The following is a 62557-nucleotide window of genomic DNA, read 5'->3' on the forward strand; positions in this document are numbered from 1 at the left end:
TGCCAGAGGAAGTGGTGGAGGCTGGTACAATTACAGCATTTAAAAGGCGCGTGGATAAGTAGGAAAGGTTCAGAGGGATATAGACCAAATGGGACCATTTCACTTTGGGAAACCTGAAATCCATATAAACGACATCAACTGCACAACTCTCATCCAAAGTCTTGGTCAGCTCCCTCGAAAAACTTGACCAGATTTGAATGCTGACTATCCCTGATCAAGCGTTACCTCTCTAAACTGAGATTTATTTTCTCCTTCACTATTTTGTCCAATAGTTTCCTCGCTACTGACTTGAGACTCGCTGCTCTGCAGCTCCCTGGCCTGTCTCAGTCACCCTTCTCGTAACCACCAGTCCTCTGGCGCCTCCCTTTGGTGAGAGATGAATTGGAGATTAGGGTCAGGGCCCCTGTAATTTCCTCCCTCACCTCCCAAAACAGCCTGGGATACAACTCATCCAGATTTATCCATGCCAAAACCGCCAATGTGTCTTTACTTCCGATAAAAATCAGTTGAAGACTTCACAGTCCACATTTACAAATTCTGTACTTCCTTCTCCCAAATAAAGACAGATGTTAAATACTCACTTAACACTCTCCCAATGTCGGTAAAAACAATGACTGCAGATGCTGGAACCAGATTCTGGATCAGTGGTGCTGGAAGAGCACAGCATTTCAGGCAGCATCCAAGGAGCTTCAAAATCAACGTTTCATCAGGAATAAAGGCAGTGAGCCTGAAGCATGGAGAGATAAGCTAGAGGAGGGTGGGGGTGGGGAGAAAGTAGCATAGAGTACAATGGATGAGTGGGGGAGGGGATGAAGGTGATAGGTCAGGGAGGAGAGGATGGAGTCGATAGGTGGAAAAAGAGATAGGCAGGTATGACAAGTCCAGACAAGTCATGGGGACAGTGCTGAGCTGGAAGTTTGGAACTAGGGTGAGGTGGGGGAAGGGGAAATGAGGAAACTGTTGAAGTCCACATTGATGGCCTGGGGTTGAAGTGTTCCGAGACGGAAGATGAGGCGTTCTTCCTCCAGGCATCTGGTGGTGAGGGAGCAGCGGAGAAGGAGGCCCAGGACCTCCATGTCCTCGGCAGAGTGGGAGGGGGAGTTGAAACATTGGGCCATGGGGCGGTGGGGTTGATTCGTGTGTGTGTCCCGGAGATGTTCCCTAAAGCGCTCTGCTAGGAGGCGCCCAGTCTCCCCAATGTAGAGGAGACCACATCGGGAGCAACAGATACAATAAATGATATTAGTGGATGTGCAGGTGAAACTTTGATGGATGTGGATGGCTCCTTTAGGGCCTTGGATAGAGGTGAGGGAGGAGGTGTGGGCACAGGTTTTACAGTTCCTGCGGTGGCAGGGGAAAGTGCCAGGATGGGAGGGTGGGTTGTAGGGGGGGGCGTGGACCTGACCAGGTAGTCATGGAGGGAACGGTCTTTGCGGAAGGCGGAAAGGGGTGGGAGGGAAATATATTCCTGGTGGTGGGGTCTGTTTGGAGGTGGCGGAAATGTCGGCGGATGAGTTGGTTTATGTGAAGGTTGGTAGGGTGGAAGGTGAGCACCAGGGGCGTTCTGTCCTTGTTACGGTTAGAGGGGTGGGGTCTGAGGGCGGAGGTGCGGGATGTAGACGAGATGCGTTGGAGGGCATCTTTAATCACGTGGGAAGGGAAATTGCGGTCTCTAAAGAAGGAGGCCATCTGGTGTGTTCTGTGGTGGAACTGGTCCTCCTGGGAGCAGATCCGGCGGAGGCGGAGGAATTGGGAATACGGGATGGCATTTTTGCAAGAGGTAGGGTGGGAAGAGGTGTAATCCGGGTAGCTGTGGGAGTCGGTGGGTTTGTAAAAAATGTCAGTGTCAAGTCGGTCGTCATTAATGGAGATGGAGAGGTCCAGGAAGGGGAGGGAGGTGTCAGAGATAGTCCAGGTGAATTTAAGGTCAGGGTGGAATGTGTTGGTGAAGTTGATGGATTGTCCAGTGTCCTCTGGCTCCATACACAGATTGTCCCCTTGGTTCCTAATAGACCCTATCCTTTCCCAGGTTATCCTCTTCCTCTGGATTTACCCGCAAAATATCTTGGGATTCTCCCTAATCTTACCAGCCAGTGTTTTCCCATTCCTCCTCTTTGCTCTCCCAATTGCTCTCTTAAGTATCCCACCTTCCCCCCCATACTTCCTATATGGCTCCAGTGTTTCCAATGTTTTGCTCCCTTTCTAACTCATTGATATCTCTCTTTTCCTGTTTCTCCAGTCCTGAATATTTCTGGACTACCGTGATTCTCTGGGCTTGTCGCTTTTACATTTCACCCCAAAGGGAACACGATGGGCTGGTACTTGGATCAATTTCAATATAATTAACCTGCTATCACGCTTACACAACTCGGTGAATTGTCTACACATCTGCTCCCCTATTTCCCACTGGCTGTCTGGGGTACACCCAACAGTGTGACTGCTCCCATTACTGCTACTGAGCGTAGGTGGTGCAGGGACTAGATGTCTGTGGACACGGTGTCAATTAACCAGTGGCTGCTTTGTCCCTGGATGGTGTCGAGCCTCTCCAGTGTTGTTGGAGCTGTCCCCAGCCAGGGCAAGTGGGAGTATTCCCTCACACTCCTGACTTGTCCCTTGTCGATGGTGGACAGGCTTTGGGGAGTCAGGAGGTGAATTACTCACTGCAGTATTCCTAGTCTCTGACCTGCTCTTGTCGCTGCTGTGTTTTATGTGGCAAGTCCAATTGAATTTCTAGTCAATAGTAACCCCCAGGATGTTGATTGTGGGGGGAATTTAGTGATGGTAACACTATTGAGTGTCAAGGGGAGGTGGTTAGATTATCTCTTACTTGTGATGGGCATATTTGTGTGATGTGAATATTACTTGCCACTTGTCAGCCCAAGCCTGGATAATATCTAGATCTTGCTTATAATAAACAGATTATTTTTAATTCATAAAATAAGCATGGCGTAGGATGCATTAATTGTGGACAGCAGTGGTAAACAGAAAGACTTAAACATTTTAGCAATTCAAGCAACATATTTAATGGTTAGCACTGTTGCCTAGTGGTGCCTGGGACGTGGGTTCAATTCTACCCTCTGGTGACTGTCTGTGTAGAGTTTGCACATTCTCCCTGTGACTGGGGGTTTTCTCTCAGTGTTGTGGTTTCCCCCAAAGATGCGAAGGTTTGGTGGATTGACCATGCAAAATTGTCAGAGAATCATAGAACCCCAACAGTGTGGATTCAGGCCCTTCTGCCTATCAGGTCCACACTGACCCTCCACAGAGTATCCCACCCAAACCCTTTCCCCTTTACTGTCCATTTACCCCTGACTAATGCACCTAACCTACACAGGGAGGAGAAAGTAAGGACTGCAGAGGCTGGAGCTCAAAGTCAAGAGTGTAGTGCTGGAAAAGCACAGCAGGTCAGGCAGCATCCGAGGAGCAGGAGAATCGACGTTTCGGGCCTTTCATCAGGAATGAGGCTTGTAGGTCAGGGTTGAGAGATAAATGGGAGGGGGCGGGGGGGGGGGGTGGGGAAGATAGATGGGAAAGCAATAGGTGGATGAAGGTGAGGGAGAGAGTGATAGGTCAGAGGGGTGATTGAGGGATGGGTCTGGAAGGCAATGCCGAGTTGGAGGCTCGGGACTGGGAATAATGTGGGGAGGGAGGAAATTGGGAAGCTGTTTTCCAGCATTACACTCTCAACCTAACCTACACATCCCTGAACATTGTGAGCAGTTTATAACGGCCAATTCACCCTAACCTGCACACCTTTGGATTGTGGGAGGAACCCCACTGGGAGAATGTACAAACACCACACAAACAGTTGTCTGAGGCTGGAATCGAACCTGGGGCCGTGAGGCGGCAGTGCTAACCACTGAGCCACCATGCTGCCCCAAAGGTTAAAGTGTGTTTTTTATAAATCGCCTTGCAGAGGTGATAACTCAAACCTAGGCAGGGGGGAGGAACACAAGGTGATCACAAGGTGAATTTAAAACAAGCCCTCAGTGTCAGGAGTGAGATTCAGACCCATGTCTCTAGAGGAGGACTGTGACCTGAACACAGAGCCTTAGACCACACAGCCATCCTGTCCAGGGATGGACAGGGTTAGTGGGTTAGCCATGGGAAATTAAGGGATATAGTGGGTTTAAGTCAGATGCTCATCAGAGGGTTAGTATGAACTTGATGGGCTGAATCCCTTCCATTCTGCAAGCGATTTGATCATTTGTTTTAATAGTGCAACTGTGGAGCAGTAAGACTCAGCATTCCCAACTACACAGCCATAACAAAATCCATTAAGCCCTCACACTTACTACTAGAGGTGAGCGGACACGTGAGAAGCATTTAGGAGGATACATTGCAGATGGATACGGATACTGGGGTGCGGGATTTTCATTGCAGGATAATCCTGGAATTGGAAGCAATGTCAGCAGTCAGGAGCTCGGACCAGACTCTGAACCGATTGTGATGAACTGGGTTCAGAAGACGAGTCACCAGACCGAAAGCATTCGCTCTGTTTCTCTCCCTCTACAGATGCTGCCAGACCCTGCTGAGTTTCTCCAGAAATTTCTGTTTTTGTTTCTGATTTCCAGCATCTACAGGGCTTTGTCTTAACTGAGAACGATTGGGAGAGTTTGAGAGGAAGTCAGTGTGAAGCATAGAGTACTGACAGGAAGGCGATGAGCATTGTCCTGTTCCAAACTGTAACAGCGATGATCCCAATACAATTACAGATGCCCCCTGTTGTAAACACCCAATGCAATAGAAGTACAGGTGCCATCTATTCTAGGTCTGCTGCAGTCATCTGTCAGCTTTGTAAGGGCTTTGTCCAGGATCGGGCCCACGGTTATGAAGGAGCTGGGCATTGACTCCAGGAAGCAGAGCGTAGGGCACACCCCAGTCTGCACCAATGGAGGTGATCAAGAACTTCAAGATCCCAGTTTTAGACATTGCCAACAATCTGTCCTGATCCATCCACGTCAACGCTACAATCAAGGAAACACAATAATGCCTCTCCTTCCCCAGGAGGCTCAGGAAATTCAGCATGTCCACTGGGACTCTCACCAATTTTTATAGATGCACCACAGGAACATCCGGTCTGGATACATCACAGCTTGGTACAGCAACTGCTCTGCCCAGGACTACAAGAAATTACAGAGAGCCGTGAACACCGCCCAGTCCATCACACAAACCAGCCTCCCATCCATTGGCTCCATCTCCACTTCCCCCTGTCTCGGGAAAGCAGCCAACATCATCAAGGGGCTCTGTGACTTTATTCCGGGATCTGACATGGCCATCACTCGGATTGTCACAACGGACACATCTTGCAGGAGGGTTTATAGACATCGATTGTGTATCTGGCGCTGATTCCTGAGAACCTTCTGGAAGGCCATTGTGAAGTCTGGTCACATGATTACAGCGGACCTCTTTTCTGTTTGAACCACTTTACGTTAATTTTTCTCAAGGTCCACTTGATGACACGAAAGAGACACAGAACCAGAGACATCTGTTAGAAAGACAGCTACAAATATCGAGAGATGGGAACAAGGGTCACAGAAATAAAACACAGGAGAGCTTTTAGTTTAAGATTCAACAAACAACTTATGTTAGTGCACATGCATAATTTATAATATTCAGTGATGCTTTCTTGAAAAATAACTAAATTAATGAGAAGACTTAATAAAAATTAATGATAATAACGAAGTATATTGTGACAGTATTGTTTTACATTGGGTGCACAGAAGCATGGAACATTAGAACAAGAGTAGACCATTCAGCCCCTCAAGCCTGTTCACTCGCACTATGGCTGATCATCCAACTCAGTGACCTTGCCCCTTCCCTTGGATCCCCTATAGCTCTAAGAACTGGACCTCACTCTTTCTTGAAAACATTCAATGTTTCAGCCTCAATCGATTTACTGTGGCAGGAACATTGTCACTTTTTACAAAGTGCTTCACGGAAACTCCGATTGGCACAGGGTCAGCCAATGAGATGGAGCCGTGCCAGGGTTTATACCCGCGAGAATCTGTTCAGCAGCAAACGGACATGATTTCACGTCAGAGCAGCGCTGCAAACGGAATTTCTTTCCTGCGGAACCAAAGCCTGGTTCAACGTTGCAGCAAAGCCCACAGTGTCGACTTCAAAAGGGCAAGGGTCAAACCAGCTTTGGACAGTGAGGTCTGCGAGAATATGGGCCTGTTGTGTGACCGTGAGTTTCTGTAGGACTCAGTAAACCAGTGAATTCCTTGCACCGGGGATTCCTACAGATAATTCCCATTGGATCCCGCATTCTCTCACATGGTCTCTCCGCACAAATTTCCATCCGAGGAATCTGAAATCAACAATAAGGTGTCAAGCAGGAAAATCCTATGTTACAAGAACAAAAGATAACAGCCAGAAAGCCCAACAGGGCGTGGCTCAATCTTTGTCAATTTCACTCAAGGAAGGAGGCCGTAGCTGATAAATGTGCAATTGGCGCCCTGTTCTTAGATTTGTTTTCACTCATGGAATGTGCCCGTTGCTTGTTGGTGCCCAGAATTTATTGCCCATCCGTTGTTGCCCATTGAGAATAAAGTGGGGAGCTGCCATCTTGAACTGCTGCAGTCCCGTGTGGGGTAGGGACACCCACACAATCCCGTTAGGGAGGGAGTTGCAGGATTCTGATCCAGTGACACTAAAGGAAAGTCAGGATGGTGAATGGCTCAGAAGGGAGCTTGCAGGGAATGGTGCTCCCATGTATCTGCTGCCCTTGTTCTTCCAGACGGAAGTGATCGTGTGTTTGGAAGGCGCTGTCTGAGGAGTCTTGGTGAGTTGCTGCAGTGCGTCTTGTAGATGGTACACACTGCTGCTACTGAGAGTCAGTGAGGGAGGGAAGGGATGTTATGGACAGGGTGGTCAATTGAGTTGGCTGCCTTGCCCTGGATGGTGTCAAGCTTCTTGAGTGTTGTCGGAGCTGCCCCATCCAGGGCAAGTGGGTTGTATTCCCTCACAATGCTGACATGTGCCTTGTGGATTGTGGGAGGAAACCTACTGGGAGAATGTACAAACAGGTTTTGGGAGTCAGGAGGTGAGTTACTCGCTGCAGTACTCCTAGCCACTGACCTGTTCTTGTAGCCATTGTGTTTATGTGGCAAATCCAGTTTAGTTTCTGGTCAATGATAACTGCTAGGATGTTGACAGTAGGGGATTCGCTGAAGGTAACAGCAATGAAAATCAAGGGGCAGAGGTTAGATTGTCTCTTATTGGAGATGGCCATTGCCTGGCATTGGTGTAGCATGATGTGAAATGCCACTTGTCAGTCCAGATCTTGCTGCATTGGCACACAGACTGCTTCAGTATCTGGGGAGTGGCGAATGGTGCTGAACATTGTGCAATCATCGATGAACAGCCCCAATTCTGACCTTATGGTGGAGGGAAGGTCATTGATGAAGCAGCTGAAGATGGTTGGGCCTGGGACACTATCCTGAAGGACTCCTGCAGAGATATCCTGGAGCTGAGGTGACTGACCTCTAACAACACAGCCATCTTCCTATGGGTCAGGGATGAGTCTAACCAGCGGAGAGTTTGCCCCCTGATACCCGTGGGCTCCAGTTTTGCCAGGGCTCCTTGATGCCACACTCACTCAAATCGTCATGGGCTGGGGAGTGAGGGGGAGTCACTGTCTCTGACCCTGGGGAGAGGGAGTCAGTGTCTCTGACCCTGAGGAATGAGGGGGTGTCTCAGTGTGACTGACCCTGTAGAGTGAGGGGGTGTCTCAGTGTGACTGACCTTGGGGGGGTAAGAGGGTGTCTCAGTGTGACTGACCCTGGGGGAGAGTAAGGGGGTGGGAGTGAAGGGATGAGTTTGGGAGATGTCCCAGTCCCAGAGGAAGGTGATCTGAATGTGTTTGTGTCCAAAGAGATTTCCCGGGAGCTGGGTCCCTCCCAGATGCTGCTGAATTTCTCCTGATTTGGAGATGCCGGTGTTGGACTGGGGTGTACAAAGTTAAAAATCACACAACACCAGGTTATAGTTAATTGGTAGCACACTAGCTTTCGGAGCGACGCTCCTTCATCAGGTGATAGTGGAGGGCTCAATCCTAACACACAGAATTTATAGCAAACATTTACAATGTGATGTAACTGAAATTATACATTGAAAAATTATTGTAAAGTCTTTTGTCTGTTTGAATACCATGATAGTTTCACTTCTTCCATGTGTAAATCACAAATCCTTTTTTTAAAAGCTGCATTCTCGGGTTAGCTGTTAACAATGGTGATAGCTAGACAATATGTTGAAGGTGTTAGCCCCCTGTGTTCTCTGTCTATGCCATGATGTTTAGATTGATTCTAATCTAAAAAGTGAGATAACGGAGTTTTACATAAATTCATGCAGTTTTTGAGCTCAGAGTTCTACATGAATGCATGCAGTTTCTGAGCAAAGTGCAATGTAACTCTGCAAGTACAAATTCACCCCACAAAACATACGTGTGCATGTGGGTCTTTGTGTGTGTGTGTGTCTGTCTGTCTGTCTGTCTGGGTTGGGGGTTGTGAGTGTGAGAAAATGTATGTGTGTAGTGAGTGGAGAGTAAGATATCTCAGTTATCTCACTTTTAGATTCCAGTCTGTAACTCACTCCCGGGTATCTGTTATTCTGTATATAAACCACCATGAACCCCTCGATTCGATTCCAGACTGTAACCCACTCCCAGGTATTTGGTATTCTGTACATAAACCACCCTGAACCTCTTGATTACATCTCAGTCTGTAACTCACTCCTGGGTATCTGTTATTCTGTATATAAACCACCATGAACCCCTCGATTCGATTCCAGACTGTAACCCACTCCCAGGTATTTGGTATTCTGTACATAAACCACCCTGAACCCCTTGATTACATCTCAGTCTGTAACTCACTCCTGGGTATCTGTTATTCTGTATAACAGATACAGAAGTAAAGCTCTCTCTACACTATTTCCCATCAAACACTCCCAGAACAGGGATTGCACAGCATTAGATACAGAGTAAACCTCCCTCTACATTGTCCTCCATCAAACACTACCAGGGTAGGGACAGCACGGGGTTAGATACAGAGTCCCCCATCAAACACTCCCCAGGACAGGATCAGCACAGGTCTGCTGAACAATCCTCTCCCTAAATGAGATCAGATATGATCTTATTAAATTGTGGAGTAGCTGTGAGATGGGAAATGGGTGGGTGGGGGGCGCTGGCTGATGGAGTGCAATTTAGATAATTGTGAGGTGTTGCATTTTGGAAAAGCAAATCAGAGCAGGACTTACACACTGAATGGTAAGATCCTAGGGAGTGTTGCTGAACAAAGAGACCTTGGAGTGCAGGTTCGTAGTCCTTTGAAAGTAGAGTCGCAGGTGGATAGGATAGCTAAGAAGGTGTTTCATACACTTACCTTTATTGGTCAGAGCATTGAACTTAGGAGTTGGAAGGTCATGTTCCGTCTGTACAGCACATTGGTGGGACCACCTTTGGAATATTGTGCGTAATTCTGGTCTCCCTCCTTTCGACAGGATGTGTGATACATGAAAGGATTCAGAAAAGATTTAGCAGGATATTGCCAGGGTTGGAGGATTTGAGCTATAGGGAGAGGCTGAATAGGCTGGGGCTGTTTTCCCTGGAGCATCGGAGGCTGAGGATATAGAGGTTTATAAATTCATGAGGGGTATGGAGAGGGTAAATGGCCAGGTCTTTTCCCTGGGGTGGGGTGGTCCAAAACTGGAGGGCATAGGTTTAGGGTGAGAGGGGAAAGATTTAAAAGGTAGCTATGGGGCAATGTTTTCATGCAGAGGGTGGTACATGTATGGAATGAGCTGCCAGAGGAAGTGGTGGAGGCTGGTACAATTACAGCATTTAAAAGGCACTTGGATAGGTACATGAAATAGGAAGGGTTGAGAGGGATATGGGCCAAATGCTGGCAAATAGGACTAGATTAGGTTAGGCTATCTGGTCGGCATGGATATGTTGGACCGAAGGGTCTGTTTCTGTTCTGTACATCTCTATGTCTCTCTGACTCTAAGTTCTTCTTTGAAGTGGTAATGTGAAAGAGGCACCTCAATATTTCAATCCATAACCCCTCGGAATACGCAGTCTAATTCTCTAAATTTCCCAATTATCTGCTTTGTCTGCATGACAGCCCTGCAGCAATTGGTGTACCAGGGTGTCTGCTGAGTAAACTGTCCCAGGGTGAATGCAGCACTGTGGAGAATGCACGCCTGTGTGAGATCCCAATGTTTAGGGTGAGGTTTTAAGCCAAGAGAATTAGACCTTACCTTCAGCGCCGACTGGAGACTAACACTACCACCTGCTGGAAGAACATCACATTGCGGGTGAAGACCGCACCAACTCAACTGCCACATGGGATTTGAACTTGAGCCCTCCTGGCCCAGATATAGTGGCACTACCATCTAAAATTTCTCCCCTTGACGTATTTTCCCCAATCAATTCATTAAAGGTGCTCCCTTTGGACTGGAACTCGGGCCTCCCGTCTCGGTGGTAGGGACACTAGCACTGCACCACAACTGCTTTCTCTTTTACTCAGAATCATATGGCACGGAAACTGACCATTTGGCCGAACCAGTCCACGCTGAACATAATCCCAAACTAAACTAGTCCCAGCTGCTTGCTCCTGGCCCATATCCCTCCAAACCTTTCCTGTTCATAAACTTATCCAAATGTCTTTTAAACATTGTAACTGTACCCACATCCACCACTTTCTCAAGAGGCTCATTCCATATGTGAACCACTCTCTGCGTACACAAATTACCCCTCTTGTCTTTTTCAAATCTCTCTCCTCTCACCTTAAAAATATGTCCCCTTAGTCTTCAAATCCCCCCACTCTCGGGAAAAGAGACCTATCTGTATTCCTCATGATTTTATAGACCTCTACAAGGTCACCCCTCAACCCCCTCCACTTCAGTGATACAAGTCTCAGCCTAACTAGTGTCTCTTCCATACCTGGCAACATCCTGGTAAATCTCTTCAGTTTAAGATTCACCTTCCTATAACAGGGTGACCAGAACTGGACACAGTACTCCAGAAATGGCCTCACCAACATCCTGTACAACCCCAACATGACGTCCCAACTCCTGTACTCAAAGGTCTGAACGATGAAGGCAAGCATACGAAACACCTTTTTAATCACTTGCGATGCACTTACCAAACATTTAAAAATAAAACTTTATTGACTTTAAAATTTTCCCAACCAACATGTTGAAAAATGCTACTTCACACTTCTGCAGTAGTTGGGACTTGAATCCAGGCTCACCCTCGTCCAGGGGCTGGGACACTGCCACTGTGTCACAAGAGGTCCCCCAACAAACTTTCTTTTTTCTCTCCCCTTCAACACCGCAGAATGACCTGCGGCAATCTCCATGCTGTGAACCACCACCAGGAAATCACCTGCAGTTTTCCCATTGATGGACTTACTCCAGACTCTCTGCCATTAGGGGCAAAGCAATACAGTGATAGAGTTGTACAGCATGGAAACAGACCCTTCGGTCCAACTCGTCCATGCGGACCAGATACCCTAACCTAATCTAGTTCCATTTGCCAGCACTTGGCCCATATCCCTCTAAACCCTTCCTATCCATATACCCATCCAGTTGCCTTTTAAATGCTGTAATTGTACCAGCCTCCACCACTTCCTCTGGCAGCTCATTCTATACAAGTAACACCCTCTGCGTGAAAAAAAGTGGCCCTTAGGCCCCTTTTAAATCTTTCCCCTCTCACCTCTACCATCTAGTTCTGGGCTCCCCTACCTTGGAAAAGACCTTGGCTATTCACCCTATCCATGCCCCTGATGATTTTATAAACTTGCGTAAAGTCACCCCTCAGCCTCCGACTCTCCTAGTAAAACATCCCCAGCCTATTCAGCCTCTCCCTGTAGCTCAAACCCTCCAACTGAGGCAACATCCTTGTAAATCTTAAGAGTTGAATAACATCCTTCCTCTAACAGAGTCTTGTTCTATTCACTCAGAAATTGTGGCTGTTGCTGGTCAGACCAGTATTTAATACCACCCCTAACTGCCCCTTGACTGAGTGGCTCGCTCAGCCATTTCAGAAGGCAGTTCAGTGTCAGCCCCATTGCTGCGGGTCAGGAGTCACGTGTAGGCCAGACCAGGAAATGGACAATAGGTTTCCGTCTCAAAAGGACATTAGTGATCTCATCCAGACGAGTTGAGGTGTGGAATCAATTCCCGCATCGGCTGAGTTTACTGCGCAGGATTCTCCTTAACCTCTCCACTTACCTGAGGGCGTGGTGACCCTCAGATTAAACCAATACCAGTCCCCTCTCTCTCTCTCTCTCTCTCTCACTCCCTCTCTGAGGACCGAGTAACCCCATGACCTGGTAAGACTGGGAACATTTTCCTAATGGCAGGACCTATACACTTCACAGTAGGGCCTTGGGGAGTGTTGCTGAACAAAGAGTCCTTGGAGTGAAGGTTCATAGTTCCTTGAAGGTAGAGTCACAGGTAGATAAGATAGGGAAGAAGGTGTTTGGAAGTGTTGCCTTCATTGATCAGTGCATTGAGTATAGGAGTTTGGTGGTCATGTTGCAGCTGTACAGGACATTGGTTAGGCCACTTTTGGAATACTGCATTTTATTCTGGTCTCCCTGCTACAGGAAGTTGTGAAACCTGAAAGGGTTCAGAAAAGATTTACAAGGATGTTGAAGGGTTTGAGCTACAGGGAGAGGTTGAATAGGCTGGGGCTGTTTTCCCTGGAACATCAGATGCTGAGGGGTGACCTTATAGGCTGCCAGAGGAAATGGTAGAGACAGGTGCAGTGACAACATTTAAAACACATTTGGACAAATACATGAATAGGAATGGTTTGGAGGGATATGGGCCGAATGCTGGCAAATGGGACCAGATTAGTTTAGGAAACATGGACGAGTTGGGCTGAAGGATCTGCTTCTGTGCTGCATGACTCCATAAGAGTCTTTGTAAATGGGATTATGGTGAATATTTTGAGGCCAAGTAGAGTCATGGGACAAATACTTATGCCCTAAATACTAAATCATCTGATTATTTAGAAATTTCCTATTCATGGGAGTGAACAGCACTTGATTTCAGCTTCCCACGTTCCTCACAGAGAGAAGTGACTGCCCTTCGTGAAAATACTTCACCGGCTGTTAAGTACCTGGGAGAATGGTTTGCAGAAAAGGGTGCTACACAAATGAAAGTCTGACACTGGCCCTTCGCTTTTTATTGACGGATATGCGGCGGTTACAGTTTCCAAATCAACCATGGGGGGGCAGAGGGGTGGGGGGAGAGGGGGGGAAATTGGAGACAGGGGAAGGGGAGAGAGGGGGGAGGTGGGGAGAGGAAGGGGGAAAGGGGTGAGAGGGGGGGAAGGTCCTCACACTTAACAATTTCTCCTTCGAATCCTCCCTCTTCTTCCAGACCAAAGGGGTAGCCATGGGCACATGTATGGGCCCCAGCTATGCCTGTCTCTTTGTTGGCTATGTAGAACAGTCCGTCTTCTGTAATTACATCGGCACCACTCCCCATCTCTTCCTCCGCTACATTGATGACTGCATTGGCGCCACCTCGTGCTCCCGCGAAGAGGTTGAGCAATTCATCAACTTCACCAACACATTCCACCCTGACCTTAAATTCACTTGGACCATCTCTGACACCTCCCTCCCCTTCCTGAACCTCTCCATCTCCATTAATGACGACCAACTTGACACCAACATTTTTTACAAACCCACCGACTCCCACAGCTACCTGGATTACACCACTTCCCACCCTACCTCCTGCGAAAATGCCATCTCATATTCCCAATTCCTCTGCCTCCGCCGTATCTGCTCCCAGGAGGACCAGTTCCACCACAGAACACACCAGATGGCCTCCTTCTTTAGAGACCGCAATTTCCCTTTCCACGTGGTTAAAGATGCCCTCACCTCTCATAAACACATCTCATCCACATCCCACACCTCTGCCCTCAGACCCCACCCCTCCAACAAGGACAGAATGCCCCTAGTGCTCACCTTCCACCCTACCAACTTTCACATAAACCAAATCATCCACCGACATTTCTGCCACCTCCAAACAGACCTCACAACCACCACCAGGGATATATTTCCCTCCCCACCCCTTTCCGTCTTCCGCAAAGACCATTCCCTCTGTGACTACCTGGTCAGGTCCACGTGCCCCCCCCCCAACAACCCACACCTGCGCAAAACCTGCACCCACACCTCCTCCCTCACCTCCATCCAAGGCCCTAAAGGAGCCTTCCACATCCATCAAAGTTTTTACCTGCACATCCACCAATATCATTTATTGTATCCGTTGCTCCTGATGCAGTCTCCTTTACATTGGGGAGACTGGACGCCTCCTAGCAGAGCGCTTTAGAGAACATCTGGTGCGGGTGTCCTAGAATCAACCACACCGCCCTGTAGCCTAACATTTCAACTCCCCCTCCCACTCTGCCAAGGACATGGAGGTCCTGGGCCTCCTTCACCGCTGCTCCCTCACCACCCAACGCCTGGAGGAAGAACGCCTCATCTTCCACCTCGGAACACTTCAACCCCAGGGCATCAATGTGGACTTCAACAGTTTCCTCATTTCTCCTTCCCCCACTTCACCCCAGTCCCAAACTTCCAGCTCAGCACTATCCCCATGACTTGTCCTACCTGCCTGTCTTCCTTTCCAACTATCCACTCCACCCTCCTCTATGACCTATCACCTTCATCCCCTCCCCCACTCACCTATTGTACTCTATGCTACTTTCTCCCCACCCCCACCCTCCTCTCATTTATCTCTCCACCCTTCAGGCTCTCTGCCTGTATTCCTGATGAAGGGCTTTAGCCCGAAACGTCGATATTACTGCTCCTCGGATGCTGCCTGAACTGCTGTGGTCTTCCAACACCAATAATCCAGAATCTGGTTTCCAGCATCTGCAGTCATTGTTTTTACCTAGACGATGGAGAAAGGCCTACTTCAAGCCAGCAGGATTGAAGCCTATCTCTGCCCCCAGTAGGCCTCAGCACTCTGTGGGGCAAGGAGAAAGGGAATTGAGGGTGGGGGAGGGGAAGGTGGGGATGGGGCGAGGGTGGAATTTCAGGGGCGACATCTAGCGAGAGTCTGTCTGGAACCGTACGGCCGCATTCACAACGTCTCCATCCTCTCGCAGGGTCCTGCTCCCGGTCATCGGGCCTTCTCTTCTTCCTCCTCCTCCGACCTGCAGAGAGGCATAGCCCAGGCCTTCCGGCTGGGCGAGCTGCTGAGGGTGGGGGTCCAGTGGATGGGGGTGGTGGGTGAAGCAGAGAGAGAGAGGGGACGAGAGGTGAGAAAGGGGTTGCAGAGGGAGCGATCCCAGTCGGGGTTTCCGCTGACCTGCACTTCCATGTCCACCACCTGGATAGAGGTCCGGAGGTGGGAGGCAGGAGGCAGGGTGGGGCGAGTTATCAATTCATGTTTGGCCAACGCTTGCCACCAACCCCCTTTCCCCTCCCCTCAGATATCCAGGGCTGGGTGTGGGGGTGGAAATGGGTCCCCTCGGATCCGTGTCTCCCTTAATGGCCTGGCTGTTGTCATGGCAACCAGTTGCCACACGACATTGTGCCTGCCTGCACGCCCATCCCTACAAACGCGTGCATACATACAGACACATTTGCACACACACATGCATGCAGAGACATAAGCGCACACAGATATGAGCACGCACAGACAGACACGAGCACATACGTGCATGCTCACGTACAGACACGTGCACACACAGTTACGAACACACGCACACGTCCACACACACACAGACACGAGCACACACACCAAACACGTGCACACAAATGCACGCACGCACACAGACACATGCACACGCACACACAGACACAAGCACACACACACAGATATGAGCACGCACAGACACGAGCACATACGTTTGCGCTCTCAGATGTGAACACACACACACACACACACACGTGAATACATTCACGCAGGCGTATGCAGGCCCCTGGATCCCTCTAGCCCCCCAGTCATGTTCCCCAAGACAATGGGCAAAAACCTCAGGCCTCGTCCCTTTCGGTCGGGTTTTCAGGCCGACCCCAGGAGGAGAAGGTTCTGGAACGCTGTCATTCAGGTGGGGTGGCGCAAGGGAAGACGAAAATGCCTCCCAAGAAAAAATACCTTGTAAGGACAGAGTCCTAGGTGGATCGTCCTGAGGTCAGGGAAGGCACTATGGAAATGAAGGCCTCAATCCAGTGTTGACCACACCGTCTGGGTACATTCAGGGGAGGGGGGGAAGCGGGAGAGGCTGGGAGATACAAACAGTGGCTGGGCAAGGTGGGGAGAGGGGAGCTCAGCCATCACCCAGTGGGAGGTAGCAGTTCCACAACTCTGTGGGATCTTGCTGTGTACTGCTAGGCCCCGCTCTGCCCAGAACGCCAGAGTTCTTGGAGCATGATGAGGCCAAAAAAAGATTACGGAAACTGGGGATATGAGAAAGAGGCATGGGAAGAATTGACCATGTCGACCATTCCCGTTGTTTGGCAGCAACCTTAGCAGCTGACCTTTGACCTTGTTCCCATATTGACCGTTATGATTTTATAAACCTCTATAAGGTCACATCTCAGCCTCCAACACTTGGGGAGTAGGCTCGGGCTGGGAACGGGGGTGAGTGAATGGCCTACACCCGCTCCTATTTCCAACGTTATCCCGTCAGATTCCCAAGGGTGCTGTGAGGAAGTTTCCTCACCCACCCACACCCCCTTGCCATTTCCCGAGTTTGCCACCTCCCATCCACCTCTGCGTCTTACCTCACCAGTGGGCGCTGTCTCAGGTTGGCACGGTGCGCTGGGATCTGAAAGATACAAAGCAGATGGCAAAGCACTCAGGGGACACGCTCTCGTGTTTGTGTGCGATTCCCCACCATCTTCACCAGTGAAACTACAACACCCACCCCCTCCTGAGCACCCACCCCCCTCAGTTCTAGCCACTGCCCCCTTCGTGGCCTGGACTCCCGCCCCTCTGGATTTTCACCCTGGTCACTCAGTGACTTGCCCCCGACCCTTCAACCCCACTCCACTCCAGCTCATCCCAATCCACCCCAGTCCATCCCACCCCACCCCACACCACCCCAGTCCATCCCACTCCACCCCACACCACCGCACTCCACCCCACCCCACTCCACTCCACTCCAATCCAATCCACCCCACTCTGCTTTACTACACTGCAGTGAAGCACCATTGCCTTGGGTTTTTCAGAAGCTATGTCAATGCAACTTGTTATTGTTGCTTGGTTGTCGCTTCATGATAAATTGTCTCCCCCAGCCCTTTCCCCCGCCCCCGCGTTGGAAAGTTTTGACACTGCCATTGGGATAGGGGGTGGTGGTGTGGAGGCTCAGTGGTTAGCACTGCTGCCTCACAGTGCTAAGGACATGGGTTCGATTCCAGCCTCAGGCAACTGTCTGTGGAGGTTGCATGTTACCCAATGTCTGTGCGAGTTTTCTCCGGGTGCTCCGGTTTCCTCCCACAGTCCAGGGATGTGCAGGTTAGGGTGGATTGGCCGTGCTAAATTGTCCCATAGTGCCCAGGGATGTGTAGGTTCAGGTGGATTGGCCGTGCTAAATTGTCCCATAGTGCCCGGGATGTGCAGGTTAGGGTGGATTGACCACGCTAAATGGTTCCATAGTGCCCAGGGATGTGTAGGTTAGCTGCGTTCGTCAGGGTAAATGTAGAGTGATAGGGTAGGGGAATGGGTCTGGGTGGGTTACTCTTCAGAGGGTCAGTGTAAACTTGTTGGACCGAACAGCCTGTTTCCACATTGCAGGGGATGCTATGATTCTATGGTACATGTGGTGTGTGAGGATTGGGAGATAGGATGTTCTCCTGTTGATAATGCAGCCTGTGTTATGATAGATTACATGGGCTATCCCCAGGAACACAGTGAGCTGTTCCGTTCTATGGTTAATGCTCCAGGAAGGCACTGTGTGGTACCCGTCTAATACCATGTCAGAGCTGAAAATGTGTTGCTGGAAAAGCACAGCAGGTCAAGCAGCATCCAAGGAGCAGGAGACTCGATGTTTGAGGCATGAGCCCTTCTTTAGGAACGTCGATTCTCCTGCTCCTTGGATGCTGCCTGACCCTGCTGCGCTTTTCCAGCAACACATTTTCAGCTCTGATCTCCAGCATCTGCAGTCCTCACTTTCTCCTACAATACCATGTCAGAGTCAGTCACATGTATTGATGATTGGTACTTACATGTCCACGCTCCCTTTCCTGATATTACCTGCACAGACAGGGAGATAAACAAGGAGTAAGTACAGAGACCATTGTCACCACAGAGACTAGAACTGACGGGATTTGACACCCTGTGCAGTTTGCAGACAGCCCATTAGCAGAAGGAGAATATTTTTAACTTCATGTTGACAAAAATGAGATATGGGTGCTGCAGCATTTATTGCTCGTCCCTAATTGTCCCTCGAGACAGTTGCCTTCTTGTACCGCTGCAGTCCATGTGATGTAGGGACACCCACACAGTCCTGTTAGGATCCAGGATTCTGACCCAGCGACACTGAAGGAACGGCTGATATATTTTCACGTTGGGATGGGAAGGGGCGCGGAGGGGAACATGCAGGGGGATGGTGTTCCCATGTATCTGCCACCCTTGTCCTTCGTGATGGAAGGGGTCGTGGGTTTGGAAGGTGCTGTCTGAGGATCTTTGGTGAGGTTCTGCAGGGCATCTTGTAGACGGTACACACTGCTGCTACTGAGGGTCAGCGGCGGAGAGAGGTGAATGTGGTGCCAGTCAAGCAGGGGCTGCTTTGTCCCTGGACGGTGTCAAGCTTCTCGAGTGTTGTTCACCAGGGTAAGTGGGGAGTATTCCCTCACTCTTCTGAGTTCTGCCTTGTTGATGATGGACAGGCTTTGGGGAGTCAGGAGGTGAGTTACTCACTGCAGTATTCCTAGCCTCTGACCTGCTCTTGTAGCCACTGTGTTTATATGGCGGGTCAAGTTGAGTTTTTGGTCAATGGTAACCTCCAGGATATTGATAGTGGGGGGATTCAGAGATGGTAACACTGTTGAATGTTAAGGGGCAGTGGTTAGATTGTCTGTTATCAGTAATGGTCATAGCCTGGCCTTTGTGTGACAAGAATGTTACTTGAGGGCAGGAACTCAGTGGCCCTGAACTAGGTGTCACTGAGCAGGTTATTGCTGAGTGGGTGCTGTTTTGCTGATGACACCTTCCAACACTTTACTGATGATCAAGAGGAGACTGATGGGGCGGTAATTAGCCGGGTTGGATCTGTCCTGTTTTTTATGTCCAGGACATATTAAGGAAAGGGTCACTCGACTCGAAAGTGTAACTATATTTTTCTTTTGTACATACCTTGTTAGGTGCTGAAGACTTTCTTTGGCAATTTCTATTATTGCTAGAACTTTCCATATTGTCAAGTAGATGCCAATGTGACAACTGTATGTCTCAATCCTTGCTTTGGCCAAATCATGCTGCCTGCCATCTTGGTCGCTTACATTGGTGGTTAACGTCTGGCTGCCTCAGTATGGGTGAGCACATCAATACCCACACTTTGGAACCTGCATTGTTGCCCCTCTGGGACAGGGTAGTGAAGAAGGCGTTTGGTATGCTTGCCTTTATTGGTCAGTGCATCGAGTACAGGAGTTGGGAGGTCATGTTGAGGCTGTACAGGACATTGGTTCGGCCACTTGTGGAATATTGTGGGCAATTCTGGTCTCCCTGCTATAGGAAGGATGTTGTTAAACTTGAAAGGGTTCAGAAAAGATTTACAAGGATGTTGTTGGGGTTTGAGCTCTAGGGAGAGGCTGGGGTATTTAGATCAGATTCCCTACAATGTGGAAACAGGCCCTTCGGCCCAACCAGTCCACATCAAAGAGTAACCCACCCAGACCCATTTCCCTCTGAATGACACGCTTAACACTCTGGGCAATTTAGCATGGCCAATCCACCTGACCTGCGCAGCTTTGGACTGTAGGAGGAAGCCCATGCAGACACAGGGAGAATGTGCAAACTCCATACAGACAGTCACCCAAGACTGGAATTGAACCTGGGATGCTGGTGCTATGATGCTACAGTGCTAGCCACTGGGCCACTGTGCCACCCCAAGTGTTGGAGGCTGAGTTATGACCTTATAGAAGTTTATAAAATCATGAGGGTCAAGGATAGGGTAAATAGACAAGGCCTTTTTCCCCTGGGTGGGGGAGTCTGAGGCTAGAGAACAAAGGTTTAAGATGAGAGGGGAAAGATTTAAAAGGGACCTGAGGGGCAATTTTGTCAGACAGAGGATGGTGCATGTATGGAATGAACTACCAGGGGAAGCAGTAGAAGCTGTTACAATTACAGCATTTAAAAGGCATCTGGATGGAATCAGGATTAGGAAGGGTTTAGAGGGATATGGGCCAAATGCTGGCAAATGGGACTAGATTAGATTGGGATACCTGGTCAGCATGGACAAGTTGGACCGAAGGGTCTGTTTCCATGCTGTACATCTCTACGTCTCTTGGTCTGTATGACTTCAAGTCTCTATTTCTCCATGACTCTGTGACTCTATGATTTTATGACCCCATGTCCTGATGACCCTATAACCCTATGTCCCTTTGTCTTTAGGTCCCTATGCCCCTATGACCCTAAGTCTTTATGTCTCCATGTCTCTATATCTCTATGACCCTATGACACTATGTGTCTTTGACCCCATGTCTCTACATCTGTACAATCCTATGTCTCTCTGTCTCTATGTCTATGTCTCTATGACACTGTGTCTCTGTGACACTGTGTCTCTATATCTGCCTGACCCTATGTCTCTGTGACACTGTGTCTCTCTGTCTCTGATACAGAGGTTGGGCTGTAAGACACAGAGCCAGGAATGGGTAAGTTAGACTCTTTTGTCCGTTCTCCCTTTCTGCGTCTATCTCACTCTCCACCTCTGTCCCATTCTGCCTCTTTCTCCCCTCACTCGCCTCTCTCTCTCTGGAAAGGGGAGGCAGCTCTTTGACTTTGGTAGGCAGCGCAGAAAAGGGCAGTGGGATGTGGTCATCGGCTAAGCGCCTCTAAAGACATTACCCGACAAAATCACTCTTCACCTTCTCTCGAAGACGTGTGTCTCAGGCACGTTTCCAACTTCCAAACACATTCCAAAAAGAAACCGAAAGTGTTTTGAAGGAGTTCCACTGGGTTTCAGATTCACTGCAGCCTCTGGCCTGTGATTGGCGTGCGTTTCAGGGTCAGGTTATCAGAACAGGAGGAGGCCATTCAGCCCCACCAGAGCATACTATCTGCCCTCGCTTTCTCGACAACTAAAAAATGCACCAATCCCACTCTTGAAATCCGTGACTGACCGTGGTTTGGTCTGGAGGACATGGCAGAGGGTGGTATGATGCACTGTTCCTAGTCCCTATTCCCCTTTTCGGGAAGGCTTGCTCCTTGACCTTCTTGCCCTTGTGTTGTCCCGAGATGCCATTTTCTCTTTGGGAGGAGAATTTGGGGTTCGGATTGCCACCCACCCTGTGGGAAGAGTCTCCCTTGGCAACTTTCCGAAGGGAATCGGATAAGAATTGGCACCTGGGGGGAGGGGGATCAGAGGGGGAACTCATACTCGCACAATGGGCCCAACAGCTTCTGCTGAGAGATGCACAACAAGACCTTTCACTGTACCTCAATCTGACAATATCAATTCAGGCCCGCCCTACCTCTTCCTTTGTGCTTACCAGTGTCACGCCAACCTCTGAGTAGGCAGTGGGCAATGATGGTGAGAGTTCTGTCTGAGGTAACGGGTGCCCCAATGACCAGTGCCAGGAATGGCTTTCCAATTGGTACATGGGTATCAATGACCTAGAGAGACGGGCACAGTAATAGTGCCAGGTTGGTTGACTCTGAGAGTATGGGATAGCACCGAGGTGGGGGAGGGGTGGGTGTGGGTGGGAGGAATCCAGCCAATCACAGTGAAGCAAGTCACTCCAGGATCCAATCCTGATGGGATCTCTATTGGGTCCCCAAAACCAATGGATTCATCTCTCGGGGTTTAAAAAGAGTGAAACAAATCCCGCCCTCGAGGGGGACGGGATCCCTGCCACCCTTACCCGGTCCGGGCAGCACACGTGACTCCAGACCTGTGGCAACGGAGGTTGACGCTTGAGCTGCTCTCTGGGAAAGAGGGGGTCGCTCTGTGAGAAGGGAAGGGGGTGCTCCTGTGGAAACGGGAGGAGAATGCCATCTTCATGAGGGCAACTGGGTACTCGTTGGCACCCCATAAGTGATGCCCGGGTCCCTTGGAGGAAATGGCCCATGGCGAGGGGTGTGGGTACTGGGGACGGACTCCTTACCTCGCTGCTGACGTTTCTTCTTGCAGATGTATATGGTAGCTGCTATCACCATGATAGCAATGAGCATTATCACTACACACACAATTGCTACAATCCAGGGCAGCTTCTGATGTTTTCCCGTGGTTGTTACCATGGTTGTAGAAGACATTGGTTGCCATGGTGAAACCGTGGTGGCTTTGACTGTGGATGTGGAAGAATTTGATCGCCGCGCTGAAAACAGAGAGAGGACCAATTTAATGAAAGTAAGATCAGCGCCACACGAATGCCAGGCAATGGCTGTCTCCAACAACTGAACTGTTGCCGTTTGACATTCAGTGGTGTTACCGAGGCTGAATCCCCTCCCACACAATTAACATCCTGGGCGGTGGGGTGGGGTAGAGGGGGAGGTGTTACCACTGAGTAGAAACTGAACTGGGAGAAAGTGAGGACTGCAGACGCTGGAGATCAGAGTTAAAAGGGGTGGTGCTGGGAAAGCACAGGGGGTCAGGCAGCATCTGAGGGGCAGGAGAGTCGACGTTTCAGGCATTAGCCCTTCATCAGGAATGTGATAAAGGGGCTAATGCCCGAAACGTCAATTCTCTTACTCCTCAGATGCTGCCTGACCTGCTGTGCTTTCTCACCACCACATGTTTTGACTAGAAACTGAACTGGAAGATTAAAACCCACCAGTCCGGTAATTATGCAGTTTATATGACAGTGAATTGTCCTCTCTGACGAAGTATCAACTAGACTTGAAACGTTAGCTTGCTCTCTCTCCATGGACGCTGCCTGACCCGCTGTGATCTCCAGCATTTGTTGCTTTCAGACTGAATTACCAAAATGGCAAAACCTTTCTCTGCTGTCCACCCTAAGAGTATCACACACCAGGCTTCTTTTATGAATAAAAAATAATCTGTTTTAGTATTAACAAGATCGGGACAATATCCAGGCTTGGTCTGACAAGTGGCAAGTAAACATTCGTGCCACACCAATGCCAGGCAATGACCATCTCCAATAGGAGACAATCTAACCACTGCCCCTTGGCATTCTATGGCGTTACCATCACTGAATCAACATTATCGTTGACTGGAAAGCTGGTAAGGACCAACCAGACCAGAGCTGTTCAAAACATGTTGAGAAGGTAACTTTTTCTTATTTTGAAAATTAATGTAAAGTGCAGTGTTCCAAAGACAATGCGATTGGTCAAATAACTCAACGTTAACCAAAACCCAATTTATGCAAACATTATGGTTAAGCTACAACAGAAGAAAGATGAATTTAGAAAACTTGACTCTGTTGGAAAGTTTAAGAGAATAATAGCTATGGTATCTATTACTAATGAACTGTTCCAATATAGTCCCATCCCATAACACACCCCTTGGCACAAAGGAAAATTCAGAAATCAGATATTCCCACATGCCATGTCTGCTGTAGGAAGAGAAAGCCCAGTTTCTAGCTGTAACCACGAGAGGGTGAAAAATAGCTTAAATTTCTTCAAGACCCCAGCAGGTTCTGCTGAATGTAAAAGTTAACAAAAAAGCTCGAAATCTTGGTTCTGTGAGAGGTGCCAACACCCAGCCAGGCTGCTTCTATTGTTCCAACTTATAAAAAAGCTCAAAGGTCTCACAAGCTGCTAATATTACCACAGACTGCTCAGTGCCTCTTGTTCAATCTCTCTCTTAAAAGAAACCAGGACAAAATAACACTTCTTGAAGGCATAGCATGTCACAAACTCAACTGGATTTACCACATAAACACTGCAGCTACAAGAGCAGGTCAGAAGCTGGGAATACTGCAACAAGTAACTCACCTCCTGACTCTCCAAAGCCTACCTGCCATCTACAAGGCACAAGTCAAGAGTATGAGGGAATACTCCCCATTTGCCTGGATGGGTGCAGCTCCAATAACACTCAAGACACTCGACACCATCCAGCCCATTTGATTGGCACCACGTCTACAAACATCCACTCCCTCCACCACCAACACTCAGGAGCAGCAGTGTGTGCTATCTACAAGATGCACTGCAGAAATTCACCAAAGATCGTTAATTAACACCTTCCAAACCCGTGACCACTTCCATCTAGAAGAACAAGGGCAGCAGATACATGGGAACACCAACCCCATGCAAATTCCTCTCCGAGACCCACACCATCCTGACTGGGTCGAATTCCTGGAACCCCCTCCCGAATGGCATTGTGTGGGTGTCCCTACATCACACAGACTTAATAGCATTGTGGGTCAGCTGACAGGAGGGTGGACTGCGGCGTGTTATGGATCAGGCCAGACCTCCTCCAAACACTTTAAGAAGGTAGCCCATTCCCTAACATGTTCTTATTTTAAAGGCAGATGTAAAGTGGATATTCCAGGAGAGGTGCAGCTGGTCAAAGCACTCGGCTTTAAGCAAAACAGAATTTATTTACACACTATGGTTGAAACATAAAAAAAACAGAATTTAGCATAACTTGACTACTTGGAAACGCCAACCAACTCAAAATCGTTACCTTACGAAGGAACTGTTCCAGTCCCCACAAAATCCCAAGAACACACCCCTTGGCAAATGTGGAATTCAAGCACACGTTCTTACAGGCAGGAGAGATTGCAGAGAGAAGAGTCAGGTAAGAAACATCTGTTGAAGCATGGAAGCCTTTTTCACAGTAACTGCTTCTCTGTTACGAGCTGTTTCCAACTGCCAACTAAAGAAAACAACAAACTAGAAATAAAAACCTTAACTGGGACAACTGGCCACTCCCCTGTCATTCTTTAAAGTAGCAATCCAGACACATCGGTATCTCTGCCTTTATGGCCCCAACTTGAAAAAAATCCAAGGACAAAATATCCTTGTTAAAGAGGCAACATCGTCATGCCTCCCCCTTATAAAATGAACCATCAATATACAAATTATGGCTTCATTTTGAAACCCCTTAGTCTTACCCTGTGAGTACACTACAATAGCTGGAAATGTGTTGCTGGAAAAGCGCAGCAGGTCAGGCAGCATCCAAGGAACAGGAGAATCGATGTTTCGGGCATAAGCCCTTCTTCAGTACACTACAATACATGTACATTAACCATAACCACGCAAACATCCTTCTTCAGTCTGTTTACCCCTGCCACCGAACACCTCCATTTCTCATCCAAGTCTTGACAATGTGTTGGCAATCATGTTTTTACACCTTGCCACAGGTACAATTTTCAGATTGAATGGTTGCAATAATAAATTCCATCTAAACAGTTTGGAATTTTTGTCCTCAAATTTCTCCAAAAGCTTCCGTGGGTTATCATCTGTAAACATGATGGTCTCAGGCAAATTGCTGGCAACATAAATGTTGTAACGCCAACACCAAGCTCAAAGTCTCCTTTGCAAATGTCGATATTTCTTCTCGTCATCTTCCTGCAAGAGCACAGTACTGACACCCACATCACTTCCATCAATAGCCACCTTAAATGGCTTTGTGTAATTAAGTGTAGCTAACATTGGGGCAGTGGTTAACACATCTCTCAAGCTGTATCCAATTAAACTTCCTACTTTTATAAAGGAATTTAGTGGGTGGGGCAGTCACACTACAAAAAATTTGGTACAAATTTCCAATAAAATCTAGTCAATCCCAGGAATCATAGTACTGCTTTCCTGATTGATGGTATGGAAAACTCCCCAATAACCTTTGGTTTTAAGTTCTGTGGGGCCATTTGTTGATGTTCGATAACATGGCCTCGGAAGGTGACTTGGGCTTTGACAAGTTCACTCATGGCCAGGTTTATCACCAAGTCTGCTCCCCCGCGAAGCCGGTCGAATAATTCTGATAAATGTTGCAAATCTTCCTTCCGTGTGTGACAAAAAAAATCACCAGGTCATCAATCGATACCACACAATTGGGTAATCCAGAAATGACCAGATTGGTTAGTCTTTGAAATGTGGCTAGCACATTTTTCACACTAAATGACATGACTTTAAATTGGTACAGTCCATTCGGCGTAACGAAAGGCAAAATTGTCTTCACTCTTTCGAATAAAGGTACCTGCCAGTATCCTCTGAGTAAGCCCAACTTAGAAATAGAAGTTGCTTGTCTCACCTTCTTCCAAATGTGAAATCAGGTATGAATCAGACTTTGTAACTGCATTGGTTTTGTGATAGCCAACCCATCACCATTGGGTACCATCCAGTTTTGGCACCATTATTATGGGTGAGCTCCAGACACTGTAACTCACTTTGATTATGTTGCCTTGGGGCATGAGTTTAATCTCTTTTTGAACCTCTGCCAAATTTAGAGAGTTAAGTCTCAAAGATGTTGCTTAATCAAAACAGAATTTCATATATCAACATCGTGTATAATTGCGTTCGTACTTCCTAGTTTATTTCCACATATCTCTATGCAATAACAATAACTCTTTTGAGTCTTTGCAAGTTTTCCTCTGGAAGGCAAGTCAATAACTTCTCCAAATTTTTGATAAGTTCCTCATTGTCTAATTTAGTTTGAAAAATGTCCAATTAAGAATCCTCTTAATTCTTCCCTCTGTGTTGCAACCAGTAGCACAGTCTCCTTTTGCTATCCTTCCCTGTCAAAATATCTGTTGACCGTATTCACATGACACACTCTGTGAGATTTCTTTCTGTGTCGAGTCCTGATCAAATAGTCCACCTCACTCAATCTCCTTTTGACTTGATAAGGTCCACTAAGCTATGCTTTTAACTGTTCACCTGTCACTGGTAGTAACACTGGCACTTTATCTCCAACAACAAAATTGTGAGTTTTTAATTTTGTGTCTGCTTCCTGTTTCGGCATATGCTGTGATATTTTTAAATGCTGTTGAGCCAGTTCCCTCACTTTATTTAGTTGTTCTCGAAAATTTGACACAGAGACCAAACATATGGTGGCTGAATTCTGACTCACCAATTTCTCCTTAATTATTTTGAGTGGTCCTCTCATGCCAAAACAAAAAACTAATTCAAATGTTCTGCATTTGGTCGATTCATTTGATGCATCTCTGATGGCAAAGAGCACAAATGGAATTCCTCTATCCCCATCCTCTGGATAGTCTTGACTAGAAGCCCTCAACATGGTCTTTAATGTATGATGCTCCCTTTCTGGTGCTCCCTACGATTCCAGATGTTCGCAGTGGATTTGAATCGTTTTGTTGCTAAGCTGTCCATAGATTCCTTGAATAGTTTTAATGTAAAGTTTGACTTTTCATCGGATTGATATCAAGTGAAAAATTTGAGTAACTCTTAGTATGTATTGGATTGGTCTCTGAAAATCGAGTGGACATATCCATTATTGTTAACAAATACTGATTCCAACTTTTTGCTTTAAGTAGGGGTCCTGTGAAATCAAGTAGGATGCTTGTAAATCATTCCTCAAATGCAGGAATAGGTATTAAAGATGCCTGCGGTTTTCCAATTACCTGACGTGCATGACATGTCGGGCAAAATGCAACTACATCCTTGAGCTGTCCAGGCCAGTAAAAATGTTTTTGTATTTTAGCTTGAGCTTTTCCTACCCTTAAATGACCTCGTACTGGTAATTTATGCACGACCCACAACACCTTCTCTCCATAACCCACTGGCAATACGACTTGATGAATTTCTGCCCATTTTCCATCTGCCTGAATATGTGATGGTCTCCATTTCCCTCAGTAAGGCATAATTGTTATGATAGTTGCACACTGGGATACATCTACAATCTTCATCCAAGTATGCTTTTTGATACAATCACTTCAGTTTTTCATCTTTCTCTGAGCTAAAGATATCCATGTTGTCCTCCACCTGTTTCTGTTTCATCTCATCCATCTAATCAACCAGGGTCTCTGATAATTTGACGTCAACTTTCTCATCTGTATTATTTGATTTCTCCTCTTGTTCCAACTGGTGACTTTGTGACCTCATTACCACACAGTCAGAAAGAAATCCCAGGAGATCTTTCCTGTACTATCTCAGTTGCCTGATTTTCCACTGGCTTTTCAACCACAGTAGGCAGCACTCCCAATGTGACCCAGCTATATCATTAGCAAGGACAAATTATATTCCAGGATTTGAGAGTTTTTCCAATCCTGCCACCATGACTTACTCCACTCTTCACTGTAACCTCACTCTACACAATTGAGCACTTCTTGTCTCACCATGAGTTCCACGTATTAGCACTTTCTCTGGCAATAATCCTTTGGAGTTACATATCTCCTCAGCTCTCAACATCAAAGATTGACATGATCCCATATCCCTTAATACTGTAACCTCTTTGCCTGCTGCTCATGGCCAATGTGAGTGAATCTTACCTTTGCACATAAATGGTTTAAGATGATGTAGCACTTCCTCCTTACCCAACCTCTGATCAGGTTGTACATTCGGATGCAGATGTTTAGCCCCCACTGTCCTTTCCATTACCACTCCAATAGAATTCACTGGCTTCTCCTGTTTCCTATTTCTGGCTTTTCCAGACCCAATAACACTGTGATTTCACATGGCAGTGAAAACACCAGAGCTTTTTAACTTCTCTTTCCCCTTCATGGGTTTCCTTTTGACCCTGAGGTAAGTTACCCTGATGATCTTCACTGAGAGCTACCTTTCCCTTTCCACCTGAGGATTTCTCTTTGCCCCAGTTTCTATCCCTCACGGAATGAAATTGATGTTGGAAGCCAAACTTTGATTTATGAACCAACTCATAACCGTCAGCCATTTCAGCTGCTAATCTTACCATTTTTACTCTCTGCTCTTCCACAGGGGTTCTCGCTACCTCCGGAAGCGAATTTTTGAAATCTTCCGAAATATTTGTAATGCTCTGCTCCACTTCTCAAAATTACTTTGTTTGATCCTTTCAAACTCAATATAGGTTTGACCAGGGTCCGCCCTCAGATTCCTAAAACATTGTCTGTCAGTTTCTGGCACAAGTTCATATGCACTTAAGATGGTTATCTTCACCTCCTCATATCCCCAGGTACCTCCCCTGATAGGGATGTGAATACCTAAGTAGCTCTACCTACCAGCTTTGTTTGGATCAACAAAACCCACATGGTCACTGGCCACTGCATTTGTTTAGCCACCTTCTCAGATGAGATGAAAAAGGCTTCTACATCCTTTTCATCAAATTGAGGCGATGCTTGGATGTATTGGAACAGATCCCCACCAGGCCTTCGGCTCCCAGGGGTTTGCTCATCCTCACTCTCTCTCTCCCTGAGCTTACCTTTTCCTTTCAAGCTGATTTTCCTGACTAAGGGCCAATTCACAAAGTTCAATTTCCCTCTCTTTCTCCCTTTCTTCTCTCACGTTCTCTCATTCCACTCACTATTTATCCTTTGGTTCTGCTCAGGTGATGCGTTTGTTTCCTCTTAATTCAAACTATTCTATTTCCAATCATATTTCATTTCTATTTCTCTTCCTTTGTCTTTTGCCAGTGACTCAAGCTGCTTCATGTTCCACTGGACTTTAACCATTTCCAAAGATGCTGATGGCATTTCCAGCAAATTTGAAGTGCTGAGCCGTTGCTGTAATGTTCTCTCCTTTTCTCATGGATGAAGGCAACTCCAACTTGCCTACCAATTCCAGAAGCGTTTCCTTGTTCACCTTTTGTAAAGGTCCCAAAGTCACCTCTTCCACCCCCAAAAAACTCTTAGCGACTGAAAGAGCCATTCCTCCCCCAAGCAGGGTTCAAACCAATCAGATTCAACACCCGGAACAAAAGACAATAACACCTACCACTCGCTGCCTTTGAGTCCAACCACCCTAATCCCAAATTGGAACTATCGAATAAATCCTGCCAAGAGTTTGCAATCTGTTATAGACCAGGCCAGACCTCCTCAAAACACTTTAGGAATGGAGCCCAGATCTGAACTTTATCATATTTTAAAGGTAGATGTGCCGTGGATAGTCCAGGTGTGATGCAGCTGGTCATACCACCCAGCTTGAAGCAAAACAGAATTTATTGAAGCAATACACAAACAAAAGAGAATTTACAATAACTGCACTATTTTGAAAACCCAACTGACTTGAAAGCGCAACTTAACAAAGGAGCCTTTCCAATTCCCACAACATCCCAAGAATACTCATTCAGAAAGTAAGGAGGCTTGGGATACAGGGAACCTGTCTGTCTGGATACAGAATTGGCTGGCCCATAGAAGACAGAGGGTGGTGGTAGATGGAAAGTATTCAGCCTGGAGCTCGGTGACCAGTGGTGTTCCACAGGGATCGGTTCTGGGACCTCTGCTCTTTGTGATTTTTATAAATGACTTGGATGGGGAAGTGGAAGGGTGGGTTAGTAAGTTTGCTTATGACACGAAGGTTGGTGGAGTTGTGGATAGTGTGGAGGGCTGTTGTAGGTTGTGATGGGCGGCACAGTGGCTCAGTGGTTAGTACTGTTGCCTCACAGCGCCAGGGACCTTGGGCGACTGTCTGTGTGGTGTGTGCACATTCTCCCCGTGTCTGCGTGTGTTTCCTCCCACAATTCAAAGATGTGCAGGTTAGGTGAATTGTCCATGCTAAGTTGCCTTTGTGTTCAGGGATGTGCAGGTTAGGTGTATTAGGCAAATATAGGGTAGGGGAATGAGTCTAGATGGGTTCGTCATTGGTCAGTGTGGATTTGTTGGGCTGAAGGGCTTGTTTCCACAGGGTAGGGATTCTAATTCAACGGGACATTGACAGGATGCAGAGTTTGGGCTGAGAAGTGGCAGATGGAGCTCAACCTGGAAAAGTGGGAAGGGATTCACCTTGGAAGGTCGAATTTGAATGCAGAATACAGAGTTAAAGGCTGAATTCTTGGCAGAAGAGCCGAGGGATTCTGGGTCCATGCCCATAGGTCCCTCAAATTTGCCATCAAGTTGATCGGGTTCTTAAGAAGGTGTATGGTGTGTTGGCTTTCAGTAGCAGGGGATTGAGTTTAAGAGCCACATGGTTATGCTGCAGCTCTATAGAGCCCTGGTTAGACCACACTTGGAATATTGTGTTCAGTTCTGGCCGCCTCATTATATACAAGATGTGGAAGCTTTAGAGAGGGTGCAGAGGAGATTTACCAGGACTGGACGAGAGCGCACGTCTTATGAAGAAAGGTTGAAGGAGCCAGGGCTTTTCTCATTGGAGAGAAGAAGGATGAAAGGTGACTTGCTAGAGGAGTGTACAAGATGTTGAGAGGCATAAATAGAGTGGATAGCCAGAGACTTTTTTCCAAGGCGGGAATGTCTGGAGTGGGCTACTTTAACAAGGGCAGGCAACTCTGCCTTTACGACCCCTTGAAAAAAACCAAGGACAAAAGAACCTTGTTAAAGGGGCAGCAATGTCACAAGTGGTTCAAGAAGGCAGCTCACCACCACCTTCTCAAGGGGAAATTAGGGATGAACAATAAATGCTGGGCCAGTCAGCAACATCCATGTCCCCAGGGTCAATATAAATACATATTGCTGGATGGCAGCAAACACTACTTCGGACAGACAGGCAGCAAACTAGCCACCAGGATACACGAACATCAACTAGTCACCAAAAGGCATGACCCACTGTCACTAGTATCCTGACATACGGATGAAGAAGGACACCATTTCAACTGGGACAACACATCCAGCCTGGGACAGGCTAAACAGAGACATGCACGGGAATTGCTTAAGGCCTGGCATTCAAACCGGAACTCCATCAATAAACACATCGATTTGGACCCCATTTATCAACCTCTGAGAATAAGGAAATGATATCATCCAACTTACCAGACCAAGACATATAAACTTGAACAGAACACCAGTGCTTCACAGGAGGCTCACTGATGATGTCCGATGAAGGGTGCCGGCCCGAAACATCGATCCTCCTGCTCCTTGGATGCTGCCTGACCTGCTGTGCTTTTCCAGCAACACACTCTCAACTCTGATCTCCAGCATCTGCAGACCTCACTGTCTCCTCACTGATGATGTTACCTAGCATGGTGACGAACCGTCTGAGAACAAACCTTCCAGCTCAGTGAGCAAACTTACAACCTGAACCTCACCCTGAGCTACAAATCTTCACCAAAATCACAAATATGTATTTATAAAAAATTACTGACCTCCCTGTCCACCTGTTCATTGTCAGGTATACCAGACCCTCTGGAAAAGGCTGAGACTTATTCCTGGGAAGGCATCATCTCAAACTGCCAGCAGACACTCCAGAGGGTCATTCAGACATTGGCCATGTTGATGTGGGATGGGAGTCACCTATAGACCCCGACCAGTCAGTGCATGGAGGGTTCAAATACAGACAGGGACTGTGTTGGATGATCAGCCATGATCCCATTGAATAGCAGAGTAGGCCTGAGGGACCGAATGGCCTAACTTGTGCTCCTAACCCTCACCTTCACTCTGACCCTAACCGATATTTCTCCATTTGGGGTGAAAGAAAGAGTTAACGTTTCCAGTCTGACGTAACTCTTCGGAATTTATGCTCCAAAATAGACAGAACGGAAATTTTAAACTCTCTCTCTCTCTCTCTCTCTCCACAGACCTGCTGAGTTTCTCCATCAACTTGCCATTTTTATTTCAGATTCCTCACGAAAGGACAGGAGGTTGGGAAGGGAGCAACAATCTGACCATTTCCCAATCACCCTTTTCCCGATCATGATTCCCAGGTGAAGGTGGCACTGGCTAGGCCCCTCCCTAATTGCCCGGGGGGGCTGTTGAGAGCCAACCACATGGCTGTTGGTCTGGAGTCACGTGTAGGCCAGACTGGGTAAGGATGGCAGTTTCCTTCCGGGATGGACATTAGTTTTCTGACAATTCGATTCATCGCCAACAAGGGACTATTATTTCCAGATTTTTAAAAAAAAATTGAATTCAAGTTCCACTCTCAGCTCTGGGAAGGTTACAAAGCCAGGTCGCCTGGAACATTACCTGGGTCTCTCTACATAAACAGTCTGGCACAGTGGCTCAGTGGTTAGCACTACTGCCTCACAGCACCAGCGATCCAGGTTCAATTCCAGCCTTGGGTGACTGTGTAGAGTTTGCACATTCTCCCCGTGTCTGCGTGGGTTTCCTCCAGGTGCTCTGGTTTCCTCCCACAGTCCAAAGATGTGCAGGTCAGGTGAATTGGCCATGCTAAATTGCCTGTAGTGTTAGGTGCATGAGTCAGGGGGAAATGGGTCTGGGGGGGTAACTCTTCGGAGGGTCGGTGTGGACTTGTTGGGCCGAAGGGCCTGTTTCCACACTGTAGGGAACCTAATCTAATACCACTCGGCCACCACATTCTCCACAGTCCGGGGCCATTCTTGTGAACACTGCGTTTTCTCAGTAATGTGGCACACACAGCGGGACACCAGACTTCCTCTGAGGTTTTGTGACATGTGAAAACAAAACCATGAATAGTTTCTTGGTTCGGTGGAGCTATTGCATGGTTCCCATGTTGCAGCCTTAACCATTGAGGTGACACTGAGGGCCAGGACACAGGGCAGGTGTTGGAGGGAAGGTTCAAGGGATTACATAGAACATCAAATACAGAATATCACAGCACAGTACAGGCCTTTCAGCCTTCGATATTGCGTCAACCTGTGGAACCAATCTGAAACCCACCTAACCTACACCATTCCATTCTCATCCATATGCCTATCCAATGACCATTTAAATGCCCTTAAAGATGGCGAGTCTACTACTGTTGCAGGCAGGGCATTCTACGCCCATACTACTCTCTGAATAAAGAACCTACCTCTGACATCTGTCCTATATCTATCACCCCTCAATTTAAAGCTATGTCCCCTTATGCTGGCCATCACCATCTGAGGAAAAAGACTCTCTCTGTCCACCCTATCTAACCCTATGATTATTATATGTGTCTCAATTAAGTCACCTCTCAACCTTCTTCTCTGTAATGAAAACAACCTCAAGTCCCTCAGCCTTTCCTCGTAAGACCTTCCCCCCCTACTGAACAACATCCTGGTTAACCTCCTCTGAACCCTTTCCAAAGCTTCCACATCCTTCCTATAATGCGGTGACCAGAACTGTATGCAAAGCTCCAAGTGCGGCCGCACCACAGTTTTGTACAGCTGCAGCATGACCTCATGGTTCCGAAATTCAATCCCTTTACCAATAAGAGCTAACATACTGTATGCCTTCTTAATAACCCTATCAACCTGGGTGACAACTTTCAAGGATCTATGTACATGGATACCAAGATCTCTCTGCTCATCTCCACTACCAAGAAGCTTACCATTATCCTAGTTCTCTGCATTCCTATTGCTCCTTCCAAAGTGAATGACCTCACACTTTTCTGCATTAAACTCCATTTGCCACCTCTCAGCCCAGCTCTGCAGCTTATCTATGTCCCTCTGTAACCTAAAACATCTTTCACCACTACCCACCACTCTACCGACCTTAGTGTCATCTGCAAATTTACTAACCCATCCTTCTATGCCCTCACCCAGGTCATATATAAAAATGACAAACTGCACTGGCCCCAAAACATATCATTGTAGTAAACCACCAGAAACTGAACTCCAGGATGAATATTTCCCATTAACCACCACACTCTGTCTTCATTTGGCTAGCCAATTTCTGATCCAAACCGTTAAATCACCCTCAATCCCATGCCTCCATATTTTGTGCAATAGCCTACCATGGGGAACCTTATCAAACACCTTACTGAAATCCATATACACCACATCGACCACTTTATCTCATCCATCTGTTTTGTCACTTCCTCAAAGAACTCAATAAGGTTTGTGAGGCACGACCTACCCTTTACAAAACCATGTTGACTATCTCTAATCAACTTATTTTTTTCAAGATGATTATAAATCCTATCTCTGATAACCTTTTCCAACACTTTACCACAACCGAAGTAAGGCTCACTGGTCTATAATTACCAGGGTTGTCTCTACTCCCCTTCTTGGACAAGGGAACGATATTTACTAGCTTCCAGTCTTCTGGCACTATTCCTGTGAATAATGACAACATAAAGATCAAAGCCAAAAGTTCAGCAATCTATTCCCTGGCTTCCTGGAGAATCCTAGGATAAATTCCACCCGGCCCAGGGGTCTTATCGATTTTTACGCTATCCAGAATTGCTAACACTTCCTCCTTGTGAACCTCAATTCCATCTAGTCTAGTAGCCTGCATCTCAGTATTCTCCTCGACAACATTGCGTTTTTCCAGTGTGAATGCTGATGAAAAATATTCATTTAGCAACTCTCCTACCTCCTCAGATTTAATGCATAACTTCCCACTACTATCCTGGATGATAAAGGAGGTGCAGTGGTAGTTTGGCACACTGACCACTACACCGCTGAAGCCAGACGCCAACTCGGAGACACCTCCTCCTACTGCCCCCTCGACCATGACCCCACCCCCCCAATCACCAAACCATCATCTCCCAGACCATACAGAACATCATCACCTCAGGAGATCTCCCACCCACAGCTTCCAACCTCATAGCCCGGGAACCCCGTACAACCCGATTCTACCTCCTTCCCAAGACCCACAAGCCTGACCACCCTGGCTGACCCATTGTCTCAGCATGCTCCTGCCCCACTGAACTCATCTCTACCTACCTCGACACTGTCCTATCCCCCCTCATCCAGGAACTCCCCACATACGTTCGTGACACCACCCACGCCCTCCACCTCCTCCAAGACTTCCATTTCCCTGGCCCCCAATGCCTCAATTTCCCCATGGATATCCAATCCCTCTACACCTCCATCCGCCATGACCAGGGCCTCCAAGCCCTCCATTTCTTCCTCTCCCGACTTCCACAACAGTACCCTTCCTCCGACACTTTCATTCGTTTGGCTGAACTGGTCCTCACCCTTAACAATTTCTCCTTCGATTCCTCCCACTTCCTCCAGACCAAAGGCGTAGCCATGGGCACCCATATGGGCCCTAGCTATGCCTGTCTCTTTGTTGGCTACGTAGAACAGTCCATCTTCCATAATTACACTGGCACCACTCCCCACCTCGTCCTCCGCTACATTGATGATGCATTGGCGCCACCTTGTGCTCCCGCGAGGAGGTTGAGCAATTCATCAACTTCACCAATACATTTCACCCTGACCTTAAATTTACCTGGACCATCTCCGACACCTCCCTCCCCTTCCTGGACCTCTCCATTAATGATGACCGACTTGACACTGACATTTTTTACAAACTCACCGACTCCCACAGCTACCTGGATTACACCTCTTCCCACCCTACCTCCTGCAAAAATGCCATCCCGTATTCCCAATTCCTCCGCCTCCGCCGTATCTGCTCCCAGGAGGACCAGTTCCACCACAGAACACACCAGATGGCCTCCTTCTTTAGAAATCGCAATTTCCCTTCCCACGTGATTAAAGATGCCCTCCAACGCATCTCGTCCACATCCTGCACCTCTGCCCTGAGACCCCACCCCTCCAACCGTATCAAGGACAGAACGCCCCTGGTGCTCACCTTCCACCCTACCAACCTTCGCATAAATCAAATCATCCGCCAACATTTCCGCCACCTCCAAACAGACCCCACCACCAGGAATATATTTCCCTCCCCACCCCTTTCCACCTTCTGCAAAGACCGTTCCCTCCGTGACTACCTGGTCAGGCCCACGCCTCCCTACAACCCACCCTCCCATCCTGGCACCTTCCCCTGCCACCGCAGGAACTGTAAAACCTGTGCCAACACCTCCTCCCTCACCTCCATTCAAGGCCCTAAAGGAGCCTTCCACATCCACCAAAGTTTCACCTGCACATCCACCAATATCATTTATTGTGTCCGTTGCTCCCGATGCGGTCTCCTCTACATTGGGGAGACTGGACGTCTCCTAACAGAGCGCTTCAGGGAACATCTCTGGGACATCCGCACCAATCAACCCCACAGTACCGTGGCCCAACATTTCAACTCCCCCTCCCACTCTGCCGAGGACATGGAGGTCCTGGGCCTCCTTTACCACCTGATGCCTGGATGAAGAACTCCTCATCTTCCGCCTTGGAACACTTCAACCCCAGGGCAGCAATGTGGACTTCAACAGTTTCCTCATTTCCCCTTCCCCCACCTCACCCCAGTTCCAAACTTCCAGCTCAGCACTGTCCCATGACTTGTCCTACCTGCCAATCTTCCTTTCCACCTATCCACTCCACCCTCCTCCCTGACCTATCACCTCGAACCCCACCCCCATTCACCTATTGTACTCTATGCTACTTTCTCCCCACCCCCACCCTCCTCTCATTTATCTCTCCACCCTGCAGGGTCTCTGCCTATATTCCTGATGAAGGGCTTTTGCCCGAAACGTCGATTTTCCTGCTCCTCGGATGCTGCCTGAACTGCTGTGCTTTTCCAGCACCACTCTAATCCAGAATCTGGCTTCCAGCATCTGCAGTCCTTGTTATTACCTAGTCTGGAGGAAATCACGGGGACAGGGAGGGATGCAGGCACTGGAGGAGATGTTGGAGATAGGGACGGCTGTGGAGTCTGGAGGAGGTGACGGAGATAGGGAGGGATTTAGGGACTGGAGGAGGTGACGGAGTTAGGGAGGGGTGAGGGAGAGTTTAGTCACCAGGAGATGAACACTAAACCTGAGGCAATGCAGGGGGTATCATATACAAAGTAATACTGAGACCTTAAGAGGGATTACCTCGGACAGTGAGGTAGGTCCCTGGGATGCTTTGCCAGACCACATGACGATTTCCTGTTATCGCCACCCGACAGAAATAACGGTTTGTATCACTTGTTCTCAGCTGCTTTATCCGGATGGTCCCTGTCCTCTCCTTGGCTGGATCTCCCAGGAATTGAATTCGCCCTCGGTATTGAGGGTGAGTACATCTCTGAGGCATATTGAAGATCAATTCCCCGTGAAACTCGTTTCTTCTCCAGGCAATGTCATACCCTCTGGGTTTGAGTGTATCTGGGTAAGTAAATGTACACAGGATCTCGATCGATCCCCCTTCCACACCCTCCAGTCGATCCGGTTGGCTCACTGTGAAATCATCTCCATGGATCATCCCTGAGGGAGAGCGAAACAGCAAACAGTCATTTAGGAATCCTGAATAAATCGCTCCCAGCTGGAGACCAGCCCCCAGGATATCCCCCAGTGACAGAGAGACTCTGTAACTGAGACAGCAAAATGTGACTCACCCCCAGGTATCTGTTATTCTGTATACAAACCACCCTGAATCCCTCAATTATATTCCAGACCTTCTTCCAGCCCCTACACCCCTCCCTATCTCTTTCAGCCCTTCCAGCTCCTACACCCCTCCATATCTCTGCCACCTCCTCCGACCCCCGCACTCCTCCGTATCTGTGTCATTTCCTTCAGCCCCTTAACCCCTCCCTATCTCTGTTACCCCTCCTGCCCATACTCCCCTCCCTATCTTTGTAATCCTCTCCAATCCCTACAATCCTCCCTGTCTCTGTCTCCCCTCCAGCCCCTTACACCCCTCCCTATCTCGGTAAATCCCTCCAGCCCCTATACTCTTCTGAAATCTCCATGGCGGGGTTGGGGGGGGGGGGTGTTGTGGTGAGGGGGTGTACCTTTGGATGGTCTCAGTCTGTAGTTATAAGATCCCCCCAGCAAAACCTCACCCCCTCCCACAATCTCTCTTTCCTCATGTTCCCCCATGAACCCCTCCCTCTGTCTGATCACTGGGTTAATTCTCTTAAAAACCTCCTCTGGACGCCTGTCCTTTCACTGGGATGGATCTGGGGACTGCCTCGAGGAGCAGATTTGGGACTGAGTTGAGGAGGAACGTCTTCCCCCAAAGGATTATGAATCTGTGGAATTCCCTGCCCAGTGAAGCAGTTGAGGCGACCTCACTGGATGTTTTTGGATAGATTTTTGAACAGTTAAGGAGTTATGGATTATGGTGAGTAGACGTGTGATTGGTGCTGAGTCCACAAAACGTTGAGCCATGATCTTATTGAATGGTGGATCAGGCTAGAGGGGTGGGCTGGTCTACTCCTGCTCCTATTACTGATGTTCTTATAATCAAAGACCACCCCCCAACCCTGTTATAATCTCTAACAACCTCTTGCGTCGGGCAAAAGATATGAAAGTTTGAATGCAAGAATGTGAAGCTTCTTCCCCATTGTTATCAGACTTTTGAACAGACCTCCCAAATTTTAATTTTAATCTCTCTCTCTGCCCCTACTCTGTGACTATAACACTGCATTCTGCACTCTGGTCTGCTACCCTGACACACTCCGTACAGTACGATCTGCCTGTAGAGCACACAGAGCAACACTCTTCACTGTAACTCAGGGCATATGACAACAATAAATCAATCCACCAGCACTGGACACTTTGAGAGCCAGGCACTGCTGTTTGGAACGCGGGCCCGACTCCGCCATAAATTGCCAAGTCGGGATGTGAGTCTTCAATTTGCTTCCTTGAGGGGTGTTATTTTTCTGGTTTTGGAACTTGGTTGTCCAAGGGATTTCGTAATAAGCAGCTGAATGGGAAGGAACCCGTGGTGATTTACCCACAAGACCAGGACGGAATAGCTGGTGAAGGGAAGGACTGAGTCCGAATCAGACGCCAAGTTGGTGACACATTGGAGTGAGATTGAATTGACTCACCGACACAGAGAGACAGAAGGAGGAGATGAAGAGCAGAGCCCATTGCCGTGCCTGCTCTCGCTCTGGTCGTCTGCTTCCAATGACTGCAAGAGATTGAGAGTGCGGGTGTTTATGACACACCCAATCATTCCACACAGTTAGTTTTGCTTTTGCATCTTCTTGTTCCTCTGCGCTCCAGCTGACTTCAGGAGGAAGTGGTCTCCTCAAACCGACTGAGGAGAGACGGTTGGAGTTATTTATATCGAGAATTCGAATGCAAATCAGCGAGGGGAGGGGGATCCAGAGGAGGTTCCTGGGGATGAAGGGCTTGTTGTATCAGGAGTGGTTGAAGACACTGGGTCTACACACGATGGAGTTTAGAAGGATGGCAGGGGGAATCTAATTGAAACTTACAGAATACTGAGCAGCCTGGATAGAGTGGGAGTGGAGAATTGAGCTGTAGGGAGAGGCTGAATAGGCTGGGGAGGTTTTCCCTGGAGCGTCAGAGGCTGAGATTTATAAAATCATGAGAGGCATGGATAGGATAAATAGACAAGGTCTTTTCCCTGGGGTGGGGGAGTCCAGAACGAGAGGGCATAGGTTTAAAGTAAGAGGGGAAAGATATAAAAGGGACCTAAGGGGTAACATTTTCACACAGAGGGTGGTATGTGTATGGAATAAGTTGCCAGAGGAAATGGTGGAGACTGGTACAATGACAACATTTTTATAAGAGATCTGGATGGGTATATGAATAGGAAGGTTTAGAGGGATATGGGCCAAGTGCTGGCAAATGGGACTAGATCAGGTTAGGATATCTGGTCAGCATGGACAAGTTGGACTGAAGGGTCTGTTTCTGTGCTGTACATCTCTAAGACACTATGAATAATATTAACTGTTACCTTGCCTTAACCTTTTGAAATATATATTTGTGGGTGACTTGATTATATTGATGAAACAAAGAAAATTTGCCTTTCTGAGCACTTTTCCCCATTTTGTTTCACACACTTGCCTTCATTGGTCAGACCTTTGAGTATAGGAGATTGGACGTTATGTTGATGTTGTACAGGACAGTGGTGAGGTCTCTTCTGGGATAATGTGTACAGTTCTGTTCACCCTGTTAACGGAATATGATTATTGAATTGGACAGGGTTCATATATGCTGAAAATGTGTTGCTGGAAAAGCGCAGCAGGTCAGGCAACATCCAAGGAACAGGAGAGTCGATGTTTCGGGCATAAGCCCTTCTTCAGGGATTATCAGAGGAGATGACCTGGGGTGTGCAGTGAGAGAGGGACTTACTGAAATCCTTGTAGAGGGAGGAAGAGAGCTTCTTCAAGGAAGGCATCCTTCGGGCTTATGCCCGAAACGTCGATTCCCCTGTTCCTTGGATGCTGCCTGACCTGCTGCGCTTTTCCAGCAACACATTTTCAGCTCTGATCTCCAGCATCTGTAGTCCTCACTTTCTCCTCGAAGGGTTCATATATGATTTACTTTATAAAATCATGAGGGGCATGGATAAGGTGAACAGCAAAGGTCTTTGTTCTGGGGTCAGGGAGTTCAAAACTGGGAGGGTGGCAGCATAATGTTCAGGTGAGAGGGGAAAGACTTAGAAGGGACCCAAGGGGCAACATTTTGCCGCAGAGGGTGGTTCATGTGTGACCTTTTGGAGGAAGTGGTGGGTGTAAGTCCGTTTGCAACATTTAAAATCTATTTGGACAGCTCCCTGGATAGTAAAGGGTGAGAGGCAGGCAAGTGGGACTAGTTTAGTTTGAGAAATTTGGTTATCATGGACGAGTTGGGCCGAATGGTCTGTTTCGGTGCTATATGATGCTATGAGAAGCTGTTTCCAACATTGGGAGAGACTAGAAGCCGAGGGCACAGCCTCAGAGTGAAGCGATAAACTGAAGTGAAGAGGAATTTCTTCAGCCAGAGGGTGGTGACTCTGTGGAACTGATGGCCACAGAGGGCTGTGGAGACCAAGACATTGAGTGTCTTTACGACAGAGATAGGGAGGTTCTTGATTGATAAGGGGGATCCAGGGTTGTTGGGGGGAAGGCTGGGGAATGGGGTTGAGAAACATATCAGCCAGGATGGAGTGACAAGAGCGGACGTCATGGGCCGAATGGCCTCATTCTGCTCCTGTCTAGTCTCACAGCATGTCCCTGAACCCACACACTCAGGAGTGATACTCAATAGGACCTTGTTTAGAGTGTAGGTTTGCTCGCTGAGCTGTAGGTTTGATATCCAGACATTTCATTACCTGGCTAGGTAACATCATCAGTGGCAACCTCCAAGTGAAGCAAAGCTTTTGTCTCCTGCTTTCTATTTATATGTTTGTCCTGGATGGGGTTCCTGGGGTTTGTGGTGATGTCATTTCCTGTTTGTCTTCTGAGGGGTTGATAGATGGTATCTAGATCTATGTGTTTGTTTATGGCATTGTGGTTGGAGTGCCAGGCCTCTAGGAATTCTCTGGCATGTCTTGTCTTTCTGAGCACAACAGCCTCAGGGCAGCAGCAAAGGTCAAAAGGGGAGCCAACCTGGTGATGACTCGGCTGGGTTGATGTGGTTGAGCTGTTGTCACATCCGTCCAGAGCTGAGTGCTGATCCGATCAGCGTTTCGAGCTGAGCTCTGCCTATCGCACGTCCTTCGTGTTGATAGACAGCTGTATGGGAAAATGGGTGTTAGTGTCATCACCCCCCTCCCCTCAACAGCCCTCCCCTGGCATCCTGTCCTCGCCAACGTCACACGTCTGCTGACTCACACTAAACCAAAGGGAAACAACACAAGCCTGTGACTGGTGCCCATTCTCCTCCTCATTGCCCCACCCCGCACTCCGAGAGGACCTATTCCAAACAGCCCCCTCCCATCTCTCTTCCTCTCCCCTCCTTGCCCCAACCCCTCACCACCTCATGGAGGGGAACCCCCTCCCCATCTATGGGACGGCAGTCTTTGAGTGACCACATCCCCACACAGCCCTCCATACAGTGAATCTCCAGCACTCCGACCTCAGGAGCAGCCCCTCATGGACAGAGACATGGACAATACCGTGCTGTCTGGTGGCGACACCACCAGTCGCCAGCCCTCCTCTGGTCTTGTAAGACTATGGGGACTTGACCTTCTCCATTTCTCTACAAATTAACTAGCAGATTAATCATTCTGACCTCAGTAAACAAGGAGCCTGTCCATTTGACTACTAGCTACAGGAGTAGAATGAGGCCATTCGGCCCATCAGCTCTGCTCTGCCATTCCATCATGGCTGATATGGTTCTCAATCCCATTCTCCCTGTGACCCTCCATCCCCCCTTACCAAACAGGACCCCATCTCTCTCTATCTTAAAGACACTCAATGACTTGGCCCCCACAGCCCTCTGTGGCCATCAGTTCCACAGAGTCCCCACCCTCTGGCTGAAGAAATTCCTCCTCATCTCAGTCCATCCCTTCACTCCGGAGGCTGTGCCCTCGGGTCTCAGTCTCTCCCACTGGCAGAAATATCTTCTCAGAGACTCATATAGCACGGAAACAGACCCTTCGGTCCAACTCGTCCATGCTGACCACATTTCCCAAACTAACTCATCCCACTTGCCTGCATTTGGCCCACATCTCTCCAAACCTTTCCTATCCATGTACCTGTCCAAATGTCTTTTTTAAAGGTTTCAACTGTACCAACAGCTACCACTTCCTCTGGCTGTTCATTCCTTGCACAAACCGCCCGCTTGCTGTGTGAAAACGTTGTCACTTCAAGTTCCTTTTAAATCTTTCCCCTCACCTTAACGTTATGCCCTCCGAGTTTTGAACTCCCCTATCCTGGGGAAAAGGCCTTTGCTGTTTACCTTATCCGTGCCCCTCATGATTTTATTATGTGAATAATTTCTGCACCCTCTCCAGGTTCATAACCGCCTTCCTACAGCAGGGAGACCAGAGTTACACACGGTACTCCAAAAGTGGCCTCACCAATGTCCTGTCCAACTCCAACATGACGTTCCACGTCAATGGTTCAAGCAATGAAGGCAAACAAAATCATGAAAAGTGCTGAGAATTGCAAATTTTGCCTGCTTTATCAAGATAAAAGGTCACCCACAAACATACATTTCAAAGGTAAGGAGCAGCATTCCAAAAGCTAGTGCTTCCAAATAAATCCATTGGACTATAACCTGGTGTTGTACGATTTGTAACTTTGTCCATCCCAGTCCATCACTGACTCCTCCACATCAGGCTAATAACTAATGTATTTCAGTCAGTTTGAGGAGACCACTTCCTGCCTGGAGTTGGTCGGAGCACAGAAAAACAGGAAGACATGAAAGCAGAACTAACTGTGTGAAATGACTGGGTGTGCGAGAAAACCCCACTACCTTTCTCTTGCAGTCATTGGAAGCAGACGACCAGAGCGAGAGCAGGCACGGCGATGGGCTCTGCTCTTTATCTCCTCCTTCTGTCTCTCTGTGTCGGTGAGTCAATTCGATCTCACTCCAATGTGTCACCAACTTGGCGTCTGATTCGGCCTCAGTCCTTCCCTTCACCAGCCACTCCGTGACTCCAAGCTTTTTTCTATCCTGGTCTTGTGGGTAAATCACCGTGAGTTCCTTTCCATTTGGCTGCTTATTAAGGGAACTTGCAAACTGTCAAGTTCCAAAACAATGGTTTATTGCATTTAACTAGAAAAATAACACCCCCTCAAGGAAGCAAGTTTAGACTCACATCCCGACTTGGCAATTTATGGTGGAATCGGGCCACCGTTCCAAACAGCAGTGTCTGTCTCTAGAAGTGTCCAGGGCTGGTGGTTGATTTATTGCTGTCACATGTCCCGAGATATTGTGAAAAGTATTGTTTTGTGTGCTCGAAAGGCAGATCGTATCATATGGAGTGTGTCAGGGAAGCGGAACAGAGTGCAGAATGCAGTGTTACAGTCACAGAGAAGGGGAAGAGAGCGAGAGATCAGAATGAATATTTGGGAGGTCTGTTCAAAAGTCTGATAATGCCGGGTGTTAGGGACCATGCAGACCCCCGCTCCCAAACATTTTAAGCAGGCAGCCCAGACCTGAGCTTTTCCCGTTGTTTTAAGCAGGGGTCAGGTGGATATTCCAGCAGCGGCACGACTGGTCAAACCACTCGGTTTGAAATGAAACAGGATTTATTTATACACAAACAAAAGGAAACCAAGTTCTGAATAAAGTAACTGTTTGAAAACCCAACAAACATGAAAATATAACTCAACAAAGAGCGGTCCCAATTTCCTTGGCAAAATGCTAAATTCAAGTACGGGTTCTTACAGGAGAGGGTTTGCAGAGAGGGGGGGTGAGTCAGCCAGAAACTTCTGTTGAATCAGGAAACATGTGACCATCAGGATAACTTACCACAGGGTAAAACAGAAACCCTTGAAGGGGAAAGAGAAGTTAAACAGCTCCAGCATTATCCTGACGATCTTCACTGAGATCTGCTTTTCCCTTTCCACATGAGGATTTCTCTTTGCCCCAGTTTCTATCCCTCACGGATTGAAATTGATGTTGGAAGCCAAACTTTGATTTATGAACCAACTCATAACCATCAGCCATTTCAGCTGCTAATCTTGCTGTCTTCACTCTCTGCTCTTCCACAGGGGTTCTCACTACCTCAGGAAGCGAATTTTTAAACTCCTCCAAATAATCCTCTCTCTAAGAGCGTCATTGTTTTGTTCTATTTTTAATGCCCTTCTCCATCTGTCGAAATTACTTTGTTTAATCTTTTCAAACTCAATGTAGGTTTGACCAGGGTCACTCCTTAGATTCCTGAAACTTTTTTTTAGATTACTCACAGTGTGGAAACAGGCCCTTCAGCCCAACAAGTCCACACCGACCCTCCGAAGAGCAACCCACCCAGACACATTCCCCTACATTTACCCCTTCACCTAACACTACGGGCAATTTAGCGTGGCCAATTTACCTAACCCGCACATTTTTGGACTGTGGGAGGAAACCGGAGCACCCGGAGGAAACCCACGCAGACACGGGGAGAATGTGCAACCTCCACACAGACAGATTCCTGAGGCAGGAATTGAACCCGGGTCCCTGGTGCTGTGAGGCAGCAGTGCTAACCACTGAGCCTATAAGTTGTCTGTAAGTTTCTGGCACAAGTTCATATGCACTTAAGATGGCTTTCTTCACCACGTCATACACTCCCCGCCCCCCCCCACTCCACCTCTGATACGGATGTGAATACCTCACTTGCTGTACCTACAAGTTTTGTTTGGATCAAGAAAATCCACATTGTCACGCCCACTGCATTTGCTTAGCCACCTTCTCAACTGAGATGAAAAAGGCTTCTACATCCTTCTCATCAAATTGAGGCAACGCTTGGATATATTGGAACAGATCCCCACCAGGCCTTCGGCTCCCAGGGGTTTGCTCATCCTCATTCTCTCCTTCACTGAGTTTACCTTCAGCCTTCATCTCCATCCTTTTAAGCTGACTCTCCTGTCAAAGTGCCAATTTATTAAGTGCAAACTCCCTCTCTCTCTCTCTCTCTTTTTGTTCTGCTGAAACGATTCTGTCATTTCTTTTTGTTCTGCTAAGGCCTTTCATTCTTTTTCTCTTTCCTCTGCTTTGAATCGTAATTTCAACAGTTTCATTTCTTGTTCTCTTTTCCTTTTGCCTCTAACTCAAGCTGCTTCATCTTCAATTGAATTTTCGGCATCTCCAAAGATTCAAATGACATTTCCAGCAAATTTAAATGCTGAGCTATTGCTGTAATGATCTCTCATTTTTCTGAGGAACGTAGATAACCCCAAGTTCAGTCTGTCTGCTAATTGCCTTGTTTTGTAAAAGCCCCAAGGTCACTTCTCCCACCCCCAGGATACTCTTCGTGACTGAAAGAGCCACTACTTCCACAAGCAGTGTTTAAACCATCCGAATTCAACACCTGGATCAAAAGACACTATCACCTTCCACTTGCTACCTTTGAGCACAGCAACCTTAATCCCAAATCAGAACTATAGAATAAATCCCGGACGAGCCCCCAATCTGTTATGAACGAGGCAAGACCCCCTCAAAGTCTTTTAAGCAGGTATCCCAGACCCTGCATTTTTCTGGTTGTTTTAAGCAGATGTCAGATGGATATTCCAGGATTGACACAGCTGGTCAAACCACTCGGCATTCAACAAAACAGAATTCATTTGCACATGAACAAATTAAAACCCCATTTAGAATAACATAACCGTGTGAAAACCCAACCGACACAAAAACGCAACTTAACAAAGAGCTATTCCGATTCTCCGCAACATCCCATAACACACCCCTTGGCACAAAGGTAAATTCAAACACGGGTTCTTACAGGAGAGGGATTGCAGAGCGAGAGGGAGAGGGAAGGTCTGTCAGGAACCCTCTGTTGGATCAGAGAAACTTCTCCCCCAGCAGGAGAGGGATTGCAGAGTGAGAGGGAAAGGGAGAGGGACAGAGTCAGCCAGGAACCCTCTGTTGGATCAGGGAACCTTCCCCCCACCCCCAGCAGCTTTCTTTGTCCAGTAGCTTCAAACAGACTACTCGAGAAAACCAAACCAGAAATAAAATCCCTGAACTGGGAGAACTGGCCACTCCCCTTTCATTGTACAAGTGTTTCCAAATAAAAACTTTCAAAGCCATTTCAAAAAGATATTTCCAGACAGAGAACATAGAAATTCCAGCGCCGTACAGGCCCTTCAGCCCTCAATGTTGTGCCAACCTGTGGAACCAATCTGAAGCCCATCTAACCTACACTATTCCATTCTCATCCATATGCCTATCCAATGACAATTCAAATGCCCTTAAAGATGGCGAGTCTACTACTGTTGCAGGCAGGGAATTCTACGCTCTTACTACTCTCTGAGTGAAGAACCTACCTCTGGCATCTGTCCTATATCTATCACCCTTCAGTTTAAAGCTATGTCCCCTCATGCTAGCCATCACCATCCAAGGAAAAAGGTTTTCACTGTCCACCCTATCTAATCCTCTGATCATCTTGTATGACTCCATTAAGTCACCTCTCAACCTTTTCTCTAACAAAGACAGCCTCAAGTCCCTCAGCCTTTCATCATAAGGCCCTCTCTCCATACCAGGCAACATCCTGGTAAATCTCCTCTGCACCCTTTCCAAGCATACACAGCCTTCCTATTATGCAGAGGCCACAACAATACGCAATACTCGAAATGCGGCCGCGCCAATATTTTGCCCAGCATGACCTCGTGGCTCCAAAACTCAATGCCTCTATCAATATGAGTCAACACACCCTATGCCTTCTTAACAACCCAATCAATCAGGGTGGCAACTTCCAGGGATTTATGCACATGGACACCAAGATCTCTCTGCTCATGCATGCTGCCAAGATTCTTACCATTAGTCTAGTACGCTGTATTCCTGTTACTCCTTCCAAAATGAATCACCTCATAAATTTCTGCATTAAACTCCATTTGCCACCTCTCAGCCCAACTCTACAGCTTATTTATGTCCCTCTGTCACTTGCAACATCCTTCCGCACTGTCCACAACTCCACCCACCTTAATGACATCTACAAATTTACTAACCCATCCTCCTCCCCCTATCATCCAGGTCATTTATAAAAATGTCACGCAGCAGTGGCCCTAAACAGATTCTGGCGGTACTCCAATCATAGCTGATCTCCAGGATGAATATTTCCCACCAACCACCATCCTCTGCCTTCTTTCAGCTATCCAATTTCTGATCCAAACTGCTAAATTACCCTCAATCCCATGCCTGTGTACTTTCTGCAATAGCCTACTGTGGAGAATCTTATCAAATGCCATACTGAAATCCATATTCACCACATCAACTGCTTTACCCTCATCCACCTGTTTGGTCACCTTCTTGATGAACTGAATAAGGTTCGTGAGGCACGACCTACCCTTCACGAAACCATGTTAACTATCCCTAATCGCATTATTCCTCTCTTTTGCTTCCAAATCGTATTTCGTATAATCCTTTCCAACATTTTACCCACAACCGAAGTCAGGCTCACTGGTCTATAATTACCAGGGTTGTCTCTACTCCCCTTCTGAAAGAAGGGAACAATATTTGCTATCTTCCAACTTCTGGCACTATTCCTGTTGACAATGACGACATAAAAATCAAAGCCAAAGGTTCTGCAATCTCCTCCCTTGCTTCACAGAGAACCTGAGGATAAATCCCATCTGCCCCACTGGACTTATGTATGTTCACACCTTCCGGAATTGCTTACACCTCCTCCTTGTGATCCTCAATCCCGTCTAGTCTAATAGTCTGGATATCAGTATTCCAGACAAGATTGCCTTTTCCCAGTGTGAACGCTGACAAAAAATATTCATTTAGCACCTCTCCTATCTCCTTGGACTCCATGGACAACTTCCCATTACTGTCTTAACCTTACTGTAGTCATTCTTTTATTCCTGACATACTTAGAGAAAGAGCAGAAAATGTGTTGCTGGAAAAGCGCAGCAGGTCAGGCAGCATCCAAGGAACAGGAGAATCGACGTTTCGGGCATCAGCCCTTCTTCAGGAATCAAACTTAGAGAAAGCTTTAGGGTTTTCCATGATCCTACAAGCCAAAGACTTCTCATGTCCGTTCCTGGCTCTTCTTAGCTATCTTTAGGTCCTTCCTGGCTAACTTATAACTCTCAAGTGCTCTAACTGAGTCTTCCTGTCTCATCTTTACCTACGCCTCCTTCTTCCTCTTGACAAGAGATTCAACTTCTTTAGCAAACCACGGTTCCCTCGCTCAACCACTTCCTCCCTGGCTGACAGGTACATACTTATCAAGGACACGCAGTAGCTGTTCCTTGAATAAGCTCCATATTTCATTTGTGCCCGTCCCCTGCAGTTTCCTTCCTCATCCTATGCATCCTAAATCTTGCCTAATTGCATCATAACTCCCTTTCCCCCAGATATAAACCTTGCCCTGCAGTATATACCTATCTCTTTCCATTGCTAAAGTAAATGCAACCAAATTGTGGTCACTGTCATCAAAGTGCTCACCTATCTCCAAATCTAACACCTGTCTGGGTTCATTCCCCAGTATCAAATCCAATGTGGCCCTACCCCTTGTTGGCCTATCTATGTACTGTGTCATGAAACCCTCCTGCACACATTGGACAAAAACTGATCCATCTAAACAACTTGAACTATAGCATTTCCAGTCAATATTTGGAAAGTTAAAGTCCCTCATAACAACTACCCTGTCTCTCTCACTCCTATCGAGAATCATCTTTGCAATCCTTTCTTCTACATCTCTGGAACTTTTTGGCTGCCTATAGAAAACTCCCAACAGGGTGACCTCTCCTTTCCTGTTTCTAACCTCAGCCCATACTAACTCAGTCGACGAGTCCTCAACAAATGTCCTCTCTGCCACCATTAAGACTGTCCCTGACTAACAGTGCCACACTTCCCTCTCTTTTACCAGCTTGCCTGTTCTTACTGAAACATCTAAATCCCTGAACCTGCAACAACCATTCCTGTCCCTGCCCTATCCATGTCTCCAAAATGGCCACAGCATCGAAGTCCCAGGTATCAACTCATGCTGTAATGTTCACACATGTTATTCTGGATGCTCCTGGCATTGAGGTAGACACCCTTCAAACCACTTTCCTGCCGCCAGTACACTCTTGTGACCTTGCAATCTTATTTATGACCTCCTGTACACTAGAGCTACAATTCAGGTTCCCAAACCCCTGGTGAATTAGTTTAAACCCTCCCGAAGCTCATTAGCAAATTTCCCAAACCCTCCACCCCCGGGTTATTGGCACTCCTCTAGTTCAGGTGTACATCAGACATATCGGAAGCTCTGCTTTTGCAACCCCTCTTCAAAGAAACCAAGGGTTACAATAACCTTGTTAAAGGGGCAGCATGGTCGCACGGGGAAGAAGCTGTTCTTGAATCTGTTTGTATGTATTTTAAAATGTTTATACCATTTTCTCGAGGGAAGAGGGTTGAGGGGGAGCCCTTTGATTACAAGAACAGAATTAAACCAGTTGGCCCCTCTGACCTGCTCCCCCTTTCAATAGGTCATTGCTCAACTTTTCATGGATTCAGCACCACTTACCCGTCTGATCTCCATAACCCTTAACTTCTTAACTGTTCAAAAATCTATCCAAAAACACCCAACGGGGTAACCTCAGCTGCTTCACTGGGCAGGGAATTCCACAGATTCATAATCCTTTTGGGGGAAGACATTCCTCCTCAACTCAGTCCCAAATTTGCTCCTCGAGGCAGTCCCCAGATCCACCCCAGTGAAAGGACAGGCGTCCAAAGGAGCTTTTAGGAGAATTAACCCAGTGATCAGACAGAGGGAGGGGTTTATGGGGGAACATGAGGAAAGAGAGATTTCAGGAGAGGGAGAGGTTTGGGGGGGGTTCTATAACCACAGACTGAGACCTTCCAAAGGTACACCCCCTCACCACAACCTCTACCATGGAGATCTAAGAGGATTATAGGGGCTAGAGGGGTAAGAGGGATAGGGAGGGATGGAGGGATTGAAAAGGAGGCAGAGACCAAGGAGGACTGGAGGAGGTTACAGGGATAGGGAGGGATGTACGGGCTGGAGGGGTGATAATGATAGGGAGGGGAAGGGTATAGCGACAGGAGGAATTTAGAGATAGGAGGGGTGTAAGGGCTGGAAGAATTTACAGAGATATGGTTGGAGGTGTAAGGTCTGGAGGAGATTACAGAGAATGGAGGGAGTGTAGGAGCTGGAGGAGCATACTGAGAGAGGGAGGGGTGTAGAGGCTGGTGGGGGTTACTGAGATAGGGAGGGGGCGTAGGGGCTGGAGGGGGTTACTGAGATAGGGAGGGGGCGTAGGGGCTGGAGGGGGATACAGAGGCTGATGGGGGTTACAGAGATAGGGAGGGGTGTAGGCGCTGGAGGGGGTTACAGAGATAGGGAGGGGGTGTAGGGGATGGTGGAGGTTACAGAGATAGGGAGGGGTGTAGGGGCTGGAGGGGGTTACAGAGATAGGGAGGGGTGTAGCAGCTGGAGGGGGTTACAGAGATAGGGAGGGGTGTAGCAGCTAGAGGGGGTTACAGAGATAGGGAGGGGGTGTAGGGGCTGGAGGGGGTTACAGAGATAGGGAGGGGGTGTAGGGGCTGGAGGGGGTTACAGAGATAGGGAGGGGGTGTAGCAGCTGGAGGGGGTTACAGAGATAGGGAGGGGGTGTAGGGGCTGGAGGGGGTTACAGAGATAGGGAGGGGGTGTAGCAGCTGGAGGGGGTTACACAGATAGGGAGGGATGTAGGAACTGGTGGAGGTTACAGAGATGGGGGGTATAGGGGCTGGATGGAGTTGCAGAGATAGAGACGGATGTAGAGGCTGGAGGGGGTTACAGAGATAGGGATCAGTGTAGGGGTTGAAGAAGGTCACAGAGATAGGGAAGGGGTGTAGGGGCTGGAAGGGGTTACAAAGATAGGGAGGGGGTGTAGGGGCTCTGTAGGAGGTTTCAAAGATAGGGAGAGATGTAGGGGCTGTGGGAGGTTACAGAGATATGGAGGGGTGTGGGGGCTGGAGTGGATTCCAGAGTTAGGGAGGGGTGTGGGGCCTGGAGATGGTTACAGAGATAGGGAGGGGTGTGGGGCCTGGAGGGGGTTACAGAGATAGGGAGAGTTGTCGGGGCTGGAGGAGATTACAGAGATATCGAGAGGTTCAGGGTGGTTTATATACAGAATAACAGATACCCAGGAGGGAGTTACAGACTGGAATCTAATCAAGGGATTCAGGGTGGTTTATATACAGAATAACAGATACCCCGGGAGTGAGTCACATTTTGCTGTCTCAGTTACAAAGTCTCTCTGTCACTGGGGGATATCCTGGGGGCTGGTCTCCAGCTGGGAGAGATTTATTCAGGATTCCAAAATGACTGTTTGCTGTTTCGCTCTCCCTCAGGGATGATCCATGGAGATGATTTCGCAGTGAGCCAACCAGATCGACTGGAGGGTGTGGAAGGGGGATCGATCGAGATTCCGTGTACATTTACTTACCCAGATACACACACACCGAGAGGGTATGACATTGCCTGGAGAAGAGACGCGTTTCATGGGGAATTTATCCTCAATTTGTCTCAGGGATACACTCACCCTCAATACCAAGGGCGAATTGAAATCCTTAGAGATCCAGCCAAGGAGAGGACAGGGACCATCGGGATAAAGCAGCTGAGAAGAAGGGATACAAACCGTTATTTCTGTCGGGTGGCGATAACAGGAAATCGTTCTGTGGTCTGGCAAAGCCTCCCAGGGACCTACCTCACTGTCCGAGGTAAGATCCGTCTCCTTTTCCCCAATTCCTCTCCCATTGACTCGATGTTGGTGAGAGTGATCCTAGATTCAGTCTCTCCCACATTTGGGATCACGTGGGATTGTCAAATCCAATCCATTCCCAGTGGAGGCAGGAACTGGGAAAGAAAAACAGAGAGAGCTGGAGAAATTCAGCAGCGTCTGGGATGGATCCAGCTCCCAGGAAATCTCTTTGGACACAAACACTTTCAGATCACCTTCCCCTGGGACTGGGACATCTCCCAAACTCACCCCTTCACTCCTACTCCCTTACTCTCCCCCAGGGTCAGTCACACTGAGACACCCCCTCACTCCCCAGGGTCAGTCACACTGAGACACCCCTCACTCCCCAGACTGAGTCACACTGAGACACCCCCTCACTCCCCAGGGTCAGTCACACTGAGACATACCCTCACCCCCTAGGGTCTGTCACACTGAGATACCCCCTCACTCTCCAGAGTCAGAGACACTGACTGTCCCTCACTAATGAAGGTCTCTTGCCCGAAACGTCGATATTTTCACCCTCACTCCCTCGAGCCAGAGACACTGATTCTCCCCACACCAACTTCCCAGGATCCAAGTAACAACCCCCCAACTCCTCAGGGTCAGAGACACTGACTTCCCCTCACTCCCCCAGGGACAGAGACACTGACTCCCCCTCACTCCCCAGGGACAGAGGCACTGCAACTACCCCCCCCTCACTCCCCAGGAACAGACACACTGACTCCCCCTCACTCCCCAGGGACAGAGGCACTGCAACTACCCCCCCTCACTCCCCAGGAACAGACACACTGACTCCCCTCACTCCCCAGGGTCAGAGACACTGATTCCCCCTCATCACCCCAGGGTCACAGACACTGACTTCCTCTCACGCCCCAGTGTCACAGACACCGACTCCCCTTCTTCCCAGTGTCACAGACACCGGCTCCCCTTCACCCACCTCCCCCCCCCGAGGGTCAGTGTCTCTGACCATCCCATGTCCCCAGGGTCTGCCCTCTGAGTGTATTTGCTCCTGTTTCTCATTCCAGCCCCGGTTCTTTCTCTCACTCCTGCTCCCACATCATTGAGCTGGATCCTTGTCTTTGAACAGCACGGAGACCAGAGACCACGACAGACCATCCCCCCTCCTCAGTGAGTGCAGCCTCCCAGCACAGTGTGGAAGGTGGAGACCCACTGCCTCAGGGTCTAATCCTCATCATCAAGGTGGGCTTCGTTCTCACAATCCTAGCGACTATTTGGCTGGTTGGAATGTGTCTGATGAAGAGGAAGGAAGTTACAGGTAAGCTGCTATCACAGATCATGTCACTGTTTGCTCTCATACAGACAAGTGCAATGTTTTTCTGAAATACCATCCTGGGTCCCTGCATCAATCCAGTATCCATGCTAATGTACAGGTTGCCTCCCTGGATGGTGGAATACCAGACCTTATTAGGATCTGGGATCATCCGTGGACAAAGGAGCTGAATCCCAGAGGGGAGGTGAGAGTGACAGCCCTTGACATCAAGGTTGCATTCAAGTGAGTGTGGCTTCAAGGAGCCCTGGCAAAACTGGAGCCCATGGGTATTAGGGGGCAAACTCTCCGCTGGTTAGACTCATCCCTGACACGTAGGAAGATGGTTGTGGTTGTTGGAGGTCAGTCATCTCAGCCTCCAGGACATCTCTGCAGGAATCCCTCAGGGTAGTGTCCTAGGCCCAACTATCTTCACCTCCTTCATCAATGCCCTTCCCTCCATCGTAAGCTCAGAAGTGGGGATGTTCTCCGATGATTGCACAACGTTCAGCACCATTCGCCACTCCCCCGATACTGAAGCAGTCCGTGCCCAAATGCAGCAAGATCTGGACAATATCCAAGCTTGGGCTGACAAGTGGCATCTAACATCATGCCACGCAAACGCCAGGCAATGACCATCTCCAATTAGAGACAATCTAGCAATGCCCCTTCAGAATTAATAGTGTCACCATTACTGAATCTCCTACTGTCAGCATCCTAAGGGTTACCATTGAGCAGAAACTCAACTGAATTCACCACATAAACAGTGGCTGCAAGAGCAGGTCAGAGGCAAGGAATACTGCAGCGAATAACTCACCTCCTGACTCCCCAAAGCCTATCCACCATAAGTCAGCATTGTAAGGGAAGATTAGATTAGATTAGATTACTTACAGTGTGGAAACAGGCCCTTCGGCCCAACAAGTCCACACCGCCCCGCCGAAGCGCAACCCACCCATACCCCTACATCTACCCCTTACCTACACTACGGGCAATTTAGGATGGCCAATTCACCTGACCTGCACATCTTTGGACTGTGGGAGGAAACCGGAGCACCCGGAGGAAACCCACGCAGACACGGGGAGAACGTGCAAATTCCACACAGTCAGTCGCCTGAGGCGGGAATTGAACCCAGGTCTCTGGCGCTGTGAGGCAGCAGTGCTAACCACTGTGCCACCGTGCCGCCCACAATACTCCCCATTTGCCCTGGATGGGTGCAGTTCCAACAGCACTCTCAAGAAGCTCAACATCATCCAGGACAAAGCAGACCACTCGATTTGTACCACATGCACAAACATCCATTCCCTCCCTCACTGACGCTCAGTAGCAGCAGTGTCTACCATCTACAAGATGAACTGCAGCAACTCAGTAAGGCTCCTTGGACAGAACCTTCTAAACCCAAGACCACTTCCATCTGGAAGGACAAGGGGCAGCAGGGACATGGGAACACTATTCCCTGCAAGCTCCCTTCTGAGCCATTCACCGTCCTGACTTGGAGATACATCGGCCGTTCCCCCAGTGCTGCTGGGCCAGAAACCTGGAGCTGCCTTCCTAACGGGCGCTGTGTGGGTGTCCCTACACCACACGGGACTGCAGTGGGTCAAGAAGGCACAACTAGGGACAGGTAATAAACGCTGGGCCCAGCCAGTGATGACCATGTTCCATGAGTGAATGAAATCAGAGGATGGGCAAGAAAAGCTGATTTGCCAGCTATGGCCTCCTTCCCTGAGTGAAAGTCGTCAGGATTGGTGCACGTCCTGTTGGGATTCCTGGCTGTTATCTTTTGTTCTTGTAACATGGGATTTTCCTGCTTTACTCCTTCTTGTCGATTTCAGATTCCTCGGATGGAAATTTGTGCGGAGAGACCAAGTGAGAGAATGCGGGATCCAATGGGAATTGTCTGTAGGAATCCCCGGTGCAAGGAATTCACTGGTTTACTGAGTCCTACAGAAACTCACGGTCACACAACAGGCCCATATTCTCACAGACCTCACTGTCCAAAGCTGGTTTGACCCTTGCCCTTTTGAAGTCGACACTGTGGGCTTTGCTGCAACGTTGAACCAGGCTGTGGTTCCCCAGGAAAGAAACTCTGTTTGCAGCGCTGCTCTGATTCTCGCGGGTATAAACCCTGGCACGGCTCCATCTCATTGGCTGACCCTGTGCCAATCGGAGTTTCTGTGAAGCACTTTGTAAAAAGTGACAATGTTCCTGCCACAGTAAATCGATTGAGGCTGAAACATTGAATGTTTTCAAGAAAGAGTGAGGTCCAGTTCTTAGAGCTATAGGGGATCCAAGGGAAGGGGGAAGGTCACTGAGTTGGATGATCAGCCATGGTGCGAGTGAACAAGCTTGAGGGGCTGAATGGTCTACTCCTGTTCTAATGTTCCATGCTTCTGTGCGCCCAATGGAAAACAATACTGTCACAATATACTTGGTTATTAAAGTCTTCTCATTAATTTTTTTGTCAAGAAAGCATCACTGAATATTATAAATTATGCATGTGCGCTAACATAAGTTGTTTGTTGAATCTTAAACTAAAAGCTCTCCTGTGTTTTATTTCTGTGACCCTTGTTCCCATCTCTCGATATTTGTAGCTGTCTTTCTAACAGATGTCTCTGGTTCTGTGTCTCTTTCGTGTCATCAAGTGGACCTTGAGAAAAATTAACGTAAAGTGGTTCAAACAGAAAAGAGGTCCGCTGTAATCATGTGACCAGACTTCACAATGGCCTTCCAGAAGGTTCGCAGGAGTTGGCGCCAGATACACAATCGATGTCTATAAACCCTCCTGCAAGATGTGTCCGTTGTGACAATCCGAGTGTTGGCCATGTCAGATCACGGAATAAAGTCACAGAGCCCCTTGATGATGTTGGCTGCTTTCCCGAGACAGGGGGAAGTGGAGATGGAGCCAATGGATGGGAGGCTGGTTTGTGTGATGGACTGGGCGGTGTTCACGGCTCTCTGTAATTTCTTGTGGTCCTGGGCAGAGCAGTTGCTGTATCAAGCTGTGATGTATCCAGACAGGATGCTGTCTGTGGTGCATCTATAAAAATTGGTGAGAGTCCCAGTGGACATGCTGAATTTCCTGAGCCTCCTGGGGAAGGAGAGGCATTATTGTGTTTCCTTGATTGTAGCGTTGACGTGGATGGATCAGGACAGATTGTTGGCAATGTCTAAAACTGGGATCTTGAAGCTCTTGATCACCTCCATTGGTGCAGACTGGGGTGTGCCCTAAGCTCTGCTTCCTGAAGTCAATGCCCAGCTCCTTCATAACCGTGGACCAGATCCTGGACAAAGCCCTTACAAAGCTGACAGATGACTGCAGCAGACCTATTGTGTAGGGTGTATAGAATAGGTGGCACCTGTACTTTTTTGATTAGATTACTTACAGTGTGGAAACAGGCCCTTCAGCCCAACTAGTCGACACCGACCCTCCAAAGAGGAGCAGCCCACCCAGACACATTCCCCTTCACCTAACACTATGGGCAATTTAGCATGGCCAATTCACCTTACCTGCAGGAGGAAACCCACACAGACATGGGGAGAATGTGCAAACTCCACACAGACAGTTGCCCGAGGCAGGAGTTGAACCCAGGTCTCTGGCGCTGTGAGGCAGCAGTGCTAACCACTGTGCCACCGTGCCACCCACATCTTCTAGTGTGTCGGATGTTTAGAATATATAGCATCTTTGATTTTATTGTACAGGGAGTTTAGAATAGCTGGCATCTGTAATTCTACAGATTGTGTAGGACGTTTAGAATATCTAGCACCTGTAATTCTACTATGTGGAGTGTTCAGAATAGGTGACATCCATAATTCTAGTGCAATTATCTCTCTTGCTGGTTGGAACAGAATAATTCTCACTGCCTTACCTTCAGGATGCTCTGCCTCAAACCGTACCCAATTCATCACAAATAACACAAAGCTCTATGGATGCTGGAAATCAGAAACAAAAACAAAAATTACTAGAGAAACTCAGCAAGGTCTGGCAGCGCCTGAGGAGGGAGCGAAACAGAACAAACCTTTCAGGTCCGGTGACACGTCTTCAGAACCCAGTTCACCACAATGGGTTCGGGTGGCTGTGCAGATTTCTGACGACACACTAGAGGTATTATCGCTGGGCTTGTAATCCAGACACCCAGGTAATGTTCTGGGGCCCTGCGTTCGATTCCCAATGACAGGTGATGGTGGGATTTGAATTCCAGCAAAATCTAGATTTCAGAGTCTAATGATGACCATGATACAATAGTTGGGAAAACCAATCTCATTCACTAATGTTCTTTCGGGAAGGAAGCTTCCATCCTTACTTGGTGTGGCTGACTCTTCCCTGCCCCCTGGGCAATTAGGGATGGGTAATAAATGCTGCTCTAGCCAGTGACACTCTCGTCCTGTGAATAAATATAAAAATGAGTGAGAGAATGCTAATCAGCCAGTAGATTGTGAGAATGTAATTTTCCACCTTTCCTGCAGGTGGCAATATAGAGCTACACATCTCTGTGGCTGGTCAGGGACTGAAAGATTTGTACTGGATGGATTTTAGAAGGGAATGCGGATGAGGATCTGATTGAAACGTCCAGGATACTGAGAGGTCTGGATAGAGTGGATGTGGGGAAGATGTTTCCACCAGTTCGGATAGACAAGTACCTGAGGGAACCGAGTGAATGGACGACCCTTTAGAAATGAGATGAGTAAGAATTTCTTCAGCTGAGTCATAGAGTCCGACAGCACGGAAACAGATCCTTCGTTCCAACCAGTCCATGCTGAACATAATCTCAAACTAGTCCCATCTGCCTGTTCCTGGCCCATATCCCTCCAAACTTTTCCTCTTCATGTCCTTATCTAAATTTGTAACTGCACCCACATCCACCACGTCCTCAGGAAGGTCATTCCACACACAAACCATTCTCTGTAAAAAAGTTCCCGTTTGTGTCTTTTTTAAATCTCTTTTAAATCGCCTTTCTGACCACACCAGCCTCAGGGCAGCAGCAAAGGTCAAAAGGGGAGCCAACCTCGTGATGACTCGGCTGGGTTGATGTGGTTGGGCTTTGTCACATCCGTCCAGAGCTCAGTGCTGATCCGATCAGCGTTTCGAGCTGAGCTCTGCCTATCGCACGTCCATCATGTTGATCGACAGATGTGTGGGAAAATGGATGCCCATTGCTTTCATTAACAGGGGGATCGAGTTTAAGAGCTGTGAGGTTTTGCTGCAGCTCTACAAGTCCCTGGTGAGACCACACTTGGAATATTGTGTCCAGCTCTGGTCGCCCTACTATAGGAAAGATACAGAGGCTTTGGAGAGGGTGCAAAGAAGGTTTACCAGGATGCTGCCTGAACTGGAGGGCTTGCCTTATGAAGAAAGGTTGAATAAGCTTGGACTTTTCTCTCTGGAGAGAAGGAGGAAGAGAGGAGACCTGATCGAGGTGTACAAGGTAATGAGAGGAATAGATGGAATCAATAACCAGAGACTTTATCCCAGGGCAGGATTGACTGGTACGAGAAATCACAGTTTGAAGATATTAGGAGGAAGGTATAAAGGAGAGATCAGAGATAGGTTCTATACGCAGAGAGTTGTGAATGCATGGAATGCATTGCCAGCTGTGGTGGTGGAAGCAGAGTCATTGGGGACAATTAAGTGACTGCTGGACATGGACGTGGATAGCAGTGAATTAAGGGTTGTTTAGGTTAAGTTACTACATTTGACATTAGGATTAAATCTCGGCACAGCATCGTGGGCCAAAGGGCCTGTTCTGTGCTGTACTTTTCTATGTTCTATTGTCACCGCCCCCCTTCCCCTCAACAGCCCTCCCCTGGCATCCTGCCGTCGCCAACGTCACACGTCCGCTGACTCACACTAAACCAAAGGGAAACAACACAAGCCTGTGACTGGTGCCCATTCTCCTCCTCATTGACCCAACCCCGCACTCCGAGAGGACCTATTCCAAACAGAGCCCTCCCATCTCTCTTCCTCTCTCCCCTCCCTGCCCCAAGCCCTCACCACCTCGTGGAGCGGAGCCCCCTCCCCATCTATGGGACGGCAGTCTTTGAGTGACCACATCCCCTCACAGCCCACCATACAGTGAATCTCCAGCACTCCGACCTCAGGAGCAGCCCCTCATGGACAGAGACATGGACAACACTGTGCTGTCTGGGGAAGGGGTCAGTCAGGCTCCATTGGCTAAAGGGACAGATTTGCAACGGACAGAGAAGCCAACAGTGGGGGTTCGATTCCCGCATCAGCTGAGGTTCCCCATGAAGCTCCCACCTTCTCTCCCTCTCCCCTCACTCGAGGCATGGTGACACTCAGGTTAAACCACCATCAGTCGTCTCTGTCTCTGTCTCTCTCGCTCTCTCTCACTGTCTCTGTCTCTCTCTCTCTCTCTCTCTCTCTCTGCCTCTCTGTCTCTCTCTGTCTCTATCTTTCTCACCTGTCTCTGTGTGTGTGTGTGTCTTTCTCTCTGTCTCTGTCTCTCTCTCTCTCTAACGCAAGAGTGCTGCTATGTTCTGGTCAGACTATAGGGATTTGACCTTCTCCATCTCTCTACAAACTAACCGGCAGATTAATCATCCTGAACTCAAGTGTTATGAAGTTGAAGGTGTGTACTGTGCCTTTAAGAGAGAGTAAGTACTGTTCTGAACTAAAAGCTATCAAGCCCCTGTCTGATATGACTTGATGGCAGTCCCAGGGTGCACTGGTAAATGGAAAATATGTAACATTTGGCTGTGAAATGGATACCTGAGTTGGTTGCTGTTTTCAACAAGGAGAGAGTGAGGTTCACAGATGCTGTAGATCAGAGTCAAAAGTGCTGTCAGACTCCAGTACTGCCTGACCGGCTGTGCTTTTCCAGCACCACACTTTTTGGTTCCTGGAACTGACAACACTTCAAGTTTAACCAGTCAGTTTAAATTATGTCCCAGGATACGAAAACCCAATCGAGTTTGAATATATTGTCTTGCCAACATTGAGCCAATGGGAAGATCTGATTTTGGGGATCCAAACAAGGCAGTCATTTTAAAAATCGGACCAATCAACTGCCATCAACACAGATACAGTAAATTTGGAAACGCTCTCTGTCAAAGGTATCTTTTCATATGAAACATATTCACAGTGAAAAGAAAGAAGACATCCCAGGGTAATCTTCAGTTGGAAGGAGACAGACGCCGACGATGACAGCAGCTGTGTGGTTTTGAAACTGAGTTGATGTAATCTTAATAAGTGTCTTATTGGAACAGCACTCCTGAGTGTGTGGGTTTAGGGACATGCTGTGAGACTAGAAGGTACAGGAGCAGAATGAGGCCATTTGGCCCATGAAACCCGCTCTGTCACTCCATCCTGGCTGATATGTTTCTCAACCCCATTCCCCAGCCTTCCCTTCACAACCCTGGATCCCCCTTACCAATCAGGAACCTCCCAATCTCTGTCGTAAAGACACCCAATGTCTTGGCTTCCACTGCCCTCTGTGGTCATCAGTTCCATGGAGTCACCACCCTCTGGCTGAAGAAATTCCTGTTTACTTCAGTTTGTCGCTTCATTCGGAGGCTGTGCCAATAGACAATAGACAATAGACAATAGGTGCAGGAGTGGGCCATTCTGCCCTTCGAGCCTGCACCACCATTCATTATGATCATGGCTGATCATCCTCAATCAGTATCCTGTTCCTGCCTTATCTCCATAACCCTTGATTCCACTATCCTTGAGAGCTCTATCCAACTCTTTCTTAAATGAAACCAGAGATTGGGCCTCCACTGCCCTCTGGGGCAGAGCATTCCACACAACCACCACTCTCTGGGTGAAGAAATTTCTCCTCATCTCTGTACAAAATGGCCTACCCCTTATTTTTAAGCTGTGTCCTCTGGTCCTCTGTGCCCTTGGCTCCTAGTCTCTCTCAATGGTGGAAGCAGCTTCTCATAGCATCATACAGCACCAAAACAGACCATTCGGCCCAACTCGTCAATGCCGACCAAATTTCACAAACTAAACTAGTCCCACTTGCCTGCCTCTCACCCTTTACTATCCATGGAGCTGTCCAAATGGATTTTAAATGTTGCAAATGGACATACACCCACCACTTCCTCCAAAAGGTCACACATGAACCACCCTCTGCGGCAAAATGTTGCCCCTTAGGTCCCTTCTAAATCTTTCCCCTCTGCCCTCAACATTATGCCCCCCTTCCTAGTATTGAACTCCCCGACCCCAAAGTAAAGACCTTTGCTATTCACCTTATCCATGCCCCTCATGATTTTATAAAGTAGATCATATATGAACCCTGTCCAATTTAATAATCATATTCCATTAACAGGGTGAACAGAACTGTACACATTATCCCAGAAGAGA

General features: G+C 48.0%; 2 protein-coding genes across 2 annotated transcripts; one reads left to right on the plus strand and one right to left on the minus strand.

Moving 5' to 3' along the window:
• Positions 1–14753: 14753 nt before the first annotated feature.
• LOC140492358 (paired immunoglobulin-like type 2 receptor beta) lies at positions 14754–39774 on the minus strand. The gene is made up of 6 exons (XM_072591277.1): positions 39732–39774; positions 37792–38160; positions 22290–22499; positions 18195–18222; positions 16752–16795; positions 14754–15217 (listed from the first exon to the last, which is right to left on the minus strand). Exons 1-5 carry the CDS (start codon positions 39772–39774, stop codon positions 16771–16773), a joined length of 675 nt encoding a protein of 224 aa, XP_072447378.1. The 3' UTR covers positions 14754–15217; positions 16752–16770.
• Positions 39775–44049: 4275 nt separating this feature from the next.
• On the plus strand, positions 44050–56715 carry LOC140492359 (paired immunoglobulin-like type 2 receptor beta-2). Its single transcript, XM_072591278.1, has 4 exons — positions 44050–44154; positions 52576–52944; positions 54052–54240; positions 56064–56715. The coding sequence occupies exons 1-4, from the start codon at positions 44112–44114 to the stop codon at positions 56099–56101; spliced, it is 639 nt and encodes a 212-aa protein (XP_072447379.1). The 5' UTR covers positions 44050–44111; the 3' UTR covers positions 56102–56715.
• The last annotated feature ends 5842 nt before the right edge of the window (positions 56716–62557 follow it).

This window comes from Chiloscyllium punctatum, chromosome 21 (genome assembly GCF_047496795.1).
Source record: "Chiloscyllium punctatum isolate Juve2018m chromosome 21, sChiPun1.3, whole genome shotgun sequence".
Classification (NCBI taxonomy): domain Eukaryota; kingdom Metazoa; phylum Chordata; class Chondrichthyes; order Orectolobiformes; family Hemiscylliidae; genus Chiloscyllium; species Chiloscyllium punctatum.

What these genes read in the sequence shown, in the direction of transcription:
- LOC140492359 (XM_072591278.1), top strand. Translation starts at nt 44,112, where the DNA reads ATGGGCTCTGCTCTTTATCTCCTCCTTCTGTCTCTCTGTGTCG. An exon ending in GACCTACCTCACTGTCCGAG is followed by an intron (nt 52,945 to 54,051) that starts GTAAGATCCGTC and finishes GTCTTTGAACAG; the next exon opens with CACGGAGACCAGAGACCACG. An exon ending in GAAGAGGAAGGAAGTTACAG is followed by an intron (nt 54,241 to 56,063) that starts GTAAGCTGCTAT and finishes TGTCGATTTCAG; the next exon opens with ATTCCTCGGATGGAAATTTG.
- LOC140492358 (XM_072591277.1), bottom strand. Translation starts at nt 39,774, where the DNA reads ATGGGCTCTGCTCTTCATCTCCTCCTTCTGTCTCTCTGTGTCG. An exon ending in GAAGAAACGTCAGCAGCGAG is followed by an intron (nt 18,223 to 22,289) that starts GTAAGGAGTCCG and finishes CTGTCTGTGCAG; the next exon opens with GTAATATCAGGAAAGGGAGC. An exon ending in AGGAAAGGGAGCGTGGACAT is followed by an intron (nt 16,796 to 18,194) that starts GTAAGTACCAAT and finishes TGTATCTTTCAG; the next exon opens with ATCCCAGCGCACCGTGCCAA.